This window comes from Apium graveolens, chromosome 1 (assembly GCF_009905375.1).
Source record: "Apium graveolens cultivar Ventura chromosome 1, ASM990537v1, whole genome shotgun sequence".
Lineage (NCBI taxonomy): Eukaryota > Viridiplantae > Streptophyta > Magnoliopsida > Apiales > Apiaceae > Apium > Apium graveolens.
Genome location: NC_133647.1, coordinates 135269935 through 135342023, shown reverse-complemented (window position 1 = coordinate 135342023; position 72089 = coordinate 135269935). Strand labels below are relative to the sequence as shown.

Here is a 72089-nt window from a genome sequence, read left to right as displayed (position 1 = left end):
GTGAGCAACTCATCAGCTTTAGCAATATGCTCTGTCAAAACGTTAGAACTTGGAATAAAATCAGTGTCATTCCACTTCTTGGTCCACTTCATACCTCTGTGAGTATCCTCCCAAGCAATAGGTGCTTCCTTTTCAACAAATTTCTTCATCAATTCTTCCTTTCCTAGTATGAGAACTGGAGTCTCAGCAGAAACAATTTCTTCAGAACTTGAGGAAGACTCATTATGTTCTGACAACACAACAGTGTGTGAAGCAACTAGAGATTCAGGAACAGCTTCATTTAAATTCTGAACAGCAGAATTTATCTCCAGAGCTGGTGTGGTTGATGTAGATGGTATCTCAACATTTAAAATTGGAAAATGAGTTGGAGATTGCTGAGCTTCTGTAGATGGAGCTTCCAGATAAAAAACATTTGGTATATTCAAATTATGAATATCTATTTCAGAGTTTTCAGTTTGTTCTTTAGCATCATCTATAGCTTTAATAGGAGAGACAGGAGGGGTTAAAACTGTATCAGTAGCAGTGTCTTTGGCCTGAGCTGGAAGGGCTTCAATGATAATAGGTTCTTGTGAGATCAGAGATTCCTGATCCCCTTCCTCAGCTTCTTCAGTATCTTCTGATGGAGCCTTAGCCAAATACCTCCTAGCCTTCATTTTCTTCAATCTCCTTGCCAATGAAGGAGTTGCTTCAACAGTAATAAAACTTACAGATTTCTTTCTTTTCAAAGTATCAGAACTTTGAGTTGATGTTTCTGTCTGAGAAGTAACATTCTCAGCTTCAATTATCATAGGTTCTGATGCATGAACCTGTGCTTCAACTGTTTCCTCAAATCAACAAAATTTATTATTGACCATAATTGTAATCAAAACATTCATCAAAGGATAAAGTTTAAATAGATGAAGTAAAGATTAAAAAATTACAATTAGAACATTCACAGTCACATAATATGAGAGAAACAGAGACTAAATCTTGCAATTAAGGAAAATTTCTTTAATATATCAAACGAGTACATTTCATGAAATTTATAGATTATATTCAAAAATTACAAGATAGTCCTAGTCTAAGAATCTTAACATCAATAGCCTTAGTTCTAGTCTAAAAGGACCTATCGACTAGTTCCTCCTATTGCTGACAAAGAGTACTACAAGACGGATGATCCGTTCTTGCTGAAGGAGAGCCTCTCTCCTTTCTTCTTCCAATCGATCAAGATGGAGATGGTAGTCCATCAAAAAGAACAAGAGGTCTGTGTGAACCTCTTGTGGAACAGAGTTCCAGAGCTCTTCAGGAATGGCGGTAACATGTCACTCATGTTGCCAGTCATCACAACTCAACTCTATATTGAAAGTTTCATAGTTCATGAACAAGTTGAAAAGAACCATTTTTGTTTATGAAGAAGAAAACAAATGATAATTAAAAGAGAGAGTGAGTTTGTGAGAAAATGGAAGATGATTTGGCTGGGATGAATAGTCGGTTTAAATAGCCAATGGAATACCAAGGGATGCAGGGACTGTTTAACGATTAGAAAAAAATAATGATGCCTCGTCTCCCTAGACCGATGTGTAATAATAACAGTCAGTAAAAAGTTAAAACAAGAGTTAGTGAGCACGTAAAATAAACAATAATGACTGTGCACATGCAGTTTTTTAAGACAAACATGTTTATCACTAACCCATAATGATTATGACTGTTTTTATCTTACCCAAATATATTCAGATTTAAATAAGACTCTTTCAGTTTTTATCACAAATAAGTCAAGTAAAGAATAATGCCACATAAGCATCAAGGATTCCATCAGGATTTAATATCAGAACTTAACTTATATCAAATTTTAACAGTCATCAGAATATGGCTTCTGAATTCAAAAAGTGAATATATTTTTCTGTGATTCTTCATACAAATACTGACTTGTTTCCTTCAGAGTTTAATCATCAGAACTTCCATCGTAACTTGTCCTCAGAATTAATGCAAATGACACTTAACTGTTTGTCAAGAACAACTTAATCACCACAGTAATTTTCATCATTCATATGGAGTGAAAGTTTGTGCATTCAGCAAAATATCAGATAAAGATTAAAGTCTGATAAACTTCAGTACATCTTAGAAATAAGGCATAACTAATGAAAATGCTTAAAATCCGTCATCAAACATGAAGTCTACTATAGAACAAATTTATGCAAGAATCCACCTCAACTGTTTGTGCTCATTTTATGCATCTTTTGAAATTCCTTGTTACAGTGGCTTCTCAGCGTAAGTGAGTCACGACTGCTTATCAGAATTTATGCTGTTGTCATAGTATTTCTCCAATAATCAGAGAATGTGAAAAGTCACCAAGAAAATTTATTTGCTTTTTTAATGTATTTTACTTAATACCAGCAATGCACTTGGGTCTTCCCTTCCACATATTTACTCTAGATCTCAAAGGAGTACCTGACTTTTATTCTTTTTTTTTCTTTTGATAAGTGAGGCTTATCAGCATTTAGTTCATTTTTAAGATTTACTGAAATCAGAATCTGACAGATAAGAAGCAGAATTTAGTTTGTGACTTAGTAATAAGATACACAAAGTAAACTTGACTAAGCTCAAAATCAGAATTTGCTTGTGTTAATGAGTTTCCACATAATCAACTAATTCAAACATGTGATTTCTAGTATGTTAAAGACTACTAGGTCAGCATCTAGCACAGTTATCCTCATTGGATTGAATAGTCACAGAACATTGAAAATACTATAAGAGTTTAAAGATCCACATCAGATAACAATCAGTATTTAATGAATTTCAATTAAAGAACATATTTCATGAAAATAAGACAATCTGTACACACTGATCATAAATTCTGATGCATGAGAACAAAAACTAAGCAGATTTAGAGAAAGAAACTGAAACCATTCCAAGCTCATTTACCAGTCTTGTAAAAGTAACTTCACATAGTGTTTTTGTGAAGATATCTGCTAGTTGTTGATCTGTTGGAACAAAATGCAATTCCACCGTACCTTCCATCACATGTTCCCTTATGAAATGGTACCTAATGCTGATGTGCTTTGTCATTGAGTGTTGAACTAGATTACCTGTCATAACAATAGCACTTTGATTATCATAGTAAATAGGGATTTTAGAAAATTCTAACCCATGATCCAGTAACTGATTCTTCATCCAAAGAATCTGTGCACAACAGCTTCCTGCAGCAATATATTATGCTTCTGCAGTTGATGTGGAAATTGATTTCTGTTTCTTGCTAAACCAAGTAACCAGTCTGCCTCCAAGAAATTGGCAGCTTCCACTAATGTTTTTCCTGTCTATTTTGCATCATGCAAAATCTGCATCTGAGTAACCTATTAGCTTAAAATCTGATTCTCTAGGATACCACAATCCCAGATCAGCTGTACCCTTAAGGTACTTAAAAATTCTTGTCACTACTATTAAGTGAGGTTCTCTTGGATCAGCCTGAAATCTTGCACAAAGACAGGTAGCATATATAATATTAGGTCTACTTGCAGTTAAATAGAGTAAAGAGCCAATCATACCTCCACTACGCCATAAGTGCACATAGGCAACGGTTTTTATCAAGCGTTGCACGAAAAGTGTTGCATTATTTACAAAATTTTCAGTTTATTACAACACAGTGGTGAAAGCGTTGCAGTACATTGAAGCTACTGTTTCTAATAACTGTTAGTGTTGTGCCGCATACAACAGTAGAGGTCATAGCGTTACATTAGATATTTTTTTTATTTAATAAATGCTGACATGGAAAATAAATCTGAGGTGGCATATTGGGGACCCACAGGTGCTGACGTGGCACACTGACGTGTCATGCCACGTCAGCATTTTAGGCCCCACATGTGGGACCCAGTGGTGTCACGTCAGCATGCTGACGTGTCATGCTGTCGTTGCACATAGTGGGGCCCACTTGCTGACGTGGCAGCTGACATGGCACTTTAGGCGTTGCATTTGCTTTCTGGTGTTGTAGTAGGTTATTTAGTGTTGCTTTAGTCATTGTACTATTCTTAAAATTTATTTGTTATATTTATGTTCTAATTTTTTTAAAATAATTTTTAATTAATCCAACCGTGCGGATGTTTTTTCCTACTAGTTTTAGAGATGTGTAATTTTTTTTAAAAAAATTAAATTTTATATCACGTCCTTTTTTAATAGTCAAACCCCGGTGCACACGGGTTTACATTATGTAGTCTTGTTTCGGGTGGTGTTTCTATTTTTTTTAATTTTTTGTTCAACGATCCAACCGTACGGATGATGATACCTACTAATTTTAAAGATGTCTAAATATTTTTTAAAAAATTTAGATTTTATATCGTGTATTTTTAAAATAGTCAAATTACGGTCAACACGGGTTCTTATAACCAAGACTTGTCCCGGGTGGTGATTCTATTTTTTTAAAATTCTTGTTCAATGATCCAACCGTACGGATGATGTTACCTTCTAATTTTAGAGATGTTTAAAAAAAAATTAAAAAAATTTAGATTTTATATCACGTGCTTTTTTAATTGTCAAATGATGGTCAACACGGGTTCCTGTTACCTAGTATTGTCCCGAGTGATTATTCAATTTTCTTAAATTCTTGTTCAACGATCCAACCGTACGGATGATGATACCTACTAATATTAAAAATGTGTAATTTTTTTTTTAAATATTTAGATTTTATAGCGTGTGTTTTTATAATAGTCAAATTACGGTCAACACGGGTTCATGTTGCTATGTCTTGTCGCGGGTACTGAATCTATTTTTTTAAAAAAATTCTTGTTCCAGGATCCAACCGTATGGATGATGTTACTACTAATTTTAGATATGTATAATTTTTTTTAAAAAATTTAAATTTTTATATCGTGTGTTTTTATAATAGTCAAATTACGGTCAACACTGGTTCCTCTTACCAAGTCTTGTCCCGAGTGATGATTCTATTTTTTTTAAAATTCTTTTTCAATGATCCAACTGTATGGATGATATTACCTACTAATTTTAGAGATGTGTAATTTTTTTTTTAAAAAGTCAGATTTTATATTGTGTGCTTTTATAATAGTCAAACCACGGTCAACAGAGGTTCCCATTAACCAGTCTTGTCCCGAGTGGTAATTCTTTTTTTTTCAAACTCTTGTTTGGCGTTGCAACCGTACGGATGATGTTACTTACTAATTTTAGAGATGTGTAATTTTTTTAAATATTTTATATAGACAACTGATCAAAGAACGGGGTTTTAATTAGTCATTAAATAATTATATTTCACCATTTAAATACATATCTTACCTCAATATTTTAATATTTACTTTTTTTTTCATTATTTAATATTATTTATATATACAATAAAAATTTCGTTATTTACTATTTTATTTCAAATAAATAAGAAAAATCACATTCATCTAAGCAAGATGCTTAGGCGGGTAATATCCCGCTAATACTTTTTTTGCCCTAGTTTCAACTTTTCATTTAGCCGCTCTCTTCTCCTCTTCTAAACTTAGCCGCTCTCTTCTCCTCTTCTCAACTATATCCTTCTCTCTCTCTCTCTCAATAGTTTTAATTCGCTATTGATTCTTCTTCTCCCTCAATAGTCTTCATCATCTCTCTTAATATTAAATTATCAATATATCTTTAATTTGAGATAGACTGTATACTTTGAAGAACCATTTACACAAAACTCACATCTTTTTTCTTCCTTTAAAGAACCCTAATTAATCCCTTCTTCATCAAGGTCTATATCTAATGACAAGGAGCTCGCCACTGCTACAAAAGTTGCAATTGTTGGCGCTCTCCTTTTTCATATTTTTTTTTAATTTTTACTGTGTTTTTATGAAAACAACATGTTTCATAAAATGTCCAAGAGAGTTTTTTTGGATTTATGAGTTTACAAGCTATACTCATATGATAATTATCTATTTTGATGAGATTCAGGTTGTATTTTGTGTGTAAGTTATTTGACATGTTCATGGGATGTTTTGACAAAAGATTCAGCAGGTATGGTAATGATTCCAAATATTGGGGCTTCTATTTAGGTTGTACTCTCAAATTTGAGCCCTAAACCTTAAATTTATACTATAATACTTCTCATTTCTAAACTTCTGTTTATACTTTTTTGAGTCTTTTGATTTCTTAATTTAGGGTTTGCAAATTTGGGTTTATTCGATCCCAAAAATTATTTGTGCTATTATGTGGGTTTTTGTGTAATTTCGGTTTTTTGTGTATTTTACATTTTTGTATATATATTTAACTCTAAGCAGTCCTACAATCTCTCGAGTTTTGTAATAGTGTTGTCGTTATACAAACAGAGCTGCAGAGTTTAAGTTCTACTGTTGAGACTAATGTTGCACCTGATGCTTCTGCTGCTGTTGCTCCCTAAGGAAACACAACACCTTCTAAGAAATCATATTAGATAGCTTTCTTGATGATTGCATTTGGTGTTTGTTGTTTTCTCATGTCAGATGCACATTTTGCATCCTTTATTTTGATGTGTTTGAAGAAGCTGAAGCTTATAAAGCTGAAGGGAAATATGATGTGTTGAATAAGAATTGACAAAAAGCCATCCCACCTGATAAAACAACAATACCAAGATAGAGACCTTGCGTAAAACCACATTTATATTTCACTAACTCCAGCCTATTAGCATCAATCATTATTTCCATAAGGAAAACAATTTTTGGTTGATCCCTCCAACACAAGTCTCAGAGGACCTTAACTGTCTAGGGGTTGCCAAGTCCTTGGCAGTTCCAACTTTAAATTTCTGGTGCATGAGTACTACTTCTATGTTCATATATGAATTTAGTGCTGTTAATCTCTGTTGTTTAGTATTATTCTGATAGGTAGGTTGACATATTTATTTTCTAGGATTTATTTTTTTGGTCATTTCGAGAAATTATTTCAAAGGGTTGGTTTTGCTTATGGAATCCAACAGTGCGTTAACTTTTGTTGATCTTGTCTTTATACTAGTATTAGTTAATGGGTCAGATTTAGTTGCTTGTGATTGTTCTATAGCATAATTTGTGCATATGCATACTGGTAACTTCTTCAATTATATTAACTTTTATTTGAAGCTTGTTGTTGTCTGAATTATTGTATTTTGATTTAGGTAAAAGATAAATAAACATTAAGGTTTGTGAAGACTGCTAAGGGTAAAGGGATCAGCTAAAAGGGAAACCTTGAAGCCTGTCGATGACGGGTACTCACTTTATTTTGTACCTAATATTTTTTTTTCTCGTATTCTCTTAGTGCATTTTAAGTTTTCCAGTGGTTGTTAGGTTGGGTTTTTGCTCCATTAAGGAATGCTCTGTTAGTTATAAGTTAGAATTATTTGCTGAAAAGTCGCGTTCTAGTTCTTTTCTATTGTTGATCGATATTAATTTGTAAATTTATTTATTGGTATGGGTTACTAGGTATTGTGTTAATGGGACATATCTTTGATGGATAAATTATGTGTTGTTTTTACAGAAACGTTGGGAAGAGAAAGGTTGTCGTGAAAGCAGATAAGAGCGGAAGCAAGGCTAAGAAGGGTAAATTAGCAAAGGACCCTAACAAATTAAAGAGGCCTCCAAGTGCCTTCTTTGTTTTCCTGTATACGTATGGAATTAGTGATTGATTCACATGTGAAGTATGTTTGTTTACTTTTTTCATGTGGTTTTCATAGTGAGGGATTTAAAAAGGAAAATCCTAATGTGAACGATGTGTCAGATGTAAGTTGATCTTAGCAATCTGTTATAGGATATGCTTTCTGTGTTATAATCTAGTTGTAATATCGGATATTATAATATTTAATAGGTGCATAAAGCTATAATGATAGCCATCTTCTTCAATTGAAGGTTGGGAAAGCCGGTGGAGAGAAGTGGAAGTCACTAAGTGCGCCTTTAAGTAATCAAGATTAATTTTTATTTTATGAATTTAAGTGCATATCCGCTTGGCTGAGTAGAATGATTAGACAATACAAATATGTATACTTTGATGAAAAAACTTACGAAACCTCTCTTCAAGTTTAAATTGGATGGATTTGAGTATGCCATATAGTTAGGAGGTTCCTAAAGCTATATTGATGAATGAACATAGAATTTATTGTTAATCTTTGAAAGGGTGCATTGGGAGGTGTACTTAGTCAGGGAAGCTGAGAGTGGATAATAATTAAACAATTAGAAATTGTGTTCTATAACTTTAAAAAAATAGTAAAGTACGACAAACTAATATAAAAGAAACTTATGTATCAACCATCAAACAATAAAATCAGATGCATTATTTGGGCATTGAGGTTGGGAAAGTGACTTTTTAATCAGGATGGAATGGTATAAGAAACTTTTTTGTTATGTTCTTCTGGTAGCAAGCCGAGTGGTGGAAGAAGCTTAAGTTTGATTCTGTGAAATCTTATATGACTCAGGAAAAAGTACCATATGAAGCGAAAGTCGCAAGAAGGAAGGGAGAGTATCAAAAGCTTATAACTGCTTACAATAAGAAGCAGGTAAACCACTTTATCTATATATTAAACTCTGCTGATGTTTCATTCAAGTACTTTCGGTTGCTACTTGCTCATTATAATTTGAAACAGGAAAGCCGCTAATATTACACCATGCAAGGTGATTGGGATTCTTTTGTATATCTTTAAAAAGTTTTATCTTTTATAATTTACATATGATCTTGCTGTAGGATACATTTTGTGGACGGGTATGTTAATGCCCAATCGTGAAGCGAGTAAAATTTTTGACAGTCTGGATGTTGTAAACTTATCAAGGCCATTTCATGAATATTAAGAATATTAAGTGCAGTGCTGGTGAGTTAGGTATATGATCTTAAATATTCTTAGTCCCTGTTCTTTTATGGCAGCTACTTGGGCAACAATTTTAGGTTTTAGTGTATAATTGATATACACAGTCCGGTGCCCAGAGAATTTTACATTACTGTACCTAGAACAGGCATTTCTGCATTTATATTGGTTGCATTGGCATGATTGGGAACATCGCGATTATTGGTTGTGTAACATAGATAGAAGACTAATATGTCAGTATTTTATTTTTTTGGTTGCTTGTCTCGACCCTACAATTAAATGTATGTCCATGCATACTATTTATTTAGTTTGTACCCGAATAAGGTGTAGTGTTATCTCAGTATAGGTTTTGCCTATAATGCCCTAAGCTGGATCATGTTTTTTCTTATAAATTTTGTTTTGTTTGACACTACTCACTCGACTATCTGATTATTGTCTACTAAAATGGCTGCTTTCAGGTTTCTGATCCAAAATCTCTAGGAATTGCTAAAGGTATTGGTTCGAACTCAACAAAGAAACCTAAATCTACATGGATGCCTTTACCGATACTGTTTAAAGCCATCTCAAACACATGTATTTTTGTCCCTGGATCACATCGACTGGTTGTTCTACCTGTCTGGAAACAAACATTATCTGCTTTACAACGTCAAAATGAGTTGAAAGGCTAGAGTTGAAATCATTCAGTGATATTATTTAGAAAAGAAAAGAAAAAAAATGTTCATTTGTTCTTTTGAAGTTAGAATTTGGTACTTTGATAGTTTAGTAAGTTTTAAATTTCATTGGATGCTTGTTGTATTGATTGTTGGATGTCTTGTTTGACAGGAATAATGTAAAAGCAGAATAACTATGTCAATTTTTTTTTAATTTTTGAAGTGTTGCATTTGACTCTATATGGTGTTGCATAAGACTAAACATGATGTTACATATGAATAAAAATGGTGTTGCAAATGACTAAAATCAGTGTTGCATTACATATTATGGGACCCACTCATGATATGGCAAAAGTGGGGCCCACTACTGATATGGAAAATGTGGGACCCCTTGGTGATGTGTCAAAGTAGGGGGCACTGCTGACATGGCAAAATGACGTGTCACTTGTCACGTAGGACACAGTGGTAATGTGGCTTCATTTTATGCAGCACTAACTGTTGTTGTCATTTTACGCTTTTACTGTTGCAAAAGACGCATAGTGCAACACTTTTTTGTGTTGCATAATTCGTTGCCTTAGGGCTCTACGACCACGGCCACATTGGCAACCCCTGCCTGGTGTTGCCTATTACCTTAGTGCTCTGTAGTTAGTAATATCTACTAATGAACCAGTATCTTTATCTAACTTGGTTGCAGTGGCCATGGGAGTGGATGCTGTTGAACTATCTTGCATTCCAAATTTCTTCAGTAAATTTTTGGTGTACATGGATTGACTGATAAAAGTACCTTCTTCATTTTGCTTGACTTGAAATCCCAGAAAATAGCTGAGTTCTCCCATCATACTCATTTAATATCTTGACTGCATTAACTTTGCAAACCTCTCACAGAGTTTGGCATTTGTAGAACCAAATATGATATCATCAACATATATCTGTACCAAAAGTAAGTCCTTTGCATGGTTTAGGTAGAACAGTGTTTTATCAATTGTACCTCTGTTAAATCCACTTTTCAGAAGGAATTGAGCTAAAGTCTCATACCATGCTCTAGGAGCTTGTTGAAGGCCATAAAGTACTTTGTGAAGCATGTAGACATGATTTGGAAATTTTGAATCTACTACAAAGCCTGGAGGTTGTTCAACATAGACCTCATCTTCCAATTCTCAATTAAGAAAAGCACTTTTTACATCCATTTGAAAGACTTTAAACTTTTTGTGAGCAGCATAAGCCAAAAAGATCCTTATGGCTTCTAATCTGGCAACTGGTGCAAATGTTTCATCATAATTAATATAATTAATACCCTCCTGTTGAGAGTAGCCTTTAGCATCCAGCCTTGCTCTATTCCTTGTAATTATATCATCACTGTTAGTTTTGTTTCTGAACACCCATTTTATGCCAACAACTGATCTGTTCTATGGTCTTGGCACTAGGGTCCAAACTTTATTTCTTTCAAATTCATTTAATTCTTCCTGTATTGCTTGCACCCAATCAGTATCTTGAAGAGCTTCTTCCACTTTTTTTGGTTCAGACTTAGATAGAAAAGAATGATAGAGACATTCATTTGATGTTGCAGTTCTAGTTCTGGCACCTGCTTCAAGATCTCCAATAATTAAGTCAGGTGTATGTGATTTGGTCCACTACCTTGCAGATTGAAGTTGACTTCTACAACTGGATCCTCCCCCATGATCCTTGCTGTCTCTATCAACATTTTCTGATGCTCCCCTTGTAGTTATGCTCTCTGAGACTTCGGAATTTGACTTGGATCCTTCAGGATTTGAAGTATCAGAGCTTTTGGAATTATCAGAATTTGGCTCATCAGTACTAGGTGAATCAGAGCTTCCTGATGCTTCTTAAGAGTCTTGAGATATTGTAGGATCTCTAGTTTGCTCCCCCTGGATAGGTGAATTTTTCTTTGGAGTTGTTACCACAGATTCAATGACATCAATACTTACAGGTTCAGAGTTTAAGTCACCAGAATTTACAGAATCAGAATTTAAGTCTTCATTTTCAAATCTTAGCTGATTGTGATCATTGAAATCTTCAAGTCCAGTAATCTTCTTATCATCAAAAGATACATTAATAGATTCCATGACAACCCTTGTTCTTAAATTGTAGACTCTAAAGGCTTTTGTGAAAGTGAATATCCAACAAAAATTCCTTCATCAGCTTTTAGATCAAATTTTGACAGCTGTTCAGGATGAGTCTTAAGAACAAAACACTTACATCCAAATACATAAAAGTATTTCAGATTTGGTTTCTTTTTCTTCACCATCTCATATGGTGTTTTTCCATGCTTGTTTATGAGTGTTGCATTCTGTATAAAACAAGTAGTCTGCACAGCTTCAGCCCAAAGGTAGGTTGGCAGCTTTGCTTCATCAAGCATAGTTTGTGCAGCTTCAATGACAGTCTTGTTCTTTCTTTCTACAACTCCATTTTTCTTTGGAGTTCCAGGTGCGGAAAATTACTGTTTGATTCCATACTCTTTACAGAACTCTTCCATGACAGAATTCTTGAAGTCAGTGTCATTATCACTTCTTATAATTTTAACAGAATCTTTGACCAACTTATCCAGCTGTCTGACATGATCAGTTACAGTAAATGCAGTTTCATTCTTCTTGTGCAAGAAGTACACCCAAGTGTACCTTGTGAACTCATCCACTATAACCATAACATATTTCTTCTTTGCAATAGACATGACATTGACGGGACCAAATAGATCAATATGCAATAGGTGATAAGGCTCAAGAATTGATGACTCAGTTTTGCTCTTGAAAGAAGATTTTCTTTATTTTGCCTTTTGACATGAATCACAAAGGCCATCAGGAGCAAATACTGATTTTGGCAATCCTCTCACAAGATCTTTCTTTACAAGCGTATTTATGTTGTTGAAGTTTAAATGAGAGAGTCTTTTGTGCCAATTCCGGCTTTCTTCAATTGATGTTCTACTCAACAGACACATTGCAAAACCATCAGAAGTTGTTGAAAGTCTGGCTTCATAAATGTTACCATGCCTGTAACCTTTCAGAACCATTTTGCCTATAGAATTACTTACAACCTCACAGTGTTCTTCAAAGAAATCCACATGATAAGCTCTGTCACAAATTTGACTCACACTCAGCATATTGTGTTTAAGTCCTGAGACAAGAGCTACTGTTTCAGTGATGAATTCCCAAGATTAATAATTCCATATCCCAGAGTTTTTCCCATGTTTCCATCTCCATAAGAAACTCTTGGACTAGATTTCTCCACAAAGTCTGAGAGCAGGGCTTTATTTCCAGTCATATTTCCTGAACATCCACTATCCAGTACTAGGATGTTTTTCCTGTTGCCCTGAAATCACAAAGACCACTAATGGTTAGTTTTAATGACCCAGACTTGCTTGGATCCTTTGGCCTTTTTAAGTTTGTTAGCATTTGCAGCGGATTTAATATTAGAGTTTATGCTAACATGCTGTTTATCAGAACTTATATCAGACTTTTCATCAGACTTTACACTAAAAGGAATTAAAGCAACTTTTTTCAAAGAACTGTATAAACTATAATATTCCTTACAAGTATAAATGGAATGCCATAAACTTCCACAATGAAAACAAGGATTTTATGGCTTAAACCTAACAGACTGACTCTTAACTCCTCACTTAGGAGGTAAAGAGTTTATATTCTTTTTCTTCCTGCAAAAAGAAGCAAGATGGTTAGAGTTTCCACAGTTCTAACATTTCTTTCTAGGAGCATTAGGAACAGGCATATAATTATTACTTTTATTCACACCTTCCTTTCCATTCCTATTTTTCCTAGCTACCTTGACCTTGTTGACATTTCTTATTTCTTTCTGCTTATACTTAAGCTGCTTCTTTGTCATTAAGCCTATGTTGACTTCAGCTGGTTTATCCTGTTCTAATTTTTCAGAAGTTGACTTCTCCTTAACTTCTGTCACAGATTCTTTCATCTTTTCTAAATTAGACTTCACAGTTTTAGCTACAAACTTAACAGGATTTACCTTTGGCTTAACAGTTTATTTAACAATAATTGGCTCAATTTGTTCAGTTCCTTTTTCACTTTTATCATCTCCATAACCTAAGCCCTCTTTCCAGTTTCCACTACTTAACAAATTCTGAGTTGTTCAGCCAGAGTTAGTCCAAGTCTTGATAATCTCTTTTTCTTTTTCTAACTCAGTTTTGAGAGATTTATTCAATTTTAGCAATTCATCTCTAACATAAAAAACATCATCTCTCTCTTTATGAGTTTGATGGAACATAACTAACTCTTTTTCTAAATAATCATTCCTTTTTTTATAAGCAAGATTTTCATAAGTTAATTTTTCACATGTTAAAGTTTGATCTTTGTAGCTAATAAACATGGTTTTAAGATATAATCTCAATTCAGTACTATCATCAGTATGAAAAACCTAAGTTGTTTGAGGTACCTTCAATTCATCAGTTTCAGGGCTGCCATCAGCATTTACCATTAAAGCATAATACATCTTATCTTCAAAATCTGAAGAGACTGTCCAGCTTTTCTTATTTGTGACAAGTGTCTTGCCTTTATCACTCTTTCCTTTCTTGCAGTCAGAAGATATGTGGCCTCTTTCACCATAATTGTAGCATTTGACTTTTGAGTTATCTCCTCTGTCAGACTTTGCACTTTTGCCTTCATACTTTCTGAACCCTTTATTATCAGTACTTCCACCTTTCTTGGAAAACTTCTTTTCCCTTCTGAATTTCCTGTAGGATATCTTTGTGATACCCTTCACCATAAGAGCACACAATTTCATCATCTCTTCATCAGCATCTTATTCAGGGAAACTTTCAGTTTCTGAATCATCATCATCAGAACTTGATGACTCTGAATCAGACTTTATGATGAGAGCCTTTCCTTTGCCTTTCTTTGAGACAACCACTTTGGGGGATTCTTCCTCAGCCTTAAGAGCAACTGCCCTTGATTTTCTCCCATATCTCTTGCTTTTTTGATCAATCTCAAGTTCATAAGTCTTCAGCATACCATAAATTTCATCAAGAGTAGTTCATCAAGAGCATAGTTGTCTCTTATAATAGTAGCCTTCAAATCCCAACTTTCAGGAAGAGCTAAAAGGGATTTTAGATTTGAATCTTCAAGATCATATTCCATGTCCACCAGTGACAGATCATTCAAGAGTTTGACAAACCTGTCATATAAGTCAGTTAATGACTCATCACTTTTTGAGTCAAAGTGCTCATACTCTTGAGTGAGTATAGTCCCCTTGTTCTTCTTGATTGCATCAGTTCCCTGATATCTTGTCTCCAAAGCATCCCATATCTCATTTGCAGTCTTGCAATGAATTACCCTATTTGACATGACATTATTAATGGCACTATGCAGCAAATGCCTTATCTTTGCATCCTTGGCAATGGAAGAGATATCTTGAGCGGTATACTCACCTTTCTCCTTTGGTATGGTCTTTGCTGACTGATCTGCAACTACAACAGAGAACTTGGTTATCTTATCTCTGACCATTAATATATATTGAAAAGAACGTACTAAAATTAACATAAAATTTTGGATGGTTTCTTGAGTTGTAAAAGTTCAATTTTAGAAAGAACAGTTACGAATTTTTATCAAAGAATCATATAATTAGATTTTATCATGAGGATTTTTTTTAAAACTTTTAAGGTATTAGGGAGATAAAGAGAGACGTACTTTTGTTTTTTGGAACTTATACGGCTTTGGGAAAATTAATTAAGTGTAGTGAAGTGAGGTAAGTGCTTTAAACCCTCCTGATTGGACCCGTATGTAACCCTCTCCAATTATTCTATCTCATATTTATTTTTTAAAATATGAAATGTGATTAATTTTTTCTAATACTTGATTGGACAAGGTATGATTTAATCTCATTTAACAAAATATTTTTTAAAAAATTATATTTAAGCAAACAGTTGAAAAATATAAAGAATAATAGTTCAATCTCGTGATTATCCCTCAAAATAAATTTAAGATAAAATATTGAAAGTTTATTTATCATTCCTAAATTTTAATTTCCAAGCGAACATAGAATAGTATAATTAATTTAAAATATAATAATTAATGTATCTAAAATCTGGGATTAAAATACGGGTTACTACTTCTGAAATTGCAAACAGAATGTCAACAATCTATTCTATGAAGTCTTAAGCTTACAAGCAGAGCGGTGCATGAGATTTAAGGCTTTATATGTCCTTTACAAAGTTAAAAAAATATGCCCCAAGTACTAATAATAAAAAATAATAGTAAATATATGCAATACTAAAATTTAATTATTTCTAACATAAATAAAATTAATTATAAATTAAACAAATATTAAAAGTACATAAAAATAAGATAAAATAATAATAAAAAATTAAATAATGACATAAAATCTAATTCACATTTAAACATATTTACATCTATATATAAATATTAATTAATTAATTTAAATTTTTTATTGAATATGTAAATATTACTCTAATTTAAAATAAATTAATTATCTAAAAATTATATTATTTTAAAAAATAATATAATTTACAAGTTGTTTAAGAAAAACTATTATTCCCCTTATCTTTTATCATCAAAACTAGTAGTCTATAGTACTATCAAAAAAAATAATATACCTATTTCCCATGTAATATTTTCCTAATTTTTTTTTGTAACTTATTTAATATTTACGATTAAAATATTTTTTATCAATTTTGCGATGAATAATAATTTATAATTATTTAATATTTACTACTTACTCGGTCCTTTTGATTTGTTATCAAAAAGATTGGGTAGAAAGATTAAGAAATATAAATAAAATAATAAAAAAGAGAAAAAAAAAGTGGATGAAGTAACGATACAAATGCAGTGAAGAAATGCTAGTGAACTTGAAAAGGAAAGGTTAGCAGCCCCAAGGTCATGAATGCAGCTAGTACTGCCAAGCTCCAGTTGTTGTCATGTATTTGGATAATCCAAACCCCACGGTTCAGGCTTTTGCTCTTTTAGGCCTGACTTTCCAGTTTTGTAAAAGAAAAGAAGTAAGTGGTAAGAAGATAAAATATTTTTATCCCATTTTTGCAGTGAAATTTTTGGAATGAATATAAATGCAATATAAATGCAAGTGAAACTACTTTACTCGCCCACCACTTACTTTCCTTCCTAATTAAAACTGGGTAGTAAGAGGTTAATGAATTGATATGTAATAACATTTTACCATGAATCACACTACTTATTTGAAGGTGATTGTGAATGTTTTTTTAATACTATCCATATAACCAGATGATGAACCAAATAGGCCAAAGCCACATATTGTACAAGGCCAAGAAAGTGAAAAAAGCCTTTTAATCTAAATTCTCTCATATTAATCTACATTATACTAAAAGAAAGTATAAATTTTCATTAGAACCCGCTCACATTAATCTACATTATATTAAAAGAAAGTAGAGCTGCTTAAAATTCAGTGTGTAAAAATCTCATCAATTTGATAATGTTACCTTCTACTAATAATTTTCTCTTAATTTAATTTACTTTTATTCAAATATATCTCTCTCTCTTTTTTCATTTATTATCTCCATTAATTCTCTCTCTTACCCATTTCGCATTTCTCATTCTCCTCATTTTTATATTCTTAAATTAATAATTTTCAATAATTTATTTTTCTTTACTAATTTATCTTATTTAAAATTAATTTTATTTATACAAATATTTATTTTTATAATTTTATATTTTAAAAAAAAATGGATAATCGATATTTGTTATTTGGATAATATTATTTTTTAAATTTCTATAATTATAATTTTATTCTCTTCTCATTATTATGTATAAAAATATTAGATTAATATATATTTAAATTAAATTATTTTAAAAAACCTTTTTAAAAAATAATTATAATGTAACCGAGCATTTGCCGGGAAATTAATCTAGTTAGCTAAAAAAGATCAATCACCCACAAGAAGAAAAAGTATTTGGGTGAAAAAGTTTCCTTTATCAAAAATCCAAATTAAACATTTATCACCAAGTGGATGGAAAAACGTAAAATCAAATTAGGTGGCATTAGTACAAAATCGACTTTTCACATCGGTTAAATGTGTCATATATGTCGGCATTTTAGTGACGTACGGAGAATATATGTAACTAATTTATACGTTAGCTAAAATTGCGACGTATATATACATCAATTTATAATCGACATAAAAGAGGAAAAACATGATGTATATTGTTATAAATAACTGACATATAAAAATCAAACAGTCGACTTATAAGTTCTAAATCCGACGTATATTGTTTGCATATTTACGTCGGTTTCTTTACAAATCGAGACATATGTGCATTTTATATGTTGCTTTCATTTTTAAGAACCGTCGGATTTTGTAAAAATAATTTGAAATACCTGTTTATTCATACATTAAATCACAAATTTCTACTATTGCAAGCTAAAATATTAAACTGATGTAAAGAACTCGTACTCCAAAATTCTCAACCAAATGATTTAATAAATTAAAATAATAATTATCCTACACTTGAAAATCATCCATAATATTATAAAATCTTGATACAATATTTAACCATATCATACATTATATCAACCACTCATTTTATTTATTATTTTGTGTTCCGAACACACTCTAATTTTTACTCTTCCTCCAATCCATTTAACACATCAATCATGCTCTTTATTCAAGTCAATAGGTCATCCTGATCATATGGGGTCCACAAACTGATTTTTCCCTTCACACTCTCCATGTCCACAACGTAGAAAAAGTTAGACACTACACAGATCAGTGTAATATAAAGCACAAGTTAATTAATACTCACAAAAATAAGTTAAATAGGAGTATGTAAAAATTAGATTCATTCAGCAACAAATGCAATAACAATATTACCATAAATGATTAAAAAATGACGTGCCACTGTTCCAGCGAGAATCAATAGTAGCGGCTATTTGCACTTGACTATTCCCCCTTGTTCCACTTGCAAAAATAAATTGAACATGTTAAATCAACAAATCTGTATAGGAAATATGCAAGTTCAAAATAAATAAAAAATTGATCCAAGAAAAATAAAAGAATATCAACTTATTCGCAGTAGATTTGATTGCATTACTTATTTTAAATATGATGTATTTACATTAATATATCATTTTTGGAATTAATAAATTATTAAAACATTGACCTAGGCTGGTAACATGTAGGATTCTAATAGCACACTTCCCAAGTCCATATTATTGTTGCATTCCAAACAGAGCAATTTGCTGAAACCTATGAGAAAAACCAACAAAAATTAATATCTAATGCAGACCAACCACGCCTCACAAGAATTAATTTTTTCACCATATTAGAATAATAGCAATCACAATTTTATCTCAAAAATATCCCAGACCTTGATACAGAAGCGAACACCTTGAAAGCTAATTGCAATAATATGTTAGATTATGATTTAAGGTGCAATCCATTTGTTACATTTAAACATTTAAATATTTATTATTTAAGTATTTAGAGTACGATATCATATGTTATTGGAGCAGTCATTTAGCTACATGGAGCATATCATCTTTATGAGATTATGTGCCCATCATGTGTCATCTTTGGCCAGTAATAGAGTGACACATATAGTAAGGAGACTTGTGGCTTTTTATACCTATTGACATGATACGAGAGAATTATGTGTGACTTGTGCCTCATTTTACTTTCATCTTATATTTCTCTTTCCACAAATTTATTTATAATGGAGTTTTGTTCTTCTTTCATTCTGTCCCGTTAATTTCATTTTATTTTACATTTCGATTAAGTAAACTGTTACCAGTGGTATCAAAGCATACGCTCCTCGACATCAGAATCATGGCGGATGGTACAGATTTGGATAATTATCCCTAAACCGGTATCGTTTTGGATCTGTTTTTATAAATAAATGTACTATTTTATATCCGATATGATCCAACGAGGTACCAATATTCCGTAAATATAAATAACCTTTACCGTATTTTATTTTATACAGAAAATTATTTGCATCCAGTAATTATATAATTTTATAGAGAAAAACCCTAATTTCTTATAACCTTCTGAGAATCAAACTATAATTTCGAGGTGTTATTGAAATCTGCTCGGGAAGCTCTGGTAATCAAAACGAAGGATTTAAGGAGTACTATCAGATTCTTCAAGTTTCAGAACTACATAAATTAATGTTTATTTTCTATATTTTTATTTATTTTCGAATTATTTTGATTAAATTATGAATTTTTGTTCGGATGATTGTTTGGACGATTTGATGATTGATGTTGTAGAGCGGTTCTTCCTGGTGATTTTGATATATTATATGACTCATTTGGAGTTCAATAACATGTTCGAAATTGGGTTCAATTTTCGAATTTCAAAATTAGGGTATATAACCCGTATGAATGTTTTTAATTGAAATTTGAGGCTTTTTGTTCTAGGGGTTATTAGATGTTTTTGTTGATTATATCATGTTCCTTGTTGAATTTGCAATGGATTCATGTATATTACAAGAACTGACGATTCTTGGTTTGCTCGAATGGAAGCAAACAAAGTTCCCCGGAACCGACGAACTTCTCTGCCAATTTCCGGCCAACTCTGGGGTTATTAGAACGATTTGATTGTTGGGTTGTGTTCCTGGTGATTAGGAGAAGTGATCTGAAGCTTTTGGAGGTGTGAGGATCCCGGCAACGCCGTCTCCGGCGAGACAGGGTATTTTCCGGCGACGGGATTGTAAAATTGCACTTTAGTCCTTGTATTTTTGAAAATGATGAAGTTTGGTCCCTGAACTTTCCAGAATTTGCAAAAATAAGATTGCTGTTTATAAATTATTTAAAAATCATATTTTCTATTTATTTTAATTACAGAAATTCGTTTTTAATTATTAAAAATTTTAAAAATTATTATTTTAATTACAAAAATTATTTTTAATTCAAAAATAAATTTGAATTAATTAGTTAATTAATTTTAGTTAATAATTAATTAAGTAATTGGTTAATTAATTCTAAAATTAATTGATTAATTGATTTAATTAATTATTAATTAATTTTAAATAAATATTTAATTAAATTTAATTATTTATTTTTTATTTAAAAATTCCGAAAAATAGTTTCGAGCTTTAAAATATTATTCTAAATTGTTTTCAAGGCTCGATTATTATTATAAAATTATTTTGAAGCCAGAATCGGCCAACCAAAACCTGTTTTTTGTTTCAAAAAAAATTGTTCAATGACCCGTTTAAATTCCGAAAAATGTTTAAAAATCTATATTAAGTATCTGAAAAATCCTTTTAACATCAAACCTTCTTTGAAAAGTATTTTTAATCAAACATCTTACGTGTTATGTGTTATATGTGCATTGATTAACGTGTTAAATGCGTATGTGTACGTTATATGACTGTTTTGATCGTATCTTTCAATCTTTAAATCGGATTTGGGTAAAACGGAGGGTAGATAAAAGCTTATATCAAGTAGAATTATATGAGTTGAGTATTGATAGATACTTATGCTATGTGTGCAGAAGAGGCAAGGCGTAGGAAAGGGAAGCAAGTAGTCGAGGAGTATGAGGTTGTGATTAAAAGCTAGTATAGTGTAGCAAGCTAGTACAATGCAAGTGTTCTGAACTTTTTTGAGATATAATGTGAATAGTTGATAGTTCTGTTTTATATTGCAAGTACTTTGAAGCACTGAACCCTAAACCTTGATTCCAGTTATTGATCCTTGAGCCGTAAACCTTATTCTTTCTGAACCATTGATTATTGAATACCGGAATATGAACCACAGATATACGATACTACTCCACAAATACATACAAACTAAATACTGAACACTGAACCAGAATTACTTACATACTCAAACCATTGTACCTTATACATTGAAAGACCAAATCCTTGTAACTCTAAAACTTTGACTCTTTTGTTATCTAATTCTTTCACCACCTGATAGCCATTCTTTGTAATTTCCATATTGTTTCCTTGTGAAGATTGAAACCATCTCATGATTGGAAATCCAATGTTGTTTATGAATCTCTTTATTGCTTTACATTGTTTATTCTGTTATTGTGATAGAATTGGATTGTTTTATAAAATTGCGGACCAGATTCATGGTTAGACCAGATTGGTGGTCAATTTAGGCCAATGTGTGCCTTGGATCCAGTAATTAGAGCAGAGCTGTATGCCTTGCTCAGGGTTAGTGCGTGACTGATCAGCAGCCTAACCTTGGTTTTTATAATGAAAATCTAATATCCAATTCTAAATCATTATTCATTATTCACTTGATACTTTAACTCATTTCACTTGATCATTATTTATTCTCAGTATTGTCAATGTGACTTGCTGAGCTAGTTAGCTCATTTGTGCGATTTCGTTTATACTCTTTTTCAGTTAAGAAGGAACCGGTTGGTAGCGAGGATCCCCAATCCAGTGCGAGAGCTAGGATTCCAGGTGTGTGTGTGTGGACCCCAAACTTCTGACCCGGGTTTGGAGGGCGCCACAGGTTTGGTATCAGAGCTACAGGTTATAAGTCACTAACACAAGTCTAGATTGATGGGAATGGGTAGATTGTTAGGATTAGAAGTAAGCAAGAAGAAGGATAAAAAGTCGAGAGGTTGAGTGCAACAGTATAACGAGTATTATTATGATCCACGTTATGGTTCGAGATTCTTATTTTGCGATATAATTTCAGATAGCAGCGATGGCCGGCTCTTTCATCCCAGTACCAGCTAACCACTCTGAGCCCTCAGTTGGAGGACCATCTTCAAATTCACGTCATGTTGCTCCGCCAGTGTTGGCTATTCTACCCCCAGCTGTGTTACAGCCTGTACCACTACAGGCCATTCCACCCCCGGGCATGAGGCCACCTATCAGAGGACCCCCACCTGCTGATTCAGATTCTACTGGGCATTCAGTTGCGGGTGCCCCATTCAAGTCTACATTGCATCATGTTCCTTATTACAAGTATGAGGCTCTTCTTCTGGAGCGTGATTCCCTGTTTGCACAGATTCGAGAGTTGCAACATATAATCAGGACTACATATGTTGATCGTAGTGTGAGAGAGCTTTGAGAGGAGATCCACGTGACACGCGGGATTCTTGAGGCCAGACTGCATGGAGCTTTATTAGCCGGCCCTGATGCAATTATGGGATGGGTTAGGGAGGTGATGGAGGACCTCGAGAGGCTAGGTGGACCACAGTTTCCTTGGAGTTAGAGACATAGATACAAAGATGGAGATGTTGAGCAGTGTTGTTGTGGTTGTTTATTATGTACAGTAGTGTGCAGTAGTATCAGTAGACTTTTGGGTGGTATTTATAGACTAGATCTGCTGACTAGTGAGTAAGTTTATTGTGCCCTTTTGCTTTTACTTTTGAAATATTTTTACGCTTGTACTACCTAAAACTTTTTATATATATATATATCAGTACCTTTTCCTTTCCAGCATTGTCATTTACGGTACTGCACCTGTTTTACTTTACATTACTTATTGCACCAGTTATACCTCTTGTGATACCATATACCCTAACCCCTTAACTGTTTACATTCTGTAAAGAAGCATGCAATTTACTTAGTTCAACTGTTACAATTGCTTTCAAAAAGAGATATTTCTGTTTTATAAAACTTTTCTTTTATGCAAAGAATTTGATTTAAAGGCTAAATAAGTTGTTTGAGTCTTTACAGAAAATGCCTCCCAGAATAAATAACTGTTCTAACACCCAGAATGAAGAAACCAACAACAACAACTAAGATAATACAAATTAGAATGCAAACCCAGGACCTATAGACCCAACAGTAGCCCAGATTCTTCAGATCTTGGTTCAACAAATAGTTCACCCGACTCAACAGCAACAAAGACAGACCAACCCCCATGTAACTTTCAAAGCTTTTCAGGTGGTGCATCCACCGGAATTCAAGGGTTCTTTAGATCCAATTGAAGCGAATGTTTGGTTAAAGGAAATAGAGAAGTCATTTTCCTTAGTCAAGGTAAAGGAAAAACAGAAGGTTGAGTTTGCAAGTTATTATTTGAAGAATGAGGCCATCTACTAGTGGGGAAGCTGTGAAGACATTGGAAGGTACAGATGTTATTACTTGGGAAAGGTTCAAAGAATTGTTTTTAGAAAAATATTTTCCCCAATTTGTTCAGGACCGGATGGAGTTGAAGTTTTTGGAGCCAAAGTAGGGAAGTATGTCGGTAGCTGATTATGAAAGTAAGTTTGAGGAATTGTCAAAATTTATGCCATCATATGTGGATACTGATAGGAAGAAAGCTAAGAGATTTCAGCAAGGTCTAAAGCCATGGATCAGAGGGAAGGTAGCCATATTCGAATTGGATACCTATGCAGGAGTTGTACAGAAGGCCATGATTGCAGAAACAGAGAGCGAGATGTCACAAAAGAGAAGGAAAGTGAGAAAAAAAGTTTAAAGAGAATGAAGGATAGTCAAAACCAGGGAAGTTTCCAAATTTTAAGAAGGACAAGTTTCAGCCAGGAAGGAATTCTAATTTCCGGAAGCAGAATGGAGGCGACGGAGGTCAAGGCAACCGTCCAGCCAATGTGAATCAGCTAAATCTGTTGATGATAACTTTTCCGGATTGTCAAGTATGTGGGAAGAAGCACAGAGGAGTTTGTAATAAGTTGAGTGTGGTTTGTTTCAAGTGTAATTAGAAAGGGCACTATTTGAGGGAGTTCCGTAACCAGCCAACAAGCGAGCAAGTGAGCAAGGATCAGCCTACCCGGAATCCAACAGTTAAGGTTCCAGCCATTGGGTTTACATATTTTAAATGTGGGAAGCCAAGACATATAGCAAGGCATTGCAAGACACCAACCCCAGTCGGTAATGCATTGAGGATTATGGGATCTACTCCAGCAGTGAATGAGACTCCAAGGGCTAGAGTTTTTGATATTTCTGTGAATGACGCTATTCAGAACACTGATGTCGTGGCAGGTACGCTTAATGTGGATTTTTTATATGCCGAAGTGTTAATAGATTTGGGAGCAACTCGATCATTTATTTCTCAAGATTTTGTTAGTAAGTTAAATTGTCCAGTTGAGTATTTAAATGAAATAATGACTGTGGAATTAGCAAATCAAGAACGTGTATCTGTTAATCAAGTTTGTGGGAATTGTGAAATTGAGATTTCTGGTAATAAGTTATGTGTGGATTTGATACCATTTAAGCTAGGAGAGAGTTTGATGTTATCTTAGGAATGAATTTGTTATCTAAGCACGATTCCTAGATAGACTGTCATAATAAGAAGGTAATTGTAAAGACGCTAGACGAAAGGATAGTAACGTTAAGGGCCAGAAGCAAGCAAAGAAGTTCTTAACGATGATCCAAGCTAAAAGGTTGCTACGACAAGGATGCGAGCATTTCATTGCATATGTACTTGATAGAAGTCAGGAGCCATCAAAACTTGAAGATATTCCGATAGTCAATGAATTTCCAGACGTGTTTCCCGATGAGTTACCAGGACTTTCTCCAGATAGAGAAATTGAGTTTGCAATCGACTTAGCACCTGGAACGGAACCAGTATCCAAGGCCCCGTACAGAATGACGCCCGTCGAAATGAAGGAATTAGCAAAGCAATTACAAGAGTTGTTAGAGAAAGGAGTAATCAGACCCAGTGTATCCCCGTGGGGTGCACCAGTATTATTTGTCAAGAAGAAGGATGAGAGCATGAGACTGTGCATCGACTATCGAGAGCTCAACAAGCTTACAATCAAGAATAAGTATCTGTTATCTCGAATTGATGATTTGTTTGACTAGTTTAAAGGAGCCAAGTACTTTTCCAAGATTGATTTGAGATCGGGATATCACCAACTAAAGATTAAGCCAAGGATATACCAAAGACAGTTTTCAGAACAAGGTACGGACATTATGAATTTTTATTAATGTCTTTTGGATTAACCAATGCCCCGACAGCATTTACGGACCTGATGAACAAAATTTTCAAGGAATACCTGGACAAGTTTGTTATTGTGTTTATAGATGATATTTTGATTTATTCAAAGACAGAAGAGGATCATGCAGAACATTTGAGGACAACTTTGGAGATTTTAAGGAAGAAAGAGTTATATGCTAAATTCTCGAAGTGTGAGTTTTGGCTACAGGAAGTTCAGTTCTTAGGACATATAGTCAGTAATGAAGGGATCAAAGTGGACCCGCCAAATATTGAAGCTATTACATATTGGGAAATACCGAAAATACCAACAGAAGTAAAATGTTTCACGGGATTAGCGGGATATTATTGGCGATTTGTTCAAAATTTCTCAAGGATTGCAACACCATTGACAAAGATTACACGGAAGCATGAAAATTTTATATGGAACGACAAATGTGAAGAAAGCTTTCAGGAATTGAAGCAAAGATTAATTACATCACCTGTTTTGTCACTTTCAGATGACCAAGGGAATTTCGTAATCTATAGAGATGCTTCTCATAAAGGACTAGGATGTGTTCTGATGCAGCACGATAAGGTTATTGCATATGCGTCAAGGCAACTAAAACCACACGAACAAAAGTATCCTACTCATGATTTGGAGCTAGCAGCCATAATATTCGCTTTGAATATTTGGAGACATTATTTATATGGAGAAAAATGTGAGATTTATACAGAACACAAAAGTTTGAAGTACATATTCACACAAAAAGAGCTTAACATGAGACAAAGAAGATGGTTAGAGTTGATTAAGGATTACGATTGCACGATTAACTACCATCCCGGAAAAGCAAATATTGTGGCGGACACGTTAAGTCGAAAAGAAAAGTTGAATGTGTTATCAGTACCCGAGGAGATATACAAGGAATTTTAGAAATTGGAATTGGAGATCAGAGTTTGCAAGCCTGATGAAGCAAAAAGGTATAGTATGACTTTCCAGCCAGAGTTGTTAGAAAAGATAAGGAAGTGTCAAGAGGAGATAATGGATCAGGACATCAATCATTTGGTAGGTGAAGAGTTATGCACACAAAAGGACGATTAAGGTATTCTTAGGTTTTCTTTTAGAATTTGGATTCCACCAGTAACAGAATTGAAGAATGAAATTTTACAGGAAGCTCATAATTCAAGGTATTCAATCCATCCAGGGAGTACAAAGATGTATAGAGATTTAAAGAAAAATTATTGGTGGCCAGATATGAAGAGGGAGATTGCAGAATGGGTTATTAGATGTTATACATGTCAGAGAGTCAAGGCAGAGCACCAGAGACCAAGTGGATTATTGCAGCCATTAGAGATTCAAGAATGGAAGTGGGAGCACATTGCCATGGATTTTATAGTCGGATTACCAAGGATAAAAGCCAATCACGATGCCATTTGGGTTATAGTGGACAGACTTACCAAGTCAGCTCATTTTCTGCCTATAAATGAAAGATTTTCACTGGACAAGTTTGTCCATATGTACCTGAAAGAGATCATAGTTCGTCATGGGGTTACTGTGTCTATCGTATCCGATCGAGATTCGAGATTTAATTCAAGATTTTGGAAGAGTTTTTAAGAATGTTTGAGAATGAGACTGAATATGAGTACGGCCTACCATCCACAGACGGGGGACCAAAGTGAACGAACAATCTAGACAATTGAAGACATGGTACACATTTGTGCTATTGATTTCAAAAGACGTTGGAATGAGCATTTACCCTTGGTAGAATTTGCTTACAACAATAGTTATCATTCCAGTATTGGGATGCCACCATATGAAGCTCTTTATGGGCGCAAATGTCGATCTCCAGTATATTGGGATGAAGTAGGAGAACACAAGATACTTGGGCCTGAATTGGTGCAACAGACAAAGGAAGTTGTTGAAGTCATCCAGAAGAGATTAATAGCAGCACAAGACCGTCAGAGGAAGTATGCAGACCAATCAAGGAAAGATATGGAATTCGAAGAAGGAAATCTAGTAATGCTGAAAGTGTCGCCGTGGAAGGGATTAACAAGATTTGGGAAGAAAGGAAAACTAAGCCCTAGATATGTTGGATCTTTTGAGATTCTAAAGCGTGTTGGAAAAGTAGCTTATGAGTTGGCGTTACCCCCGCACATGGAGCACATTCATAATATTTTTCACGTATCGATGCTTAAGAAGTACAATCCAGACTCCAGGCATGTAATTGAGTACGAGCCAATAGAATTTCAAGCAGATTTGTCGTATGTGGAGAGTCCGATAGAGATTCTAGAAGAAAGAGAGAAATTATTAATAAAATAAAATGGTAAAGTTGGTAAGAGTATTGTGGAGAAACCCAAAGGTTGAAGAGTCAACCTGGGAGTTAGAGAGTGATATGAGAGAAAAGTATCCTCATTTGTTTTCTTGGGAGATTCTGAGGACAAAATCCTTTTAAGGGGGAAGAATGTAATATCTGGGATATATCGTGTAATTATTTTGGTTAATAAATAAATATTATGCATGTTCAGTATGTATTCTGTGAATTATTTGTTAAGTCGTATATGTGTTTGGGTGATTAAAAATAATATAAATTGAGTATTTTAATTTTTATATGTCCAAAATAAAATATAGATAATTGTCATATCTTTCTATTTATTTTTATGTTGATTTATGATTTATAGAAAATTTATGGCTTTAATAAATTCTTTTTCCGAGTATTTTTAAATCATTTCATATAATCGGAACCCAGCCGACTTCACCCGTTTTTACGTTTTTATAACCCGAAACTCTTCCGAGAACTCCTTCCTAACCTAATTGTAAAATTCCGAGCATTTTCCATGTTTTGACTTTTTCGATCCGGCGTACGGTTTGTCCTATGCGGGTCCCGGCCTAATATTTTCGATACAAAATTTGTTTCGGTAAATCAATACAACTCGTATTTTCGATAAATGAGATCTTTTTATTAAACTATTATAATTATCACCTCATAATACGTGTAACCCGGCGCTGAGATCAAGACCGCAGTACAAATTGTACAGATTTGGATAATTATCCCGAAACCGGTACAATATTTTGGATCTGTTTTTATAAATAAACGTACTATTTTATATACGGTATGATCCAACGGGGTACCAATATTCCGTAAATATAAATAGCCCTTACCATATTTTATTTTGTACAGAAAATCATTTGGAGCCAGTAATTATATAATTTTACTGAGAAAAACCCTAGTTTCTTATAACCTTCTGAGAATCAAACTATAATTTCTAGGTGTAATTGAAATCTGCTCGGGAAGCTCTAGTAACCAAAACGAAGGATTTAAGGAGTACTATCATATTTTTCAAGTTTCAGAACAACAGAAATCAAGGTTTATTTTCTATATTTGTATTTATTTTTGAATTTTTTTGATTAAAATTATGAATTTTTGTTCGGATGATTGTTTGGATGATTTGATGATATCATGTTGTAGAGCTTTTCTTCCTGATGATTTTGATACATTATATGACTGATTTAGAGTTCAACAACATGTTTAAAATTAGGTTTAATTTTTGAATTTCAAAATTAGGGTTTACGACCCGTATGAATATTTTGAATTGAAATTTGGGGCTTTCTGTTCTAGGGGTTATTAGATATTTTTGTTGATTGTATCGTGTTCCTTGTTGAATTTGCAATTGATTCATGTATAGTACAACAAATGACTATTCCTGGTTTGCTCGAATCGAAGCAAACAAAGTTCGCCGGAATTAACGAACTTCTCGGCCAATTTCCGGCCAACTTCGGGGTTATTAGAACGATTTGATTGTTGGGTTGTGTTCCTGGTGATTATGAGAAGTGATCTGTAGCTTGTGGAGGTGTGAGGATCCTGGGAACGGCATCTCCGGCGAGACAGGGCGTTTTCCGGCGACGGGGTTTAAATCAAGGCCGGTTTAAATTCCGAAAAATATTTAAAAATCTATATTAAGTATCTGAAAATTCCTTTGAACATCAAACCTTCTTTGAAAAGTATTTTCAATCAAACATTTTACGTGTTATGTGTTATATGTGCTTTGATTAACGTGTTAAATGTGTATGTGTACGTTATATGACTATTTTGATCGTATCTTTCAATCTTTAAATCGGATTTGGGTAAAACGAAGGGTAGATAGAAGCTTATATCGAGTAAAATCATATGAGTTGAGTATTGATAGATACTTATGCTATGTGTGCAGAAGAGGCAAGACGTAGGAAAGGGAAGCAAGTAGTCGAATAGTAAGAGGTTGTGATTGAAAGCTAGTAGAGTGTAGCAAGCTAATACAAGGCAAGTGTTCTGAACTTTCTCGAGATATACTGTTAATAGTTGATAGTTCTATTTTATATTGCAAGTGCTTTGAAGCACTGAACCCTAAACCTTAATTCCAGTTATTGATCCTTGAGCCGTAAACCTTATTCTTTCTAAACTATTCCGAATACGAACCACAGATATACGATACTACTCCAGAAATACATACAAACTAAATATTGAACGCTGAACCAATATTACTTACGTACTCAAACCATTGTACCTTATACATTGATAGACCAAATCCTTGTAACTCTGAAACTTTGACTCTTTTGTTATCCAATTCTTTCACCACCTGATAGCCATTCTTTGTAATTGCCATATTAATTCCTTGTGAAGATTGAAACCATCTCATGATTGGAAATCCAATGTTGTTTATGAATCTGTTTATTGCTTTACATTGTTAATTCTGTTATTGTGATAGAATATGATTGTTTTATAAAATTGCGGACCAGATTCATGGTCAGACCAGATTGGTGGTCAAGTTAGGCCAATGTGTGCCTTGGATCCAGTAATTAGAGCAGAGTTGTGTGCCTTGATCGGGGTTAGCGCGTGACTGATCAGCAGCCTAACCTTGGTTTTTAAAATGAAAATCTAATATCCAATTCTAAATCATTATTCATTGTTCACTTCATACCTTAACTCATTTAACTTGATCATTATTTATTCTCAGTATTTTCAATGTGACTTGTTGAGCTAGTTAGCTCATTTGTGCGATTTCATTTATACTCTTTTCCAGTTAAGAAGGAACCGGTTGGTAGAGAGGATCCCCAATCCAGTGCGAGAGCTAGGATTCCAGGTTGATCGGAATAAATTAGCTAACAGCTTTTGGAATAGTTTAAGTTTGTGTAGTTTGTAATAATGTTTAATATTCAGGTGTAAGTTTAAATAGTTGGGATTTGGGTGTTTATAATATAAGTTTGTGTGTGTGGCTTGTGTGCATACTTTAACCTGTTGCGATCTGTGGTAGTTGGTAAGTAGGGTCACTGCATATTATTATTATCTTTATTATTGTTATAAGCAGGTTATAAATAAGGTGTGTGTGTGTGAACCCTAAACTTCTGACCCGGGTTTGGAGGGCGCCACATAAATGCCACTTAACATACCCCCAAACTTGAATCGATGCTTGTCCTCAAGCAGAAAAAGACTCAAAAAACAAGAAATAAAAATGCATGAATGCAACCTACATGAATGCAATGATCCCAATAGAATAACTTAACCAACCAACAAGCAACATCTCAACAAATGCAATAATTTGCACAAGTTCAATCAACTCACAAGCTAGAAACGTGCGTGTGTGTAATTTCTTATCAGATATACTATCGCAACTAGATCAATAATCATGACTCACTACTCATCAAGGAAATCACATGGTTATACATAGAATAAACGCTAAACTCAAAATGACTTATAATACTTCAATTTTATTTATCGGAGTTATACATGGATCCATGCTTTTATTGCTAACACATAACAACACATATATGCTTATTTGATCGTGCAATGAGTGAGGTCCACAAAAGACTTATACAATAATGCACATGTAGCGAGTATTAGGTTAGTGGATTCCAGACTATAAAAGCCTTAGGTCACTAGGCACAAAGTCCCCTAAGAACTTAATAACTCGAGTATTAAAGAGCCCACTCGTGATTAACTATACATAGCACGAGTTTTTTTCTTTTTTTTCTTTTTTTTTTCATTTTCTGAGCGAGTGCATTTCGCTCCATCTCGCTCAACCCTAGACTACTCATATAAAATGAGTCACCTACTAGTCATTTGACAGCTAGCCACAACTAGCATTGAAATCCTATGTTTTTCTCCATTTTTTTTCAAATATTCATATTATTATATCATTAAGAGAATATCATACATTCTAATCATAAACATGTGATTAAACATCAACAAACAAGCAAGCAAACCATGAACATGATCTAGCACGCAAGCAACCTATAAGAGTAAGTGAAAAAATCTTGCTTCTACCATGCAAATCAACTCGATAAGACTTAACATTCCTAAATACGACATCACCACACTTACATCAATATCACAAATCAATCGGCAAATTAAACTAAGGGATCATGTTATAATGCAAATGCATGAAACTATATGCAATATACTAACAATAAAAATAAAAAAAACTACATGATAAATATGCAACTATATGAACTAAACTGTTATGCAAACTATATTGACTCACACAAACATTTCCTTAACTATCACGCCCAAACTTAAAATTTTCATTATCCTCAGTGAAGGTAATAGCAAGGAATACGACATACTTACTCAGAATCAGGATCATCACCCTCAACAGGTGGAGTACCAGGAGTGTCAGGAGGCGGGTACACGGAATGCTCACCGAAAACTGGGCACTCGATATCAACTCATGTGGCTTTGAGTGATGTCCCCAATGCCTGGGTGAGATCATGTACAAACCTACTATGGATGTCATGCATCGCATCCATCCTCCTCGCCAAGCGCCTATACTGCGCTGAACCTAAACCAACATTATCATCTACTTCCTCCTGCTGCTACTGCTGTGACGGACCGGCTTCACCTAACTGAGCTTTCCAACTACTCTGCATGCCTTCGAAGAACCACCAGCATATGTCTGACCAGCTGGCCGTCCACCCGGCAAATGGTCATAAGAATAACCAAGCCCCTTCGGATCAGATTTCCCTCCGTACCACACCTGCATACTCAACAACGTAGAACTGTCAATAGTAGCACTAGTATAACGACTCGTGTATTTTTGAATTATTTAAATATGTGATTATGGAAATTATTAAATGAATAAAATATGTGTATTGTTTTTGACCGCTGTGTGTTGTTTGATTATTATCTATGTGTGATTTATGGTGTACCGGGTTGTCCGTGTGATTAATTATGGAGTCGTATTGAATTATTTTCAATTTCAAAAGTGGATTTAGTGTAAATTTAATTGCATAAATATTTGGAATGTTTTTAAAATTGTTTTTGTGGTTCTATAATTATAATAATTATTTTTAGGATTTTATAAAATTTAGAAATTAATATTTCATCAATTATTTAACCCTGTATGATTTTCTGATTACACTTATTTGTAAAATCTGTATTTAATTCCAGAATTCTTCAATAATTATGAAACTCATATTTATTTAATTTTGGAATATTTTGAGAATTTTAAAATTATTTTGGAAATTTTCGGGATTAATTTCACCCGCGTGTCGATTCGTTTAATTGTTAAAAGCGTATAAAGTGTGTTTTAGAAATTATTTTAAAATTTCGAAAGTTACATTTTTATTTACTTTGAGATATTTATAACATTTTAAGGCTATTATTATAATTTATCGAATTTGTTTTAAAGATGACTAGGTTCGTTAATTTCAGAATTCGGGGTGAATATTGGGTCCCCGAGTATCCAGGGACACGTGTTAACATCTAATAAAAGATGTTAACACATATCCATTTAAAGGACATGTGCGGGCTGCAGATTAACTCCCCCAAAAACATCATCTCTTTCTCCTCTGTCTCGTCTCAATCTCTCTTCCTCGTCTCAATCTCTCTTCCTCGTCTCAGTCTCTCTCCCTCGTTATCTCCCCTGTTCTCCTCCCCTCACGGCTTTGTTTCCCTGGGAATTTCGGGTCCCCTGTTCTCGCATTTTCTGGCGAACTCTCTTCCACTGTTGCCGTTATTTTCTTTTCCGATCAAATCGCCACTGCCCCTCTGGTTTTTCCGGTGTGTTTCAGTGGTGTGTGGTTGTTCTATGGTTACATATGCATGTATATACTCATATGTGTGTGTGTGTTAAAATCAGGGAGGCGATTTTATTAATTGCCGCATGGGTTCTTGTTCTTTCCGATCTGTTCTTCTGGCATGTTATTTTCCGACTTGTCTTTGTGTGTTGTTGCGGTGCTGTTGGGTTGGATTATTGTTGTGTTACTTGGATTAATTCGATTCCTTTTACTTTAATGGTTCGAATTATTGTGTAATTTATTGAAAAATTTCAAATGAAGCAATATTGATTTGTTTTGAAATTAGATTTCTGATTATTCCAAAAATGATTTAATTGGTGATATTTATGTCGGAAACCCGGATCAATCGGGTACCCACGGATTTCGTCGTCGTTGGCGATAAGTCTCGGCGAGCCGACGGTGGACCGTGATGAATTAATTTTGAGTCCTAATATAAATAAATAATCAATGTACAAATTTTATTTATGAGTTTGAAGTGAAATAGTAGTTATATATTATTATTCGAGATTGAAATTGTGATTGTAATGGTTGATTGATTGTTGGGTTGAACTGGTGGTTGGGATTAGTGGTTGGTTTGACGTCGATTGTATTCGACGGGTAGTCCGATAAGCAAAGGAAGCGCTGTCCAATTTTCGGGAACGTACCCTGTAACATATCGGAACTACTAGTTGAATTTAAATAATTATATAGTTCTAAATAAATATTTTGTAAAATATAATGGATAATTTGTTTCCTAAAACAATGAGTACATGTGTTTTCCGAAAATTGAATCGAGATTTGAGTATATGAGTAATGTATATAAGTACGAGTCGGGATTGTTATCGTTTGGGTAGGATTGGTACCGAGGATATGTCAAGCATAACTGCGTGTCTAACATATAGTATTTCGACCCTATAGGTTCTAGTCGAGAAACCGAAACTGGACGTTGCACTAAAGATAACCTAGTGGTCAGTCGACAAGCTCAGTAGAGTTTCAACAGAAACACCTGAGTGTCGAAGTCGAATCCAAAATGATCTAGTGGTTGGACGTTAAAGCCTGAGCGGCAGAGTCGGCTCAGAGTTGATCAGTAATAGTTGTAAAGCCTTGTAAATTAAAAAGGATATGGTTGATAGCGAGGTTCCTCAGTTCAGAGTACGAGCTATGATTCCAGAGTGAGTTAGATCGAGGTAGCAGGAGCTTTTATGGTAATTGAATTAGTAAGATTGTAAGAATAATTTCCTTATTAGTTGTAAATTGAATTACTTGGGATTTGGTACGTTGTAATAGAAGTTAAGGTTGTGGCTTGTTTTCATACTTTAACTTGTTGCGATCCGTGGTTATGCAAAGCAGGGTCATTTCAAATAATATTTCTTATACAAGTTTATATATTGTGTATATGTTGTGGACCCCAAACTTCTGACTCGGGTTTGGAGGGCGCCACAACTAGAAAGCTGAAGCTGCTCGTGAGCGGGCCAATGAACTCCAACCGACACACACAGCTTCATCATAATAGACGTATAGGGTATAGAACCCGTAGTGCTCCCACAAAGAAACCTCAAAATACCCGGATAAATTACCAACCAGAGATCCACATAATCTCCTTGAAGAATACCCCACAACAACCGTGCACACTCCACAGTCACATCATGCACGTGAGAAGATGGCATGATGTTAGCATAAATAAAAAAATTCCATGCAGGTGCAAACCTATTCATACACGAGGCAGGGAAAGTGGCGTACTCGTTCGTGCCCCTCTTGAACTTCCGTGAGTCTCAGGCACACACAATGTAACAACAATCAAATATAAGTTAATATCATCCCCCGTTTTCGCATTCCCGTCCTCCTGCTCCGGCCTCCTCTCGGGCTGATCGATCACGCTCCGAATAGCCTCAGCATAGTAGTATACCCTCAACCCCTTAACCACAGAGTACCCATTCTTCTCCGCCTTCGCATTCGCGTAAAACTCGCGAACCACACTCATGGACACAACAGCGGGTGCCTCACAAAAAGCAACCTAACCTATCTCCATAATCATCTCCAACAACTTACCATCCCCTCCTGGAAGCGCGGGCGCGCCATGCTACTAGAAAACCAGTGCGGACGCCCCGCATACCAGCGTGGGCGCGCCGTCCTACTGGAAAAACGGCACTAACCTTAGTAATGCTTCAATCACTCTCCATTTATCTTGAATGCTTGGCCCGTATCATTCTCAAAAATCTCCACCCATTTTGACAATAAGATGAGACAAATGGCCCCATGAAGTCAATTCCCCAAACATCGAATACCTCAACCTCGAGAAGCACATTAAGAGGCATATCATCCCTCTTGGACATATTACCAACACGCTAGCATCGATCACATTTCAAAATGAACTGATGAGCATCCTTAAACAAAGTTGGCCAAAAGTATCATGCTTGAAGGATACGAGCTGCTGTCTTTTCTCCACCATAGTGGCCTCCATAAACAGTCTAATGGCAGTCTCGCAAGACCCCCCCTGTTTCACTATACGGAATACATCTTCCGCTGATTTGGTCAACTCCTTGCCGAAATAGGAACGACTCATCCCACATGTACCACTTTACTTCATGCAACAACTTCTTCCTTTGAGCATGAGTCAAGTCTGGAGGCATAGCGTTGCTCACAAGGTAGTTCACAATGTCGGCAAACCACAGTTCTTCTACTTACGCCCCAAACAATTGCTCATCGGGAAAATACTCATTTATAAATGGCTTATCCTGTGAAGTTACACTCGGATCCTCTAAATAAGAGAGATGATCAACGACTTGATTCTCAGTCCCTTATCCTTGATCTCTAATTCAAACTCCTGAAGTAAAAAAACCCCATCAAATCAATCTAGGCTTCGAATAACAATGTGATCAGTGAAAACTGTCACATTCGTCCCAAGTAAATAAGATCAAAACTTCTCAAAACTATAGACAATAGCCAATAGTTCTTTCTCAGTAGTAGTGTAGTTCAGTTGAGCACCATTGAGGGTCATACTAGAATAGTAGACCATATGAAATATGTTGTTTTTCCTTTGTCCAAGAACTGCTCCAACTACATAGTCACTTGCATCGCACATCATTTCAATTGGTTCAGTCCAATCAAGTGCAGTTATGACAAGTGCCGTAATGAAACTCTTCATTAAGCTCTCAAAAGCGGAGAAGCACTCGTCATCAAACTTGAAAGGAACGTCTTTCTCTAGAAAATTGCACAACGACTTCAAAATTTTAGAGAAGTCCTTGATGAACCGCCTATAGAAACCCGTATAACCGAGAAAACTGTGAATTCCCTTAATAGAAATTGGTGGATGAAGGTTTTCAGTAACCCCCACCTTGGCTTTGTCCACCTCAAGACCCAATCTAGAGACCTTGTGCCCAAGAATGATGCCTTGGCGTACCATAAAATGACATTTCTCCCAATTGAGAACCAGATTGGTCTCAACGCACCTTTTCAGTACTAAACCAAGATTGTTCAGGAATTGATCATAAGAAGTTCCAAAGACAGAGAAATCATCCATGAACACATTGTTATTCCAAGTGGACTAACAATGAGATTTATAGAAGGGGGGTTGAATGTAAATCTCAAAACTTTTTTAAGTTTTGAGCAGTTTCTAAGACTAAGTGTTTTGATGAACAAATATGTGTGAATTGCTTTAAGCTAATACAGATAGATATATATTCAAGCACAAATGTAAAGAACACAAAGAACTTAAAAACTTTTCTGGTGGATATGTTGTTCTACCAGAGATGTGTTATTTCAGAAAATCTGTGAATCAAAGAATTGATCACAGCTGCGTCCTAGTACAAACTAGATGATTTTCTCTCTGGATTTTTCTAAACAGCTCTGGAAAAATTCACCATCTAATTACTAGCTGCTACTTGGTTTATATAACACCAAGTTTATAAGTGAAGACAAAACTGTAGAATACAATTAAAAGATTCTTCACATGTTTCTTCTTCATTTCTCTATCAAATGCAATTTAGGTTTAGCTGTGAATCTTTGAATACTTCCTTGTTTGCACCAGAATGGAAATGCTATTTTTTCTTGATTCCTCCTAGAGGCTGCCACATTCCAGTTTGTCTCTGTCAACCCATGTGCCTCTGTTAGTTTATGAATTATCACTATCAACTGCTATTGAACTTAGCATCCGTTGAAGCTTTTATCTGTTGATGGCTTTATCCGTTGAAGCACTAGCAGTTGAAGCTTTTATCCGTTGATGCACTCATCCGTTGATGGATGTTATCCGTTGAAGCTTTAGAGACATCCGTTGAAGCTTTGTTTCTCATCCGTTGAAGGCCTTTAATATCAGTTGATACTACTTCACTTATACAAAATTACAAGGCATGAAATATTTACAATTAGCCCTCCTGTTTGCATATCCACTAGTAGTCAACATGACTTATAATGTCCCACAACATCTAAGAATTACAACATAAGTACAGAGAATGAAATGTGCTACAATACTAAACTTATTTCTAAGTAAAGCTACTCCTTCAACGGATAGCCCGAATGGTCTTATCCGTTGAGGCTACAAAAACCAGATTTCTACTTAAGTGTTTTGTTGAACTTATCATCAAACTAATACACATATTCCTAACAATCTCCCCCTTTTTATGTCTACTAGAACTGTAGGCATAAATTTGGGTTTAACTTGATGATAACAAAACACTTAATAAACATATGAACTGAAATAAAGTAGAAATTCAAAAGTGCTGCAAAAGTGTATATACTGAGATAGAATTGAAGAATTACATTGTTTTCAAGGGTGCTCCTTTAGCCTGAGCAGATTAATTCATTTTCTTTTGATCCCTTGTTTTCTTCCCTAGCCTCCTATCATTCTCCTCTATTTGGAGTTGGAGTTGTCTGTAGAATTCAACATCATCTTCTTCATTGATGTCCAACTTAGATTGCATATCCTTAAGAGTTTCATTACTGGAAATCTTGAGCTGATCTTCAAGTCTGAAAAATCTTCTGACTCCTTTATTGTCTCTGAACTCCATCAACCAATGAGGTGATTTATGAACTGTAACTCCATGCTCTGGGATGAGTAATGTTCTAGACAAGGCATTGGACTCCCACCACGTTTTCCTTATGCTGGCAATCTTGTTGAGAATCTCAGTTTTGGTAGTTCTGGTAAAGCCAGAATCCCTTTTGATAGCTGAGTAGACTCTAATCAAGGTAGAATAGCCTTCATCCAGAATTCCGTAAGGAAGCCAAGTCCTTTCCCCACTTCCTTTATATTTGAACACTAGACTTTCTGGAAGCTGTCTGTAGGCATCTATTCCCCTTACTTCCTCTAGCTCATCCAGATAGAGTTCAATGTCTGTAAATTCCTTTATGTCACAAATGTGAACATAATCATCCTTTGAGGCTTGTGGCTTAGGCTTGAGTTTCTGAGTGAATTTGATTGAGGTTAGGGGAGGTGTTGATTTGATTTTTCTTTTCTGTTTCTTTGATGGTGGAGAAGTGGTTAAGAAGGTGGGCAATTTGATGGTGTCCCAATCAATTTGTTCCTCCTTAGGAGTGATTGTTTCACCATGGATGTTTATGAGGGGGTCAGGCACAATGGGTTCAGGAATAGAAGGTAGTGGTTTGGATTTTGATTGGGTTTCTTCAGTTTTAATCTACAATCTTCCTTTTTGCATTGACCTTCTTTATGTTCCCTTTCTGCCAGTCCTTTCTTTCCTCACTTCTTTCTTCCATATCATCACTAAACATGTCCCCCATACCTACATGTTCACCCTTGTCTTCAATTTCTTTCTTTTCTTTAGCTTGACTTGACTTTAGATATTTTTCAAGCTTTGCTTGTGCTCTTTTGTCAGCCTTTAGCTTTTCAGCTTCTTCCTTCAGCCTTCTGGTTTCTTCCCTCTTGGCTATTGAGAATTTGGGATGTCCTTGTATCACACAGATACTCTTTCCCTCTCTGAAGATAATAGCCATGTTCATTCTTTCAACCACATCCTTGGTCTCCTTGTGCTTTATGATATTACCACCTAAAACCTTGTCTTCATCATGCTTTGGAAGAGGAAAATCCACTCCTTTCAACTGAGCAAGGCTTAGAGTGTTCTTTGTAGAGTCCTTGTTGGATCTGTTGTTGGGCTTGAGAACCATAGGTTTCAGATTCTTTGAAGAAGTCTCTCCACCCTTATTCCTCCTTATTGGCTTGAGCTCCATAATGATTGACTCCACCTTTGTGCTATGCTTCACAGATTGTGATTTTGAGGTTGTAGAGCCAAATACTTGTTGCATCCTTTCATCAATTCTCCTCCTTTGCTCTTTGACTTTCATCTCAGCTGCTGCTATCTGGATTAGATCAATTCCATCAAGCTTTCCTTTGATTTGAGGTGTTGGAGAAGTGGTGATGGCAGGAACTAGCACTTTAGATATCTGAACTTTTGTTGATGGCTCTCCTTCCCCTTCCCTTTTATTCTCCCCCTTTTTATTATCATCAAGGATAGGGGTCAAGCCTTGTGCGTTTGCCATCTGCAATAGTAGACTTGTCTGAGATTGTTGATTTTGAAGAATGGTGACCACGGAGTTTTCAATGACTTGAACTCTGTCTTACAACTTGGCCAACTTCTTGTTAGCATCGAATTCTCTCCTTAGTCTCAGCAACATATCTTGCATTGTACCATAAGGCATGACTGAATCCAACTTTTCAGAATTGTAGGATTTCAAGTCAGCAATATCCTTTTTGAATTCATCCACACTCAAATTCTGTCTGATGTGCTGCAACTGCAGGAGATGCAGAGAGTCTAGATGAGCTTGAAGAATAGCTTTGGTACCAGCATCTGAAGTTTCCTTAAGGGTCTTTTGAATAGCCATGACCTGCTTGACCAAAGCTACACCAAACTGTCCTGGTGTAGATTTCTTTGTCCATGCCTATTCAGGTAAATTTGGAACAAAACTTGGGCCTTCATCTCCCCCTAAGTTCATGCTTCCGTCCAAAGAAACAGAGTCATCATCATGAGAATTTACTTCAAATTCTTCAGATGGCTCACTAGCTTGAGAAGGCATCCTATTAACAGCAGCTTTATCTCTTTGAAGAGATTCTGAAGTGTGCACTATGTTCAAAGTCTGCTCTGCCTCCACATTGCCCTGAGTAGCCAACAGTTGATAGGCTGAAACAGGATGAGTAAAAGTGTCAGCATCCAAGGAAATGTTATAAATTACAGCTCTGTAATGTTGTTGAAATTGTCTTCACTTTTCAGCATCATCCACAATCATTGACTCACTAGCAATGGTTGGATCCACCCTTATAGCTTCCGTACCTGCTTTTCTATCATTTTCTCTATATTCTTGCATCAGGGGCTCCCCCTGGCTCACATACACCCTCACACCCTCACCCTCACCTACTAAGGTGGGACTCCTCTCACTCACTTTTGCCATGCTGGAAGAAATAGCATGCATATTTTGACTCTCAACCTCTCCTTTTGCCTGGGAGCAACCCAGCCTCTCACTAAAATTATCACTCCCTTCCCTCAATCCTAGAAGTGATTGTACAGTAACCATGTCTTCTACACTTGGAATTGATTCAGATATATGTGTAGAGACTATCAACGGATAGGGAGTATCCGTTGAAGTAGGGACTGATGGTATCAACGGATAACTGCTGTTAAGCTTATCCGTCGAAGAACAACCACTTGTCAACGGATGAGAAATATCCGTTGAAGAAGGAAAAGAAGTAGATATTGAAAGTGACATAATTGTTGAATCTGTGTGGATTGATTTTAAGTGAGGTGACACAGATTCTTCAACTAAGTCTGAAAGAATTGGCTGATGATCCAATAAATCATCTAAAAGATGATGATCACCAGGATTTGAGTGGGGCTCCTCCCTGAGTTTTAAAGAGGGAGAATCAGGAATTGATGTGAATATCATATCCACATCCAGAGATGGTGATGGAGAATTTGGTGATTGATGTGTGTCTATTATGAGAGAATGGGGCTATGACTCCACATTTGCTGGAGCCACATCAAGCTGAATTTTGAGAAGGCAAAGATACAGGTGGATGTATCTGTGCAGTGTGTGCCCCCTGTGTTGAAACTAGGGTTTTAGCCTTCTTTCTTCTTGAAAAGGCTTTGATAGGTGAATGTGTGGCTTCAGTGTCCCTCCCTCTTTTGTTCTGTGTCCCTAGTTGGGGACTATTTTCAATAGCTGCAACTTTTTGGGAGGATACAACTAGGGATGTGTTTGAATCCTTTTGAACCACCACAGTCTTTTGAGAGACTGTGGCTTGGCTGGCTAGGGTACCACTCACCTCTCCCACCTTATCCTGGGGGGTTTCTTGATGTTCACCCCTCCCCTCACCACTCACACCCTGTTCACTCCCTTCAGGGTTTATGGTAGTTGTTACAACTGTTGTCTTTTGAGAAACAACATAGATGGTTTTCTTTGACTTGTGTTTTGGAATTTTAGTTTTGATGGCTTTGGTAGGAATCTGTTGGGACAAAGACACGGATTCCATTGCCACACTAGAAGGAAAAGAAATAATGGGTTTGGAAGAAGTAGGAGTTGCAGAAGTATTTACCTCACTTACTTGAGGTGCATTCATTATTGGTAAATATACCAATGGCACCTGGCTATTGAGGTTAATTCTCAAAAGGTCTGCAAGGACCCTTTTCTCTTGTGCCCAGCATTTGAGTTTATTGCTCTCATTAGTTATGACCAAACCTTCAGGAATATAGTTGGCCAATAACATAAAGAATCTAGCATAGTAGATGTTATGAGGTCTATTAGCTTTGTTACCTAATCTGGAACCTAATTCTAGCATGACATAGTTGCTAAAATTAAAGTACCTATCAGAAACTAGCATATAGAGCATATTAACAAGAGATGAAGTTATGGCATCAAAATTGCTAATCTTCCAAGAGAAAACCATGATAAAGGCATCTCTAAGAAAACTCCATTTTTTTCCTAAGGCCCTTTCTTCTAATACTCCCTAAGCTAGCAGAATCAAAAGAATAGCCTATGGAATCTAACATAGAAGATACATCATTATCAATATGTGCTGTCATGGCATTATTCTCAGGTAGCTTAAAGCAAGACTATATATCATCACAGTTAATACAGCAATCCTTACCTTTGAGAGAGAAAGCAATGGTCATGTATGTGGAGTTGAACTCTACTGTTGTCCAAATCTCCTCAATTACCTCACAATAGATAGTTGGGGTTTCCAGCATTGCATAGCTTAATTTGCAGTTTTTGATGAAGTCCATCATCTTGTGATAATCTGAGTGGGCTTCATTCTTTTCCACCAACGCTACGAAATTGTTCTTTTCATAAACAAATCCAGACTGAGACATAATCTTGATAATCTTGTGAATGTTGATTCATCAAGTGGCTTGGTAAATATGTCTGCAATCTGCTTTTCACTTGGAACAAAATGAAGTTCCACTGTACCTTTTATCACATGTTCCCTTATGAAGTGGTACTTGATGTCAATGTGTTTGGTTCTTGAGTGCTGCACTGGATTTTCAGTAATGGCAATGGCACTTGTATTGTCACAAAATATAGGAATTTTGTCAACAGTTAGCCCATAGTCAAATAGTTGATTACTCATCCAAAATATCTGTGCACAGAAACTCCCAGCAGCAATATACTCAGCTTCAGCTGTTGACGTAGAAACATAATTTTGACAGGTGCCAGTTGTGCTTTTCCTGTCTATTTTGCAACCTGCATAATCTGCATCTGAGTAGCCAATTAGATTAAAACCAGACTCTCTTGGGTACTAAATTCCTAGATTTGGAGTCCCTTTGAGATATCTGAAAATTCTTTTAATAGCCACTAAGTGAGATTCTCTAGGGTCAGCTTGAAATCTAGCACAGAGACATGTAGAAAACATTATATCAGGTCTACTAGCAGTTAAATATAAAAGTGCACCAACCATGCCTCTATAACTTGAAATGTCCACAGACTTTTCAGCCTCGTTTAATTCAAGCTTGGTGGCAGTGGCCATGGGAGTTTTTGCAGATGAACAATCCATTAAGTCAAACTTCTTTAAAAGATCATAAATATATTTAGTTTGACTAATGAAAATTCCACCACTAACTTGTTTAACTTGTAAACCAAGAAAATAAGTTAGCTCTCCCATCATGCTCATTTCATATTTACTTTGCATTAACTTAGCAAGCTTTTTACAAAGCTTATCATCTGTAGAACCAAATATAATATCATCTACATAAATTTGAACAAGTATTGTAGAGCCATTAACATTTCTAAAGAAAAGAGTTTTGTCAACAGTACCTCTTGTGAAGTAATTATCTAGAAGAAATTTTGACAAAGTCTCATACCAGGCTCTAGGTGCTTGCTTTAGTCCATAGAGTGCTTTCAACAGATAATACACATTTTCTGGAAAATTTGGATCTTCAAATCCTGGAGGTTGGCTTACATAAACTTCTTCCTCCAATTCTCCATTCAGAATTGCACTCTTGACATCCATTTGATAGACCTTGAAATTGGCATGGGCTGCATAGGCTAGAAAGATTCTGATGGCTTCAAGTCTGGCAACTGGAGCAAATGTCTCATCAAAATCTATTCCCTCTTGTTGAGAATAGCCTTTAGCAACCAATCCGGCTTTATTCCTTATGACAATGCCATTTTCATCCATCTTGTTTCTGAATACCCATTTTGTGTCAATAGAGCTCTTGTTCTTTGGCTTGGGTATCAGCTTCCATACCTTGTTCCTCTCAAATTGGTTTAGCTCCTCTTGCATTGCTAAAATCCAATCTGGATCCAATAGGGCTTCTTCCACTCTCTTAGGTTCCTCCTGTGATAGAAATCTACTATATAGACATTCATCTTGAGTAGCCCTTCTAGTTTGCACTTTAGATGTAGCATCACCAATAATCAATTCAAAAGGGTGATTCTTGGTCCATTTCCTTTGAGGTGGTAGATTAGCTCTAGATGAGGTTGCCTCGATATTGTCATGATGTGAGATAGAATGTTGATTGGTTGAAATTCCCCCTGAGTTGCTGATCCTTTGAAAGGAATTGGGATTACTTGATGAAGTGAAATGATTATCCGTTGACAGACTTTGATCAACGGATGCTTCATTACTTGATATGATTGATAATGATCTCACTAGCTTCATCCTTTGATCCAAGAAAATAAGTCCATGAAAACTTTGAGAAATCATCTCCAATCCCTAGGCAATGTCTTTTCCTTGAAATTGACAATACTTGACTTGTCCAAAAAGATCCATGTGTAGCAGTTGTAATGGTTCATCAATTGCTGATTCAAGCTTCTTACTGAATGATACTTTCTTTTGCTTTCCTTTCTGACAAGCATCACACAGTCCATCCCTTGTGAATTCCACTAGAGGCATTCCTCTAACTAAGTCCTTTTTGACTAGATCATTCATTGTCTTGAAATTCAAATGGGACAGCTTCTTGTGCCATAACCAACTTTCAACTGGACTTGCTTTGCTGAAAAGACAAGTAATTGATTCTGCATTTGTAGAGTTGAAGTCAGCCAAGTACACATTTCCTTTTCTAACTCCAGTTAGAACCACTTTGTTTTCCTTCTTATTTGTGATAACACAGGCTTCAGAATTGAAGGAAACAGTATTCCCTCTGTCACATAGTTGACTGATGCTCAATAGATTGTGTTTGAGACCATCAACTAATGCAACTTAATCAATGATGACATTTTCCTTTGAAATCAAGCCATATCCCATAGTGAACCCTTTGATGTCATCTCCAAAGGTTATGCTAGGGCCAACTCTCTCCTTGAACTTTGTGAGCAGGGTGAAATCTCCTGTCATGTGCCTTGAACAACCACTGTCCAAGTACCATAGATTCCTTCTTTTTCCCTGCACACAACAAAATCAATCAAGTTGATTTTGGTACCCAAGTTTCCTTGGGTCCATCCTTGTTAGTCTTTTTCCTAGACTTCATTCCTCCTGCATCTTTTGACTTAGGCAACTTTGGGCCAACCTTGATCTCAGATGCAGTTGGTTGAAGTGTAGGGTTAATCACAAAATTATTTAGCACATTTGGTTGAATTTGATAAGGCATAGACTGTGCAAACTTATTATTCCACATAGGCATATTGTATGACATTTGAGGCATACTGAATGCAGTAAAATAAGGATTATTAATATATAACATGTTTGCAAAATGTGCATGAGGATTCTGATGAGACATAACAGACATAGCATACAGAGGTGACATAGACATGTTAGGCATGGAAGGAGTTAAAGGCATGGGAGCATTCTTAACAGATTTACAGTTATCAGATAGATGATTAACACTTTTACAATGCACACAGCTTTTTCTAGGAGCATACTTATCAGGTGTGTAATTGTTGTGTTTGTTAATCCCTACCTTCCCATTTCTATTAGATTTTCTTTTAGTTTCCTTTTTATCCTCAACCAACTTAAGCCTATTTTTCAACTGATCTAAGGTCATGTGTCCTATATTCACCTTACTGGCATCTTTGGATGTGCTAGCTTCTTCCTTGACAAAGTTCTTGGAAGTTGAACCAAACTTCTTATTGAGATTTTTCAAATTGTTCTTTTTAAAATCACTTGCCTGTTTTAATTGATGAGCCTTCAACGGATGCTCTTTTTCTTCCTTCAACAGATAACTTTCATCATCCGTTGATTCCACATCCGTTGACAATCCATCAATTAATTCAACTTCCTTTTTAGTTTTCTTCCAGGCATTCTCATAGAGTGATTCAATTCCCTGAACCTTGACAATTTGAGCACTAACATCCCTAGATGTTTTCCAGGCCTTGATTACCTCTTGCTCATGTTCTAATTGTTTAGAAATAATTTCTACTTTCTTAACAGATTCTTCTAGTTCACTCTCAACAATCAAGCATTTGATTTTAATCTTTTCAAGCTCAATTACCTTACCCTCTAACACATCATTCCTATCACTTAAAAACACATTATTCTCTTTGATTCTTATGTTTTCTTTAGATAGTGATTTAAGGGAAACACGCAATTGATATAATTCATTGGACATATCATTTATGGCTTCTTTGCATTCAATATTAGAAAGCTGAGAGAGGTTAGTAGTAATTACCTGGTTGCTTGATAAACTAGTCTCAAATTTCTTCTTATCGGAGGATGGCTTTCTGCACTCATTTGCAAAGTGTCCACTTATGCCACAGTTATAACATTTGAACTTAGATTTGTCCACCATGTTCTTGTTTGACTTAGTGAATTTTGCATTTTTCCTGAATTTCATCTGTGCAAACCTCCTGGACAGAAAAGCCAGATGTTCATCAACATCATCAGAGTCATCTTGACTGGAATTATCTTCAACCTCAGCTACTTGCTCTTTTCCCTTGCTTGATTCTGATTTGCCTGTGCCAATTTTGAGACTTGGCATTGTCTTTTCTTCATTCCTGGTTTCAATCTTCTCATTATCAGCTATAAGTGCAACTGATCCACCTTTTCTTTTTCCCTTTTCCAACAGCTCATCTTGCTCCATCTCAAGTTCATAGGTCTTCAAAATTCCATATAATCTTTCAAGTGTGAAGTTCTTATAATCTTGAGAATTTATTAGAGAAACAGTCATAGGCTTCCATTCCTTTGGTAGAGACCTCAGAAATTTTAAATTGGAGTCCTTGACTTGGTACACTCTGCCATACAGCTTTAATCCATTCAACAGATTCTAAAATCTGTTGAAGGTATCATTCAATGATTCTCCTTCTTCAAAATGAAAATATTCATATTGTTGAATAAGAAACTGCATTTTGTTTTCTCTAACTTGCTCAGTACCTTCACAGATAAGTTGCACAGTATCCCAAATTTTCTTAGCAGTTTGGCTGTTAATGACATTGTCAAACATATCTTGATCTAGGCCATTAAACAGAATGTTCATGTCTTTCTTGTCCTTGTGAACCTCTTCAATATCTTCAACAGTCCATTCTGCTTTTGGCTTGGGAATAGACTGTCCAACAGCAACTGTTGCGGTAGCAGCTGTGGCCACCTTGTGAGGGATGTGGGGACCATTTTCGATGCAGTTGATGTAGCTTTTATCTTGAGAGAGAAGATGTAAATGCATCTTCACTTTCCAGTGATGATAGTTATCTCTTTCCAGGATTGGAATCTTTACACCAATATCCTTCTTACTCATGATGTTAGCAGAATAGATCTTTAAACTCTTTGTATGTCAAGAGCTTACTCTGATACCAATTGTTATTCCTAGTGGACTAACAATGAGATTTACAGAAGGGGGGTTGAATGTAAATCTCAAAACTTTTTCAAGTTTTAAGCAGTTTCTAAGACTAAGTATTTTGATGATCAAATATGTGTGAATTGCTTTAAGCTAATATAGACAAATATATATTCAAGCACAAATGTAAATAACACAAAGAACTTAAAAACTTTTCTGGTGGATATGTTGTTCCACCAGAGATGTGTTATTTCATAAAATATGTGAATCAAAGAATTGATCACAGCTGCGTCCTAGTACGAACTAGATGATTTGCTCTCTGGATTTTTCTAAACAGCTCTGGAAAAATTCACCATCTACTTACTAGCTGCTACTTGGTTTATATAACACCAAGTTTACAAGTGAAGACAAAACTGTAGAATACTATTAAAAGATTCTTCACATGTTTCTTCTTCATTTCTCTATCCAATACAATTTAGGTTTAGCTGTGAATCTTTGAATACTTCCTTGTTTGCACCAGTGGAAATGCTGCTTTTTCTTGATTCCTCCTAGAGGCTGCCATATTCCAGTTTGTCTCTGTCAACCCATGTGCCTCTGTTAGTTTATGAATTGTCACTATCAACTGCTATTGAACTTAGCATCCGTTGAACCTTTTATCCGTTGATGGCTTTATCCATTGAAGCATTAGCAGTTGAAGCTTTTATCCGTTGATGCACTCATCCGTTGATGGATGTTATCCGTTGAAGCTTTAGAGACTTCCGTTGAAGCTTTGTTTCTCATCCGTTGAAGGCCTTTAATATCAGTTGATACTACTTCACTTATACAAAATTACAAGGCATGAAATATTTATAATTAGCCCTCCTATTTGCATATCCACTAGTAGTCAACATGACTTATAATTTCCCACAACATCTAAGAATTATAATATAAGTACAGAGAATGAAATGTGCTACAATACTAAACTTATTTCTAAGTAAAGCTACTCCTTCAACGGATAGCCATAATGGTCTTATCCGTTGAGGCTACAAACACCAGATTTCTACTTAAGTGTTTTGTTGAACTTATCATCAAACTAATACAGATATTCCTAACACACTTCTACATTATTTTCAATCATATGAGACAAGATAGCCACATGCATCTCTGAAATGTGGATGGTGCACCACATAGCTCAAAAGAAACTCTTCTGAAGGAAAAAGTACCAAAAGGACATGTGAAGGTAGTCTTCTCTTGATCTTCTGGGGTAAAACAAATATAATTATAACCCAAATAGCCATCCAGAAGATAGTAGTACTCATGCCCAGCCAATCTATCAAGCATCTGATCATAAAAGGAAGATGTAAGTGATCTTTCCTTGTAGCTTTGTTTAGCTTCCTGTAATCCATGCAAACTCTCCACCCCGTGACTGTTCGAGTATGAATGAGCTCATTATTTGCATTCGCAACCATAGTGATACCTCCTTTCTTCGGCACACACTGAATTGGGCTCACCCAAGAACTGTCAGATATGGGATAGATGATCCCTGCATCTATCCACTTGAGAATTTCTTTCTTCACCACCTCTTTTATGATCAGATTTAGCCTTCTCTGTTGCTCAACAGTAGGCTTGCTTCCTTCCTATAGCAGAATTTTGTGCATACAATAAGAAGGGATGATCCCCTTGATCTTTGTTATAGTCCATCAATTGCTGATTTGAGCTCTCTAAGAATTCTCAAAATCTTTTGCTCATCACAACTTGAAAGGTTAGATGCAAAAATAACAGGCAAAGTAGATGGATCACCTAAAAATGCATACCTCAAATGTTCAGGTAAAGGCTTAAGCTCAAGTGTAGGAGCTTCCTCAATAGATGGCTTGAGGCACTTTGGAGAACTTTTCAGCTCTTCCAATGTAAGAGATTCAAAAGGCATTTCCAATATTCACTTCCAAGGAGAAGCATTCAAATTGTAACTGCTGGTCACTTTCATCATCTTCACTATCTGAATCCCCCAATAAGGCTTTCTCTAAGGCATCTGATTTGAGCACATAATCCAATTATGAAGTAACCACATATTTGACCAATTACACCTTAAAGCATTCCTCTTCATCAATAGGGAATTTTATGACATTAAAAACATTGAAGGTGGCATCATGATCTTGAACTCGTATAATGAGCTCACCTTTCTACACATCAATCAAGGTTCAGCCAGTAGCCAAAAAAGGTATTCCGAAGATTATGGGAATCTTCTTATCATCCTCGAAATCAAGAATAACAAAGTCAGAAGAAAAGATGAGTTTGTCCATTTTGACCAATAAATCTTCCACAATGTCTCGTGGATATGTAATAGAGCAATTGGCCAACTGCAAGGACATATATATTTGGGATTTGGATCAGGTAACCCCAACTTCTTTAAGATAGACAAAGGCATCAGATTGATGCTAGCTCCCAAGTCACATAAATATTTGTCGAATGACACTTTTCCAATGGTGCAAGGAATAATGAAGTTTCCAGGATCCTTAAGTTTAGGAGGCAACTTTTTTTGCAGGACCACACTGCATTCCTCCGTGAGAGCAACAGTCTCTAAGTCATCGAGCTTCACTTTCCGAGAGAGAATACCTTTCATGAACTTCGAATAACTAGACATTTGTTCAAGAGCTTCAGCGAAAGGTATTTTAATATGAAGTTTCTTAAAAACTTCCAAAAACTTAGCAAATTGCTTATCTAGCTTTTGATTCTGCAGCCTCTTAGGGAAAGGAGGTGGAGGATAGACCTATTTTCCCCTGTATTACCCTCAGGAGGAGTGTTAACAACAACGGTCTTCCTTGGTTCCACTTCTACTTCCTTCGGCACATCTTCTTCAGCCACAACTTCAGCATCTGGAACTTGAGAATTTTCGGGATTTGCAACCTTTCCATACCTCAATATAATTGTTTTAACCTTCTCCTTTGCCCGAAAATTCAGTGTTACTAAGGAGTGTACCAGGTTATCCATTTAGCAAGGCATTAACAATCTTCCCAATTTGATTCCCCAAGGTTTTGATAGAAACTGCTTGGCACTTTCACATGAACCTCAACTCCTCCAACTCAGATTTTTTTTTATTAGTTGTGGTAGCTGCTGAAGTTGGAGCTGTTGCTTTGGTGCATATTACTGTTGTTGAAAACCAGGAGGGTTATATTGCTTTGCTGCATATGGCTGATAAGGTTATTGCACCGTATTCTGATTGTTGCTCCAGTTGAAGTTAGGATGATTGCGGTTGTTGAGATGATAAGTGGCTGGAGCTTGCTGCTGCGGCCTCTGAAAGTTGCTCACAAACTGAGCTGATTCACTAGAAATAACACACTGCTCAGTCTCATGCGCACCCGCACAAAGCTCACAAACACTAGAGATTTGATTAACTCCATAATTAGCCAAAGAATCCACTTTGATCGTCAAAGCTGGAAGTTGAGCAGTTATAGCAATAGCTGTATCTACTTCGAGAATTCATACTACTTTTCCTTGCGGCATTCTCTACGTTGGATTCTGGTATTCATTAGCTGATATTGGCTCAATCAACTCATAAGCTTCATTATAGCTTTTGGCCCATAAGGCTCCACCTGACGCTACATCGAGCATAAGTCTAGACTGTGCGCCTAAACCATTGTAGAAACAATTTATGATCATCCAATCAAGCATCCCATGGTGTGGGCACTTCCTAAGCATCTCCTTGTAGCGATCCCAAGCCTCACACAAAGATTCTCCATATTTTTGTGCAAACTAAGTAAGAGCATTCCTGATTGCAGCCGTCTTTGTCATAGGGAAGAATTTAGTGAGATACTTTTGAGCAAGTTCCTCCCATTTGGTGATAGAACCTGCTGGTAGAGAATGTAACCAACACTTAGCCTTATCCCTCAGAGAGAATGGGAAAAACCTCAGCTTAATAGCATCTTCAGACACCCCATTGAACTTGAAAGTGTCGCAGATCTTGATGAAATCCCTGATGTGTGTGTTGGGATCTTCTATAGGAGAACCCCCAAACCGAACTGAATTCTGTATCATCTGAATCGTGTTTGACTTGATCTCAAAGGTGTTAGACGAGATGGCTGGTCTGATAATGCTGGGATGAATATCATTAATCTTAGGTTGAGAATAGTCCATCAAAGCCTTCATATTTTTTTCTTGATCTCCCATCTCAGCTAGTGCTTCTTCCTCAACTTTCTCGACTTCTTCAAAAACTTCCTGAGCTACTACAACTTCTTCCTCGGCTTGATCCAGTGTTCTCTTACGAGACCGAGAACGCGTATGCATACACGCTCACTAGAGTCCCTGAAACATGACAAGAAAATAAGTAAGTAATAATGTCTGAGTCAATGAACTTTAACGATCACTAGTGACAAACACATAAACTAAAAATTAACACCGAGTCCCCAGCAGCGGCGCCAAAAACTTGTTAGGAAGAAAACACGCGGTAATAATACACGCAAGTATACGCATTCGCAAGTAATATAAAATTCTTTATAGTTCATTCCCACAAAGACTCATTCGGTTAATTTAAGATTTATACGCTTATGCAACAATGATAAGGTTATTATTCAATGCTAAGACGAACAACAAATTGAGATTGTTTGTAACTAAGATATTAACTAACATGCAAATAACTAAAAAATTAAAGATTGATTTACTATATGAGACAAACATGGGATTCTAACTTCATTCAAAGTCTTTGTTTTTAATCTTAGCATGTAATAGTGATGATAACTAATCAGATAACACGAAACTGATAAACGCTAACTTTGGTTGCACGAATAACATAGTACCAGACATCCACAAAAAAGATAGAAGCTGAATAGACAGCAAGTATATTGAGACCCTATATGTCTATAGAATTTGACAACACAAAGGTTTAATGCGCAAGTTAGCTATCATAATTACATAGGGCAAGTAAGATGGTTAAAATTACCTAAAAATTATGCATAACAAATACATGAACCTATGCTAGCATGGCAAGTTCTAAACCTCTAAATTCACTGTTGCTTCATTAGAGATTAACACGCTATCTTATATGTTCGTGATGCACATAAGACGAATAAGCACAACCAATATTAGGATATCATACAATCGCCACACACTAAGATATCAAAACAAGATTAACTATTAAAATCATAAATAAATCCGTTAGAACCCCACGATAACAATTAGTTCATAACCCAACTCATCATCAACATGGGTTCCGATGAAAGTATGGTATAATAAACTAGGTCTTTTTAAAAACAAATAATAAAGAAAGTACGTAATCCAGAGTATTAGGTTCAACATACAAGAAACGAGCATCCAAGATTACAACTTAAAACAAAGAATCACAAGAATAAACTAGATCTTCTTCGCCTTAGTTGAATTATGCTATAGGTCTTCTCGTCGTCTTCTCCTCAAGCTCTATTGAGAAAAACTTGTTTAATTTGTCTTTAAGTAGCATCCCAGTTAATCCAGAAGCCTAGAAAGTAGTCTTCTAATTGAAACAGAATTTTGAAATCCCGACACGACGCGGGCGCACGCTTCATTAACGCGGGCACGCTATCCTTCTACTGTTCTGGCACGGGTGCGCGCTAGCACAGCGCGGGCGCGCTGACATTCTGGAAAAATGTGATTTGCCTTCTTTTATTAGCCGGTTCTTGATGGCTTTCCACGAGCAATATTCACGATATTTTCCTAACACCATATTAGCATCAAAGAAATGCTAAATTACCTCGATCCCTTATAAATTCCTGAAATACAAAATACTACAAAAACGCATCAAAAACACAAATAACTTGAGTACAAAATATCAATTTGAAGCTTTACGAAGCATTATAAGTGCATATAAATGCCACTTAACACATGACCACCACATACCTTTACTAGAAGGTAGTCAACCGGTTAATCGAAGGGGATAAACGATTCTCTATGTTCAAAAAAATGAAATCGAAATGCAGATCAAGGAGATGTTGGCATCAAGATTCATACAGTGCAGTACCAATCTCTTTGCATCTCCAATCATACTAGGTAAGAAGAAGGATGTCTCCTGGAGAATGTGTGTGGATTATAGGAAATTGAACAACATCACGGTGAAGAATAAGTATCCAATTCCCATTATTGATGAACTGCTAGATGAACTCAAATGAGCTAAATGGTTTATCAAGTTAGATTTGAGGGATGGTTACCATAAAATTAGATTTGCTCAAGCTGATATTCCCAAAACCACATTCAGGACACATCAAGGGCTATACAAATTTAGGGTGATGCCCTTTGGCCTCACCAATGCACCAGAATTCTTTCAGGCATTAATGAATGAGGTATTCCATCAACAATTAAGGAAGCGTCTGTTAGTATTATTTGATGACATTCTGATATACAGTGGAAGTTTTGAGGAGCATCTAGTACATCTGCAGGGTGTCTTACAAAAGATGAGAGAGAATCAGCGGTATTTGAAGAAGAACAAATGCTCCTTTGGACAAACCCAGTTGGAATACTTTGGACATATAATATCCCAAGAGGGAGTAGCGACTGATCCGAACAAGGTGAAAGCCATGAAACAGTGGCCATCTCCTAGAAATCTCAAACAGTTAAGAGGCTTCCTTGGTCTCATAGGGTACTATAGAAAGTTTGTCAGGAATTATGGGTTGATCAACAAACCTTTAACCAATTTGTTGAAATTTTAACATTCCAGCAACTTAAACAAGCCATGATGACCACCGTAGTGTTAGCTCTTCCTGATTATAACCTACACAAATGGTAAGGGAGTAGGTGCTGTATTGATGCTGCATGGGAGACCCTAGGCCTACATGAGTAAATGATTATCAAAGAAACATCAGGCTCTATCAACATACGAACAAGAATTACTTGCCATTGTAATGGATACTCAAAAATGGCATGGTTATTTACAAGTAAACCATTTTGTTATTAAAACTGATCACCAAAGTTTAAAGTTCCTGTTAGATCAAAGAATACCCATATTGCAGCAAAAATGGGTGGCCAAGTTACTGGGATTGGATTATGAAATTATTTAAAAAAAGGAAGGAAAATGTAGTGGCAGATGCACTCTCCAGACTTCCTGAGAACAAAGAGAATGGAGACTACAAGCCATCACAGCTATACGTCAGGGTTGGTTGAGTGATGTTAAAGATAGCTATGACCAAGAAAGCACAACACAAGAGATTCTTCAAGGAATTATAAGTGGAAATGATGTTTTTCAATCTTACAAGTTTAGTCAGGGAATTATTACAGTGGACAATAAGGTGCTGATTGGTAACAAAAGATAATTACGGATATAGGTGTTATAGGAGTTATACATGATAGTCCAACAAGTGGTCATTATGGTCAAGAAGCGACTTATACGAGAGTATCACAATTTTTCTACTGGTCAGGAATCAAGAAAGATTTTATTCAGTATGTACAAAACTGTGATGTGTTTCAGAGAATCAAAGAAGGAAATCAACACCCTTTCGGTCTACTATAGTCCCCTACCAGTGCCAGAACAAATATTGGAGGTTTTCTCTCTTGATTTTATAGAGGGACTACCTAAGTCAAGAGACAAGGACTGTATCATGGCCGTGATTGACATATTTTCAAAGATGGGACACTTCATTGCTCTGTCTCATCCATTTTCTACAACCACTACAGCTCAACTGTTCTTGGGTACTTTCTATAAACTACATGAAATACCCTAAGACAATGGTCTCTGATCGAGATAAACTATTTACTAGTAATTTTTATAAGGGGCTCTTCACCTCTCTGGGCACTCAGTTGAACACGAGCACTTCATATCACCCTCAAACCGATGGGCAAACAGAGAGGTTGAATAGGTGCTTGGAGCAGTATTTATGAGCGATGACCAGTTCCAGACCCAAACAGTGGTTGAAATGGCTACCATTCGATGAATGGTGGTACAATTCAACTTATAATAGTGCAATAAAAAGGAGTCCATATGAAGCAGTTTATGGAGTACATCCCGGACTTATGTGCCTTCCCGCTTCACATAGATCTTTAGTAGCCACGGTAGAAGACTTTCAAGTGAAACTTGAAGCCATGAACCAACTGCTTAAAGAAGTTATCACGGTAGCTCAGAACAAATATAAGGTAATGCTGATAAACAGAGGACTGCAATCTCATTCCAGATTGGTCAAATGGTATTCCTAAAGCTACAGCTGTACAAACAACTCTCGAAGCACCTTAAACTTGCACACAAGTACTTTGGGCCATTTGAGGTAGTGGAGAAGATTGGCCAAGTAGCATAAAAACTCAAACTTCTCCCTGGTAGCTAGGTGCACCATGTATTTCATGTGAGCTTGTTTAAAAGGAAGGTAGGTTCTTAGTACTCTGTTAGCACCACACTATCCAAGGTAGGAGCAGAAGGACAATTCCTAGTCCACCCTGTCAAAACTTCAGAGAAGAAAGATCAAGAGAGGTAACGTTGTTGTAATTCAGTGGTTGATACAATGGTCTCACTTTATTAAAGAAGATGCCAGTTGGGAAGATGCAGACCAAATTATCGAGCAGTACTCAGAGTTCAATCCTGTAGACTAGGATTGGTTGAAGGAGAGGGTGATGTAACAAAGTAGCTCTAATAGTAATTTGTTATATTTAAATATTTATTATTTAAGTATCTAGAGTACAGTGTCGTTTGGTATTGGAGAACAGTCGTTTAGCCACTTGGAGCAGAGCATCTTTATGGGATCCTGTGCCCATCATGTGCCATCCTTGGCGAGTAATAGAGTGACACGTGTAGTAAGGAGACTTGTTGCTTTTTATAGCTGTTTACGGGAGAGGTGAGAATTATGTGTGACTTGTGCCTCATTTTACTTTCATCTTATATTTCTCTTTCCACAAGTTTATTTATAATGGAGTTTTATTCTTCTTTCATTATGTCCTGTTAATTTCATTTTTTTTACATTTTGATTAAGTAAACTGTTACAATAATTATATACATTTAGAGATGAAAGATTTATAGCTTCAGCAGCAGATGACACATCAGACCTGGCAACATGCTTTTCAAGAGTTCTCTAGTTTCAGTTCCTGATTTCTTAGTTTTAGGCGAACCCAAAGATATCATGCATCCTCATTGAATGATGGAGCAATGCTTATTTTCTCGGCATAACTTGAGAATTGTCATGGAACAGTAGTGAAAGCTGAAATCAGACTTTCAAGGTTAGCCTGCCCTGAAATTTCTTTTGCACCTTGACTTGTGAACTTATAAAATTAAGTGAACACACTGAGAGAATCCTATATTGGCGGTACAAACTTTTTGTTTCTAGCTAATAATGACAAAAATTAAAATAAATAGAAGGAGAAACAAAATTGGGAGAAGTCTTAAAAATTAACATGCATTTCACCTTTTCAACTTGAGGGCTTGTGGAGACCTATTTTGAAATCTCTTAATGTAAGAAATGCTGCTTTATCCAAAAATATGAAATCATAGAATTTAAGACTCTTAAATATACATGCAACGTTTCTTCATTTGTTTAGCAGCACTTGCTTAAATTCATAATTGTGAATTCTCCTAGCATGTTTTGATGAAGTATCTTTTGCTCCATCATCTTCAAACAAGTTCTTTTATCTTGGTGCTAGTCCAACTCGCCACTTCTTTACAAAAAAAAAAAAAACACTTGGCAAAACCTGAAAAGTGGCTTCCCACATGTTATATCTCGATGCACACTGTTTTGGTTGTAACTTCTCTATTTGCTTACTCAAATAGCTGATTCTCTTTTCTCAAATAGTCTAACGATACAGATCTGCAGGAAATCCAAATTACATAGATAGTCATGTAGTCCACATTTCAGGAAATCAATTCCCAGAGTATCCTATTTCTGCACAAAACAGTTTAAATCAGCCATATAAAAATAGATATATCTTAAAATCTACATGTCTGGTGCATAAAAATTTTTACAGACATATTATGTACACATAAACCTAAAACATTCGTTCTTTGACTATCAAGTAATCATGTCTTTAACCTTTCAAAATGATCGTTCAAAACTGAGCAGAGTTTCACGAGACCAGAATTACTTAGATAGCACTCCATATATACTATATAGTAGTGTTCTCTACATATCTTGAACCTGAATGAAATCTTACAGGATCATAATTCAAATGGTGGGCCATAACTTTTGTTCACTGATGGTCAATAATTATATGTCTAAGGCTTTCAAAATATGTATCCAAAATAGGACAAAAATTCTGAAATTTGCAGACTTGTAATAGTTTGTCAGGTTTTTTAGCCTTTGACTTTTACAATTTAATTCTAAAATTTCCTTTATTTGGTAGATCAATAGATTAAAGGGATTTTGAATAAACTTAGGGGGCGTTTGGTACGAGATATTCAAAGGGGAAAAATTAGACTCAATCCCTTGGTTGATGTTTGTTTAGTAAAAATAATCATTTTCTTTCCTTTTTTTAGTGGTAGGTTTATGCCAAATTCCTTAAACTCCATTTTCCACCTCCCACTAGTTATTTGAACTCCCTTTCCCACTTTTGATTTTCTTATTTCAATTATAATTTAAATCTTGGACCCAAAAAATATATCAGTATGCAAAATTAATTTAAAATTTTAAAAATTATTTATAATTTAGTTTTTTACAAATTAAAAATAATTTTGATATAAATTTATATGTTAATTTATTAAAAAATTAATGGTTCTATTAAATAATTAAATAAGTTGGTTTATTATAATGCTAATATATTATATTGTTGTAATATAAATATATTTGACTATATTGAGATTGCTTAATATTAAAAAAATCAAAAATAAATATAATCATGTAAATTTTCATTCCGTTTCCGGATTTGAAACAAACACGTACAACAATTATGGGTCATTGCTTTCCTTTCTTCTCGTTTCTCTTTCTCAATTCCATTCTGTTTCCCTCACATGAACCAAACGCCCCCTTAATCCTTTAGTAATCTCCAATTTTCATTTTTAAGCTATCCGAAATATGTCTCTAAAACAGGGTAGCTTCACTGAAATAGAAAATAGTTTTCTGACCACATCTTATATTCTCACCAATAACGAATACTTTGATTTAGCCATTCTACAGACGGGAACCTACAATTTCTATCCTTCAGTTAGTAACAAATTAGGTCTCGACCACATTCAAAATCTTTAGCCAAAGCCATCATAAGTCAACTAAGTTTGTAATTATAAGTTGGTACTAATATAATTAAGTTGCAATTGATCAGAACTTCAAATAAAGGTGATTAAAAACATTGAGGTTTAAAGCTTGTCTTAGCCCCTGAACGACTTTTTCTATGAAACCTTTTGCAGGCATATTGTCTTCACCTACATTTGTACCCCCGGGACCCAAATTGGATATCTGTAAAAAAAGGCATCAAATTCCTTGAATTCTTCAGCTTCTCATCAGATATATCCGGAAACAAATTCCTCAACACACATTTTACGCACTTCCCCACAACTTTAACCTTATAAATCATCCCGATCTGGTTCACAAATTGCTACCATAAATAGGGAAATTAGTAGTGTACTAGTATTTTTGTATCCCGAAATGGTTATGCCACAAGGAGTGGACACGCTCAATTAAGTCGAAAATCATTAAGGTTGAACTGTATACTGGATGAATCCAAGTTGTGCTCAGCATCAGGCTATTTATAAAGTACCAAGTACAATACCTAAGGCCTCTCAAAAGTCATGTAGCTTCCTGTAATTTAAATCTTTTATGAGCAGGAGCAGAATATAGATTAGTAAATTAAGATATTGAATGAGAGATTACAACCTTACACGGTTATGTCTCCAGTATTTTCCAATTTCTGGTAACTGAATGGTGAATATCGAAGACAAACAATGAAATAAGCTGCAGTTGAAGTCATTAATATTGCTCTAGCCAGGCTGATGCATGAATTAGGAACATAAATTAAAATATCAGGATATGAAGATACTAGAGCAAGGAAATCAATTTCACTCTCGTAGAAAACATGAAAGGTACACACTACAGGTTAATTAATCTTAGAGCATATAACATGAACAAAGGAAATATCTGGTTCGAGGATTTGTCAATTGTTCGTGAGACTGCGTAGCTGTATCAACAGTTACATGATAACTCAACATGAGAACAACACTAGAACAAGATATGTTAATAATACTACGACTACACAAGAAATCAGAAGAAATGAAGACAAGGAAAATATAAAGAATCAAGATTAGAAGAAAACTTGAAGTCTATTTACGAGTGACTGAAGTAAGTTCATTAATATGTTCATGCCTCGGTGAAGAATAAATGTTAAAGACTTTCAGGTTTTCAGAAATGTTGAAGATTCAGTGTATAAGTACTACAAGAAGATTTCAGTGTATTAGCACTAATTGAAGATAGACAGTATTTGAAGCATAAAAATTTGAATAATTGAAGACAGGATATAGACATAGGATAAAGAAAACAGCTATAGTATTGAAGTGATACTCATTGAAAGGAGTTCATTTATATGTTCAAGAGTCAGTGAAGAACAGTGAATGAAGTATTCAAAATTCACAACACCATATATGGGCTATTTCAACACCAAGAAAGTGTAGTATAAGACCCCAAATATGTTACAATAGAAGCTTTTGCAACACTTTTGCTTTGCATTTCTTACCGTTGCAATAGACTCCTATAGCAACATTTTTTGGAGTTATTGCAACATTTTCAAAGTATTACAATAATCATTTTGTTGCAACACTTTTCTCTATTTTAGTAACAAATTTATGATGTTGCAATAAAACCTGTGCAACATTTTTTGTAACATTTATTGAAGTAAAGTGTTGCAAGGTAAATTTATTGCAACATTTAGCTGCAATATTTTTTGCCTATTGTAATGCTTTTCAATTTTTAGCAATATTTATCTGCAACACATGATTTCCTATTATAATATTTTCACATTATATTAGCAACACATATGTGCAAGACTTTTTAATAGTCCGGACTTTACTATTATGTTTTATTTTTTGTGTACTATCACAACATTATACCAAAAAAACATTCACATTCCAAATTTGCTTGATATCGAATCCAACAAAAAAACATTAATACATCCAAAACAAAATCGGCTTATAAAATTACATCACCTTAAATTTAGTACTTGAGTCTAATTTCCAAATAAATAATGATAAAAAACAATAACTTGTGTTGTCCGCTGCAACAAGTCCAAGCAAGAAACTCCCATGAAATGAATTCTCCGATTGAGCAGCAGACATGGCATACTTGTCGGCTGTCAAGTGTTACTTTCTTGTGAAATAAGCTCTACAGCTATAGTTAGATGCTTGTGTTGCTCAGTTGATATACCACTTACACCTGGAAAACCAACTAAGGAATCTTTTATATCATTCAGTTCAACAGTCTCCTGGACATCCCTCACAAAATCCTAAAAAATACATGAATAAAATTTAAAATGAATTATATTTCAACAAAAAATTGAACATTTAACCTAAACTTGACTTTAATACATACAAAGAAGGAAGGTCTAAGACACTGGTGATAGGGCTAAACACTCTCTTTTCCTTCTCCTTTGATACCAAATTAAGTTTAGTGTTCTGTACACGCTTATTACGTCCAACAGTTGCTGCGATTGGCTCCTCATAGCTGAACGAGTTATCGTCATAAATGTCCCACCATTTTTGAACTAGCATCTTCACATCTTTCCTCTACATGTGTTCATCCTTTCCCGTGTATCTCCATGGTTTTGAACCCTATAATTGGTAAAAAAGAAACAGAGCTTAGTAATTCCACGGTTTGAAATCTAGATTGAGAAATGACACACAGTTCATTTCTTACATTTTCCCAAAAATGAATAACTTTCACTTTGTCAAGCTCTATGTGTTCCGGATGAGTCTACAATATTGGAACTAAAAAATTGTATATAGGAGGAATTGGCTCGAATATGCTCTTGAAGTACAAGTTCAACAAGTCCTTCAAAATATCATGTTGTGCAAGTACAATATCTTAAGTTAAACTTAACGGCATCAAGTTCATATCTAATTAATACCCCAATAGTTTAACCATGTCCAGTATATTATCTACCTGCTCAGCAAAGGAAGAAGGTGGGGTGACTTTGATATTGTTGATTATATCATCATAAGTAGCTTGACTGGGTTCGAAAATGAACATTCCAACATTGAAATATGATGATGGAGCCTATCCCATCTCTGCTGGCCATTTTACCCTATCGGGGCATTGTTGGCAGTAACCAATCTTGTACTGAGGGGAATGATGCCATTCACAGAAACAGTCCAAAACCCATACAAATGTCCATTTGGTAAGTCAAATAGTTCGTCAACATTGTCGTACACTTGAATATCCCCATCAAAGTATACCATCTTGTTGTACTCCTCAAGCTGCACTAGTAATGTAAATTACATTAATACAAGTGTTCATCTAAAGTAAGAGTGCTAAGTACATTAATATAAGTGTTAAACGTTTACCTCGAAAATACGAAGCTTGGAGTAGTTAATGGCAAAATGCTCATGAGCCCAGCCTACTTTTGATTTGTCCATTTCCGGGGCTTGAACCCAATCAATATCTTTAAGAATGCATCCATTCTGCACCATCAGAAGGCGGTGCTCTTGGGGAATATCAGTCCTTTTAAAACCGCCATTCTCAAAGACTGTAAATGAGCCCGTTAAGGATAAGATCTCAAATCAACCCTGCAAATTCATAGAACCTTATTCCATTTTGTCAATAAATTGTTGACAAAGTTAATGTGAAAACATGCACACATTAGCTTAAAAATCTGTACAGTATGCCAGAAAAGAGAAAATCAGTTATCAGGGGGAAATAACATAATCATATTTTAGAATATAGAGAGATCAAAGGCTGTAAATATAGAGATGTCTCCCCTAGTCAGAATTTAGAGTAGAAACGATTCTTCTATACTAATTTGTAGCTCCACAAGTTCATCACTTCATATTAGTAGCAACACTAGTGTACATGAACACTTTTTCTCTTTGTATCTGTAATCTCATTGAGTAAATTCAGTACATACTGAATTTACTGAAACAAAAGATTAAAATACAGATGAGCAAGAGATATCATAGAATCTCTTTCAATAGAAGTGTTGTAGGCTTGTTGTAGCTCTTCTCTCTGATGATATATAATAAAAGTACTTTGATATTGAGCCCTACAGAGTAAAAATATATATTATATCTATTGTATTAATATTTCGTATCTACTTCATGCCTTGGAGTTATAAAGTATGGTAAGACAAATAAATCTCTATGTGTAATATCTAAATTTTACAGCACTGAAAAGAACATGTTATCTTTGGCAACACCGTCAGTTCACCAAAGTCCAGTCAATGTTGTAAGTGATAAAGCACACTTTAACGCTTCAACCTAATTTCAAATTAACAAAATCAAATGTCAATCCCGTGTGTTAGATATATTTCAGATGTCATGTCTAATATGTTTCATGTTTAGTTTTCAGATCTTAAAAAACAGGAAATATTCGGATTTACTGGAATCAGTACTTACTGGAAGTCAGAACTTCATATCAGAACTTAAGGTCATATCAGAACTTAAGTACGGGAGGACTTACAGTTAAGGAAGGAAGCTGATTTAAAGTAAAAGATCAAGACTAAAACAAAAGAAGATATGCATTGAAAGAATTAGAAGACTGGAAGACTTGTAGAAGAAATCTGATTGATATATTTTAGGAGATAAAATTATATTCCATATCAATTAGAAGTTATCTTGTAACTGTGTAGTATATAAACACAGACATCGCTTTACACTATAAGTATTATCATTATCGAGATACATTATTCATTGTAACCTAGCAGCTCTTAGTGATATTTTTTCATCACTGAGAGAGAACGGTTCCATTATAACAGAGTTTATTATATTGAATATATATGTTTACTGTTACTTGTGTTCAAGATCGATTTGATTGTAATATCACCGTATTCAACCCCCTTCTACAGTGTTGTGTGACCTAACAATTAGTATTAGAGCTTATCTGTTAACACACATACAGTAAAGATCCAAACAATCATGTCTGAAGAAGCAAAAACTCCAACCAAGCCCACCAAAACTGAAGAAACTAAAAATACTCAAATCCACAGTCGATATGAGATATTAGGGTTCCCATACTGAGAGCTTCTGAGTATCCCATATGGAAAGTGAAGATGGCTATGTTTCTAGAAGCTACAGATCCAGAATACCTTGATAGGATTAATGAAGAAAACCAAGCTCTCTATTGTAGTTGCAGATCAACCAGCAAAGACCATACCAAAGGAGAAAGGTGAGTACATAGCTGAAGACATCTCATCTATTGCCAAGGATGCATGAGTAAGATATTTGCTGCATAGTGCCATTGATAATGTCATGTCAAACAGGTTAATTAATTGCAAGACTGCAAAGGAGATATGGGATGCTTTGGAGACAAGATTCCAGGTAATTGATGCAATCAAAAAGAATAGGAGGACTATACTCACTCAAGAGTATGAGCACTTTGACTCAAAAGCTGGTGAGTCATTAACAGAATTATATGACAAGTTTATCAAACTCTTGAATGATCTGTCACTGGTGGGCAAGGAATATGATCTTGAAAATTCAAAACTGAAACTCCTTTTAGCTCTTCCTGAAAATTAGGATTTGAAGTCTAATAACATAAGAGACAGCTATGCTCTTGATGAAACTACTCTTGATGAAATTTATGGTATGCTCAAGACTTATGAACTTGAGATGGATCAAAGGAGCAAGATACATGGGAGAAAGTCAAGGATAGTTGCTCTTAAGGCTGAGGAGAAATCTCCTTAAATTGTTATCTCAAAGAAGGGCAAAGAAAAGGCTCTCATCACAAAGTCTTATTCAGAGTCATCATATTCTGATGATCATGATTCAGAAACTGAAAGCTTACCTGAAATGGATGTTGATGCAGATATGATGAAATTGTGTGCTCTTATGGTGAAGGGTATCATAAAGATAGCCTACAGGAAATTCAGAAAGGGAAAGAAGTTTTACAGGAAAGGTGTAAGTGCTGATAAGAAAGGGTTCAGAAAGTATGAAGGTAAAAGTGCAAAGTCTAACAGAGGAGATAACTCAAATGTCAAATGCTACAATTGTGGTGAAAGAGGCCACATATCTCATGACTGCAAGAAAGGAAAGGGTGACAAAGGCAAGGCACTTGTCACAAAGAATAAAAGCTGGACAGACTCTTTAGATTCTGAAGATGAGGTGAATTATGCCTTGATGCAAAATGCTGATGGCAGCCCTGAAACTGCTGAATTGAAGGTGCCTCAAACAACTTATGCTTTTCATACTGATGATATTACTGAGTTGAGATTAAATCTTAAAACCATGTTTATTAGTTACAGTGATCAAACTTTAACATGTGAAAGATTAACTTCTGAAAATCTTGCTTATAAGAAAAGGAATGATTATTTAGAAAAAGAGTTAGTTATGTTCCATCAAACTCAGAAAGATAGAGATGATGCTTTTTATGTTAGAGATGAAGTGCTAAAATTGAATGAATCTCTAAAACTTGAGTTAGAAAAAGAAAGAGAGATTATCAGGACTTGGACTAACTCTGGAAGAACAACTCAGAATTTATTAAGTAGTGGAAACTGGAAAGAGGGCTTAGGTTATGGAGATGATAAAAGTGAAAAAGGAGCTGAACAAATTGAGCCAATTGTTGTTAAACAGACTGCTAAGCCAAAGGTGAATCCTGTTAAGTTTGTAGCTAAAACTGTAAAGTCTGATTCTGAAAAGATGAAAGAGTCTATAGCAGAAGTTAAGGAAAAGTCAACTTCTGACAAATTAGAACAGGATAAACCAGCTGAAGTTAACATAGGCTTGATGACAAAGAAGCAGCTTAAGCATAAGCTGAAAGAAATTAGTAATGTCAACAAGGTAAAGGCAGCTAGGAAAAATAGGAATGGTAAGGAAGGTATAAATAAAAGCAATAATTATATGCCTGTTCCTAATGCTTGTAGAAAGAAATTTTATAATTGTGGAAACTCTAACCATCTTGCTACTTTTTGCAGGAAGAATAAGAATATAAACTTTTTACCTCCTAGATCAGGAGTTAAGAGTCGGTCTGTTAGGTTTAAGCCACAAAATCCTTGTTTGGTATTCCATTTATACTTATAAGGAATATCATAGATTGTATTATGATTATTATCAAATAAAACCTTCTTTGAAGAAAGTTACTTTAATTCCCTCTAGTGTAAAGTCTGATGCAAAGTGTGATATAAGTTCTGATAAACAGCATGTTAGCATAAACTCTGATATTAAATCCGCTGCAAATGCTAACAAACTTAAAAAGGCCAAAGGATCCAAGCAAGTCTGGGTCCTTTAAACTAATCATTAGTGGTCTTTGTGATTGCAGGGAAACAGGGAAAACATCCTAGTACTGGATAGTGGATGTTTAGGACATATGACTGGAAATAAAGCCCTGCTATCAGAATTTTTGGAGAAAGCTGGCCCAGAAGTTTCGTATGGAGATGACAACATGGGAAAAACTCTGAGATATGGCAATATCAATCTTGGGAATGTCATCATTGAAACAGTAGCTCTTGTCTCAGGTTTTAAACACAATCTGTTGAGTGTGAGTCAAATCTGTGACAGAGGTTATCATGTGGATTTCTTTGAAGAACACTGTGAAGTTGTAAGCAATTCTACATGCAAAGTGGTTCCGAAAGGTTACAAGCATGGTAACATTTATGAAGCCAGACTTTCAACAAGTTCTGATAGTTCTGCAATCTGTCTATTGAGTAGAGCATCAATTGAAGAAAGCTGGAATTGGCATAAAAGACTCTCTCATTTAAATTTCAACAACATAAATGAGCTTGTAAAGAAAGATCTTGTGAGAGGATTTCCAAAATCAGTATTTGCCCCTGATGGCCTTTGTGTTTCATGTCAAAAGGCAAAACAAAGAAAATCTTCATTCAAGAGCAAAACTGAATCTTCAATTCTTGAGTCCTATCACCTACTGCATGTTGATCTATTTGGTCCAGTCAATGTCATGTCTATTGCAAAGAAAAATATGCTATGGTTATAGTGGATGAGTTCATAAGATACACTTGGGTGTATTTCTTGCACAAGAAGAATGAAAATACATCTACTCTAACTGGTCATGTCAAACAGCTGGATAAGTTGGTCAAAGATTCTGTTAAAATTATTCTGTTAAAATTATAAGAAGTGATAATGGCACTGAGTTCAAGAATTCAATCATTGAAGAGTTTTGCAAAGAGCATGGAATCAAACAGGAACTTTCTGTACTTGGAACTCTACAGCAAAATGGACTTGTAGAAAGAAAGAACAGAACTCTCATTGAAGCTGCACGAACTTTTGTACAGACTGCTTGTTTTACACAGAAGGCTACACTCATAAACAAGCATGGAAAAACATCATATGAGATGGTGAAGAAAAAGAAGCCAAATCTGAAATACTTTCATGTATTTCGGACTAAGTGTTTTGTTCTTAAGACTCATCCTGAACAGTTGTCAAAATTTGATTTAAAAGCTGATGAAGAAATTTTTGTTGGATATCCACTTTCCACAAAAGCCTTCAGAGTCTACATTTAAGAATAAGGGTTGTCATGGAATCTATCAATGTATCTTTTGATGATAAGAAGATTACAAGACTGGAAGATTTTAATGATCACGATCAGCTGAGATTTGAAAATGAAGACTTAAATTCTGATTCTGTATATTCTGATAACTTATACTCTGATCCTGTAAGTTCTGATGTCATTGAAACTGCGGTAACAACTTCAAAGGAAAATGCACCTGTCCAGGGGGAGCAAGCTGAAGATCCTACCATAACTCAAGACTCTCAAGAAGCATCGGAACCTGTCTCTGGATCTTCAAGTTCTGATTCATCAAATTCTGATGAGCCAAATTCTGATAATTCGGGAAACTCTGATACTTCATGTCCTGAAGGATCGAACTCAATTTCTGAAGTCTCAGAGAGTATAGCTACAGGGGGAGCATCAGAAAATGTTGATGGAGATAGCATGGATCATGGGGGAGGATCCAGTTCTAAAAATCAAGTTCCATCTGCAAGGAAGTGGACCAAATCACATACACCTGACTTAATTATTGAAGATCCTGAAGCAGGTGTCAGAACTAAAACTGCAACACTAAATGAATGTCTCTATCATTCTTTTCTATCTCAGACTGAACCAAAAAAAGTGGAAGAAGCTCTTCAAGATGCTGATTGGGTGCAAGCAATGCAGGAAGAGTTAAATGAATTTGAAAGAAACAAAGTTTGGACCCTAGTGCCAAGACCAAAGAACAGATCAGTTGTTGGCACAAAGTGGGTGTTCAGAAACAAAACTGACAGTGATGGCATAATTACAAGAAATAAAGCACGGCTGGTTGCTAAGGGTTACTCTCAACAGGAGGGTATTGATTATGATGAAACATTTGCACCAGTTGCTAGATTGGAAGCCACTGGAATCTTTTTGGCTTATGCTGCTCACAAAAAGTTTAAAGTCTTTCAAATGGATGTAAAAAGTGCTTTTCTCAATGGAGAATTAGAAGAAGAAGTGTCTGTTGAACAACCTCCAGGCTTTGTAGATTCAAAATATCCAAATCATGTCTACAGGATTGACAAAGCACTTTATGGCCTTAAGCAAGCTCCAAGGGTATGGTATGAGACTTTAGCTCAATTTCTTCTGGAAAGTGGATTTCACAGAGGTACAATTGATAAAACACTGTTCTACCTCAACCATGGAAATGACTTACTTTTGGTAGAGATATATGTTGATGAAATCATATTTGGTTATACCAATTCCAAACTCTGTGAAAGGTTTGCAAAGCTAATGCAGTCAAGATATCGAATGAGTATGATGGGAGAACTTAGTTATTTTCTGGGCCTTCAAGTCAAGCAAAATGAAGAAGGTACTTTTATATGTCAATCCAAGTACACCAGAAATTTACTCAAGAAATTTGGAATGCAAGACAGTTCAACAGCATCCACTACCATGGTCACTGCAACCAAGTTAGATAAAGATACTGGTTCATTAGTAGATATTACTAACTACAGAGGTATGATTGGCTCTTTACTCTATTTAACTGCAAGTAGACCTGATATCATGTATATTACCTGTCTTTGTGCAAGATTTCAGGCTGATCCAAGAGAACCTCATCGAAAATAGGTTACTCAGATGCAGATTTTGCAGGATGCAAAATAGACAGGAAAAATACTAGTGGAAGCTACCGATTTCTTGGAGGCAGATTAGTTTCTTGGTTTAGCAAGAAACATAAATCAATTTCCACATCAACTGCAGAAGCAGAATATATTGCTGCAGGATGTTTTTGTTGACATATTCTTTGGATGAAGAATCAGTTAATGGATTATGGGTTAGAATTTTCTAAAATCCCTATTTACTGTCATAATTAAAGTGCTATTGCTATGACACGTAATCCAGTTTAACACTCAATGACAAAGCACATCAGCATTAGGTACCATTTTATAAGGGAACATGTAATGAAAGGTACAGTGGAATTGCATTTTGTTCCAACAGATCAACAACTAGCAGATATCTTCCCAAAACCACTATGTGAAGCTACCTTCACAAGACTGATAAATGAACTTGGAATGGTTTCAGGTTCTTTCTCTAATCTGCTTTGTTTTTGTTTTCATGCATCAGACTTATGATCAGTGTCTACAGATTGATTTACTTTCATATAATCTGTGCTTTAATTGAAATATATTTAATGTTGATTGTTCTCTGATGTGGATCTTTATATTCTGATAGTAATTTGAATGTTTTATGACTATTCAATCCAATAAGGATATATGTGCTAGATGTTGGCATAGTAGTCTTTAACATACTAGAAACCCCATGTTTGAATTAGTTGTTTATGTGGAAACTCATTAACACAAGCAAATTCTGATTTTGAGCTTAGTCAAATTTACTTTCTGTATCTTCTTACTAAGTCACAAACTAGATTCTTGCTTCTTATCTGTCAAATTCTGATGTCAGTAAATCTTAAGGATGAACCTAAAAGTCAGACTAGCCTCACTTATCTGAAGAAAAGAAAAGAAAAGAATAATAAAAGTCAGGTACTCCTTTGAGATCTAGAGAAAATAATGTGGAAGGGAAGACCCAAGTACATTGCTGGTATTAAGTAATATGCATTAGAAAAGCAAATAAATTTTTCTTAGTGACTTTTCACATTCTCTGATTACTAGTGAAATACTCTGATAATAGCATAAATTCTGATAAGCAGTTGTGACTCACTTACACTGAGAAGCCACTGTAAAAAGGAATTTTAAAAGATGCATAAAATGAGCAGAAACAGTTAAGGTGGACTCTAGTATAAATTTGTTCTATAGTAGACTTCATGATTGATAACAGATTTTAAGCACTTTTCTTAGTTATTCCTTATTTCTAAGATGTACTGAAGGTTATCAGAGTTAAATCTTTATCTGATATTCTGCTAAATGTACACACTATCACTTCATATGAATGATGAAAATTACTGTGGTGATTAAGTTGTTTTTGATAAAAAGTTAAGTGTCATTTGCATAAATTTCGAGGGCAAGTTCTGATGAAAGTTCTGATGATTAAACTCTAAAGAATCAAGTCGGTATTTGTATGAAGAATCATAGAAAAACATATTCATTTTTTGAGTTGATAAGCCATATTTTGATGATTGTTAAAATCTGATATAAGTTAAAGTTCTGATATTAAATCCTGATAGAAACTCTGATGCTTACGTGGTATTATTCTTTACTTGACTTATTTGTGGTATAAACTGGAACGGTCATATTTAATCAGAATATATTTAGGTGAGATAAAACAGTCATAATCATTAGGGTTAGTGGTAAACGTGTGTGTCCTGAAAAACTACATGTGCACGGTAATTATTGCTTATTTCCCGTGCCCATTAACTTCTGCTTTAACTTTTTACTGACTGTTCACACATTTCCAGGTGTAAATTGTCTGCCATGCTTCAAAAATATAATTGTTATGTGGAGAAAGAATATATGGGAGTTAAAAGATTTTTTCTAATCTTTTACTTACTTTTCTATTCTCAATCTCTCTTATTCTCTCTCTCTCTCTCTTATATTTTCTGAAGCGTTTTCTTACAGGACTTTTATCAAACACCTTGCAAACACTCTCTTTCTCACTTAATCTCTTACAGAGATGGCACCAAAATACTTGATTTTCAATGGAGCTAAGTTTGTTCCTAATAACTACTCATCCATTCTTAACAAGAATGAAGCCCCATCGGAACTTCACTTTATTCAGGATTTTCTTGCTAATTTTGATATTGGGTATGCTTTGGCCCAACCTGAAGCAATCTCTGGAACTCAATTGCTGAAGTTTTGGAGAAGTGGCGTATATGACGATGGTGGTGCTCATGGGTCCCCAAGTATCATCTTTACAACAGGGGAGGATGAGCATGTCGTGACTTTGGCTAAAGTTCGCCAAACACTGCAACTACCTGAGAATTGCACTTATTCGACTGTTGAGGAGCCAGTTCTTCAACAGATGATGGCCAGTCTGGGGTATGAAAAGACATTGGCAAAGCTGGGTCAATTGAAAAGACCTTACATAAGGAGGAAATAGAGTTTCTTCTTTGACTACATCACAAAGGCTTTTGCAAAAAAATGTTCTAATTTTGATGCAATCCCAATTCTCAGTCAACAAATCGGGTATGCTCTCATTAATCAAACTGATTTTGATTATGCAAGTGCTATTTTAGGCTTTATTGGGGATAGGATGACAGAAGATAGGAATACAGTTTACTTTGCTAGATTCTGTCAACTTATTTATAGTTTTTGTTGTACTGATAAGCCCCAATTAGCTAGTGATTTAATTCCACCATTTAGACTAGCTAAAAGAGCTTTTAATGACTTGTTATCTACTGATAATAAGAAGGCTGTGTTGAGACCCCTCCAAATTCCCATATATGTCAAACAAGCCTTAATAAACTATGATCCAGTTAGATACACTACACTATATCCTGATGTCCAACCATCTGAACATCAACCTTCAGCACCTACCACCACTACACAAGCACTTCAAACTTCTCAACCACAACCAAAATCTACCATTAGGACATCTTTCAAACCATCAACTCAATCATCTCAACTTGAATCATCAGCACATACCATCAGACCTTCATCTTCTAGGCCAAAGAGGACAAAGTCTGTTCCTCAACCTCCACAAAAGAGAAGGAAGATGATTCTCATGGATGAATCTGATAGTGAACAGGAAGCATAGATTCATGCTTCAGAACCTGTGACAGTTGAAGCTGAGAATGTTACTTCTCAGAAAGTAACTGCAGCTCAAAGTTCTGATACTTTGAAGAGGAAATCTGTAAGTTCTAATGCTGCAACAGCAACTCCTTCATTGGTAAGGAGATTGAAGAAAATGAGAGCAAAGAGGTATAATGCTAAATCTCCATCTGAAGATACTGTAGAAGCTGAGGAAGGGGATCAGGAATCTCTGATCTCAAAAGAGCCAATAATAATTAAATCTCTGCCACCTCCAGCTACAAACAAAGACACTATACATGATACAGTGGTTACACCTCCAGTCTCTCCTCTTCATGAAGATATTACAGTTGAAGATTCAGGATTGAGTCCTGAAATTGATATCACTAGGCTGGACATTCCAATTGTTCTTTATTTAGAAGCTCCTACAGAAGCTCAGCAATCTCCAGTTCAATCTATAATCTTAAATGCTGAGATACTAACTCCACTTGTTTCTCCAAAGCATGCTGAAATTCCTACAGTAGATGAGGTCATTCCTGAATCTCCATTTGCCTCACACACTGTTGTTCTGTCAGAATATAAT

General features: G+C 35.4%; 1 non-coding gene and 1 pseudogene across 1 annotated transcript; one reads left to right on the top strand and one right to left on the bottom strand.

Moving 5' to 3' along the window:
• Positions 1–32076: 32076 nt before the first annotated feature.
• On the bottom strand, positions 32077–62049 carry LOC141706907 (galactinol synthase 2-like; annotated as a pseudogene).
• On the top strand, positions 51014–51120 carry LOC141682995 (small nucleolar RNA R71). Its single transcript, XR_012560039.1, has one exon. It is a non-coding gene; the product is annotated as a small nucleolar RNA R71 (small nucleolar RNA).
• Positions 62050–72089: the final 10040 nt, after the last annotated feature.